Raw genomic sequence first — 72,089 nt, forward strand, 5'->3', positions numbered from 1 at the left:
AAATTTAATTCTAGTTTTAAATACGAGAAGTTAACTTTCTGTTTTTTTTCTTCACATCTCTCATGTTTTCTCCTAATACACATAAAAGAAGTTTGGCGTTCATTGTAAATTTAAATCGATTCCTAAGGCAAATGGCAAATAGACCATCACAATAAACTTAAATGCACATAAATTCAAACAAAAAACAGTCTTACAAATAAACTCATTCCTATATCTTTTGTCTAAAATATCCTCATCATAGTATAATTTTCATCAATTTCATTCATTATACTCTAACTTCATCAATATTGCACATTGACCCCGAATTTGAACAAATGTATCACATTAACCCCCATTTTCATATTTTTTTAGAAAAAAAAAATTCCTGAATTTTTTTTCCGGCTAGATTCCGGCGTTGACCATTTTTTGAAACCATTTATTCTTGCTAAATTATTATGTTAACAACAAAATTATTGTCTATAATAGTAATATTTAATGCCAAAACAGTAATATTACTAATATTACTGTCCCAAACAGTAATAACAGTAATATTACTGTCCCGAACACTTATATTATGAATATTACTTTCCCGGACAATAATAATACTAATATTACTGTCCCAATAGTAATATTATTGCATGAGACAGTAATATGACGATCGAAGACAACAAAATTGCAGGCCATGACGATAAAATTAATTAGTACAATAAAATTACTGTCTCTGACAGTAATAATACTGTTGGAGACAGTATTACTGTTGGAGACAGTAACATAGCAGGCCAATACAATAATATTAACTCAAATAATTTATTTTTTTAGAAAAAACAAGTTAACAAAAAAAATCAATGTTGGAGACCAGCAGTTGATCTGTCGGAAAAAAAAAAAAAAAAAAAAGTCAACGGCGACTGACCAACGGGTCTCCGGCGGTGACGGTAAAAATTGGGGCCAAAATTAGAATAAGTGTCAAATTTGATTAATTGGTGAAATTGGGGTAAATTGAGATGTAAATTATGAAATTAGAGTTGAATTAGGTTTTCAAAGAGTTGGGAGTAATTTTGGTATATATAAAAGAGTTTTCTTTATCTGCAAATTAATTTAAATGAGCTGTATTTATTTGGAAGACATAAAAGTTGGAGACGCCGTTAATCAAGTGCTGTCATTTGCGTATTTGCATGTTGCCCAAAGCTTAATACCTAATTTTATTCCGAAACTTCTGAAAGAACAATATTTAAATAATATTTTTTTAATGATTTATTCATATTTTATTATATTTCACTAATATAATCATTTATACGTCAGAAATATTTCTCCTATCACATGTCGACATTTCTCACAAAGTCAACATAATTATGCATCAGCATTTGACATATTTTAAAATGTCGTTATTATAAGACTTTTGTAAAGAGAATATATAATAACAATGAATATCATTAAATTATATAAAGTGAGAATAAATTGTTGATGATACTAGAATTAAATCACCTAAAATAGTTGGACTAGGGTAAGTTGCGAGAACAAAGTGGATCACTGCTCACGTGCTTGATGATCTTGAGACTCTTTATGATCTTGAGATGCCTACGAACATAATACACGTAAACTAAGCCGAGGTTAATCCGACGGAAACTCCTCCGACGCTCAAGTCAGACATGCAAATTGTGGAGATAGTAGAGAGAATATAGGCAGTCGAATTGCTCGAACTATAGAACATCCTTTAATCAATGAATTAAATCTTTATTTATACTTGCTGAATGTGCTGAAATTAATTTCTTGGGCCCAAACCTTATTTGAAGGCGATCGGATTCTCGTGATAGTGGTCTTCTAAATTAGGCTCATGGCCCATTAAATGAATTGTAGGCCCATTGAGCTCGTTAGATCGGCCCAATTAGACATATCATTAAGCCCCCACTCTCAAGTCGATATGGAAGCCAAGCAGTGGCGATGCCATAAAATTTTGCGAGGGGAGCTTAAACACAACAGGGTTCGGGGGCAGAGCCCCCGAAAAAAATTACTATCAAATAAATTCAAGATGAAATTTTGATATGAATTTTATTTTTCCTCAGATAATACCACAGCGAATATAAATTGCTATAAAAATCTAAGAAACATGAATATCAAGTTGATTATGAAATTTACACGATGGACTTCTAATTAATATTCATTATGAAAATTAAGATGAGAAATGATCGCCGGTGTGTGGCAATTTAACCGTCATTAGTGCGACTATGCGAGAGAACAAGGTTTTTTTCTTTTTACAAAAAACGAGAACGAAGTTGTGAAATAGAAGATGAGAACAAGTCAGACGTGAAAGGGGCTTTGAGAGGTGAGGCGATTTTTCATAAGTGGGCTTCAAGTAAGTGGATTAAATAATATAATTGGTAGGCTAAAATAAAATATTAAAATAAGTATTATATATATATATATATATATATATATATATATATATATATATATTGGAAAGTTTTGAAAGTGAGGGGGGGTTTGAGCCCACCCTAGCCTTTGGGAGGACTCTCCTGAAGCCAAGTCAAACGGGCTGTCGGATTGTGTCGAGAGTAGATCAAAGTTCTAGTTTGGTATTAGTTGCTGTCGTGGAATAATAATAAAATATTATTATTATTGTTGATTGGCAGGAGGATATATATTTATGGTTCTTAAATATAAAATCATTGGCAAAGATTGAGTCCTTCCAAGTTGAATATGAGTAATTCACAACTCTCGCGTGGAATAAGTATGCGCAAATAACTTATAATTTGTTTTATTTACTATACCTGGTAAATTAGTAGTATAGTAGAATTTTTCCTTTAACAAAAGCGATCGTCAGATATAGTTTATGTATCATGAGCGACTGGGGAAAAACCAATCATCTGCGTATCAAATAACGAGAGGTGGAGGAGGTGCCTGGCGAAATTATCGCTCAGATCGAGCGAAGGGGAAGAATGGCTGGGCATGGAATCGGCTCGGCGCGCGCCGTCGACGAGGTTGGCAGTGCGCGGGGTGAAGCGGCGCGACCAGCAGCTAGGGCTTGATGTGTTGGCACGCCAACCGAGAAGAGGAAACCCGCCCGGTGCACGAGTGGCGCGCCGGCGGAGGAGAGGGTGCATGCGAGTGGTGCGCATATCGAGGTAGGCGCGCGCGCATTTGGCGCACTGACTGGGGTGAGTGCGGACGCTTGTGGCGCGCAGATCGAGGGAGCGGCGCGCACGTCTGACGCGCTGACTGGGGTTAGTGTGCGCGCGTCTGGTGCACTGACTGGGGTGAGCGCTCGCGCGTGTGGCGCACAAATTGAGGGAGGGGCGCGCGCGTCTGACACACTGATTGGAGTTAGTGCGCGCGCATTTGACGCGCAGATTGAGGAAGGGGCACGCGTGTCGGACACGGTGACTGGGTGAGTGAGCGCGCGTGACGGGCAAACCGATGGTGGATTGGGCGCTATTTGAGGCAAAGGGAAAGAAACATATAGAGAGCGAATCACTCCAAATGACTAAAAATATACTAAGTAGAAATGATAAGTGCTTCTTCACGTCTTTCTTGTGCTTGTCCATACTTGAGTTGTTGATGATGTGTAGGGCACCCTTCATGTCTTTATGTCTGAAAAATATGATAGAGAATTTTGAAGTGTTTGAAGTGAGCACTTAGTAATTTTGTAGATTGATGTAATGTAGAGGGAGGGCCTACGAACCCAAGATGGAGATCGAGTAAGTCTCTCACACGTCGAAATATGTAATCGATATGCTTGATTCACTGTACTCGGATGCGTGCTCCTGCATGTCAAATTAGCTGGCAGTAATATTTTAGGCGAGATACGAAGTATGTGCTGAGATGATGTCAATTGGCAAATGTGGAATAACCCTTTATGAGGGGATACATAACATTTTCCATCTTAGGGCAGTTGATTGGAGGGATATCCAACATCATAGTCGATCCTCAATCTGTAAAAAGAAGATGTAAAGAGGTTAGGGGATGTGAGGTGGGTAATGTAAGTAGCCCCCCAATTAGGGTTAGGCGTTCACGCACCTCGTCATGGATTAGAAAGATCCCAAATGTCATTGACATCCTTGCAAGCCAAGGGGCGTGGAAGAACGCAAAGCCTGCAAGAGTGGTCGTTCATAAGCAACTGTTGTGATATAAAAGATGTGTATGTTAACTTAGAGTAGTAATTTGACGTACGTTGTGAGTATACCTCAAGCGTAGAACCTTTTGAGGTTCCCTATATTCCAGGTTCTGGGTATAGGGTGTCCGTCGAGGTTCTCGAGGTGATATGCTCCAGTGTTGACCACTTGCGTTATTTTGTATGGTCCTTCCCACTTGGGATCAAGTTTGCCAATAGGACGCGAGGCTTCGGCTTTGCGAAGGACTAAGTGTAATGCCCAACCATCCATACATGGCCAATAATAAGCATATTGCATCAATGCATATAGTTAAAATTCATTATTCATGATGCATGATCACGACTACTTGCTACACATGTGCCTTAATTGTGTTTTTAAATACGTGATTGAATACTTTTCTTAAAATGTGCTAAACGCTGATATATTTGTCTTAATTGCAGTTCTGCATTTTAATTACATTTTAATATGATTAATTACATATGTAATTACTTGAAGTAACTCATATTAGACTAAAACCAAAAGTATGCAAAAGGGTGCAATTTGATTGGTTGGTTGACTAGGTTGCACAAGACCATTCTGATTTTGTTTACACTTGATTATAATGAGTAAACATCAGCCCCCTATCTCATCTCAAGCTGTAAAAACGTGGAGGAACCACAAGAATCCAGCAAATATAAGCCTTCCAATCATCATCCTCCATTTGGCCTTGTTGGGAATGGGTAGATAAGTGAAGACTTTGTGTTTTGGTCTTCATTTTCACTTGTCTTCTTCCAAAAACGACCAGACCAATTCCTTATGCTTCTCTTCTTATTTCTTCACTTCCATATTCACATAAGAGAACATCAAACCATAAGAACTCATACAAGTATAGCTAGAACAAGTTCTGCACCTTTTTTCTAGCTGAAAATTCTATGTTTTGAAGTTTAAATTCATCTCTAATCAAGGCTTCTAGCACACCTTATCTAAGACTGATCCTTTCACTTCATACACCATATTGATTTTGAGGTAAGTTGAAGCTTTCATTTGCTCATCATAAGAATCTAATTATGTGTTCTTTAATGTGACTTTTGCTACGTGTTCTCCATGATGTTTGAATGATTGATGAATTAATGATATGAAAGATGTTTTGAAAATGGGAGTATGGTACTTGATTGATGGTCGAGTAGGCAAGGGACGCGGGAGGAACCGGCGGACCCAACACATGGTGGCAAATACCTGAGGTCGAAAGAACAGTATGGAAAACCCACAATTAATGAAATAAAGTACGGCTAATACCTGAGGTCGAAAGGCCGGTATGGAAACCCCGTATTATCTATTGGCCAAATATCATGAACAGGTTCCGAAAACGAAAGCCTATTGCTATCAGTCAAGTACCACACTTCAAGGGTACCCGAAAAAGAGAGATTTCAAAGAAAAGGATCACGAATGAAGTTATATGTGATATTGTACATATTGAATGAATAACGTGTTATGTGATATATTGCTATTACATCTCTTTCAACTTGCTGAGCCATTAGCTCATTAGGTTCTTATGATGCAGGTAATGATGTACATGTTTAGAAGTTGACCTAGCCAAGAGCGGCCAGACAGAGATTTGTTCATATGCCATGCTTCGCGAAATTTTTGTAGCCGAGCTAGAAACTCTGATTTCATTTTGTTAGCCGCTCTATTATGGTTTTTGTACAATGTAATTTTGTAAACAATGAATATATATATATATATATATATATATATATATATATATATATATATATATATATATATATATATATATATATATATATATATATATATATATATATATATGTACGGGTTTTGAGAAAGTTCAAAGTTTGATTTCTTTTCAAAGCATATAACGTATTTTTGTATTAAAACCATAATGTTTAAGTATGTATATAAAAGGTTAGCATCCCTAACTTAATGGTGGTGATCCGATTGGATTCTGCTGTTAGGTTGTGGGGCGTTACACTAAGTCTCCCACTTGAAAGGAACGAGGGTGGACTTTGGAGTTATTGGCCCTTGCCATGCGAGCCTTGTACATTTGTTGATGGATTGTCTGAAATAATGGAACGTGGGATCCCGAAGTGGCATACAGTGTTCTTTCAAAGGAATTGAATGACTTTTTCCTCTCGGATGCGAGCTAAGCGTTCGGCCTCCACCCACTTGGTGAAGTAGTCCACGGCTACAATGAGGAACTTGCGTCCTCCTGTGGCGGGTGGAAAAGGACCAACCAAGTCTATTCCCCATTGAGCAAAAGGAATGGGGTTGTCAATCGGTTGCATCAGTGTTGCTGGCATATGGAGGATGCTGGTATGCTCTTGGCAAGACTTACACCGTTACACTAATTTCTTCGCATCTTCATGCATGGTGGGCCAATAGTAACATTGCCTCAACACCTTTAGTGCCAAGGTTCTTCCGCTCAAATAATTTTGACAAATGCTTTCATGTACTTCTCGAAGTACGTAGTTTGCTGTAGTCGGGTTGAGGCACTTGAGGTAGGGGAAAGTGAAAACTCGCTTGTAGAGAACTTCATCTACTATCAAGAAGCGAGTTTCTTTCGTTTTTATTTTCCGTGTTTGGGTGGGGTTGGTCAGAAGTTCTCTGTTTTTGAGATAGTTCATAATATGAGTGATCCAACAGGGTTCGTCCTCCTCAGCGCAATGTACTTCGTCGATGGAGGCTATCTCTGGTTGAGGTGAAGTGAGGAGAGTAACTTTTCGATTTCCGATACTTGCCATGGAGCTTCCATATCTTGCCAAATTATCTGCGTGGACGTTGTTGGAGCGAGGTACTTGTTTTATTTCGTAGCCATTGAGCTTGGACAAAACAGTGTGCGCAAGGGCAAGGTATTTAGCCATGGAGTCTTCTTTGGCCTCATAGGTCCCAAGGACCTTGTTGATGATGAATTGGGAGTCGCTATATATCAGGAGCTTACGTCTCTGGCTTATAGAATGAGGCGGATCCAGTAATCTACGCTTCATACTCATCTATGTTGTTAGAGGTTGCGAAGTCGAATCGTTGTGCGTACTCGAATTCGTCTATGCTGGAGTTTGTCAGTACGATACCCGCACCACCTCCCGTGGTTGTGGAGGATCCGTCAACGCTGACGGTTCAAGTGGGTAAGGAAGTGTTATGCTCCGTAGTGGTCATCTCCACCAGAAAGTCAGCTAAGACTTGAGCCTTGATGGCGGGTACTAGTACAAAACTGGCCACAGGCGACGAAAAATTGCGACGAAAATATGACTCTTGCGACGAAATTAGGACGATTGCGACGATTACAGTTTCGTCGCAATGGGGGTCCAAATTCGACGCCAATGTTCCCGTCGCAAAGGCTGCGACTAAATCGCAATTTCCGTCGCCAGCGGGCGACGAATTACATTTTCGTCGCCGAAAGTCGATTTTATCTAATAAATTAGATTTTTATGTTTGCGACATTTATGTCTACACTATCGTCGCCGCTTTTTGAGACGTTTTTATGTTTTCGTCGCAAAGTAAAATGTTCAACAAAATAAAATAATATTATCTTAGCGACGAACTTGGTATATCGTCGCAAAGTTTTGCGACTATATTTCTCTGTTCGTCACCAATATTTGCGACGAATTTGAACTATTCGCCGCACAATTTAATTCTACCAAAACAAGATTTACGACGAAATATAGTACATCGACGTATTTTCTTTGCGGTGAAAATTATCATATTCGTCGCAAATGTTACTGTACAGTTTTATATATATATATATATATATATATATATATATATATATATATATATATATATATATATATATATATATATTATTTTAAACAATAAGTTACCTATAAATAATTATTAATTTCACTAAAACAATTGAACTACTAAATTAAATTACACAACAATTTTAAAATTGAAGTCTACATAAAAATAAATACTAAGTCAACAGTACATATATGAATCTAGAATTACATACAAACTTAGAAAAATATTGTAGCATTACAAAATGAAATTAATCCAAATTGAGCCGTTCTTCGTCGTCATTTGAAGTACCCGAATTTGGAGTTTTGGAGACGGGTTGATCTACGATTCCTTTTTGTCTTAAAGTATTAAGTAAAGAGTTCAAAGATTCTTTAAGTGAGCTCACTTCATCTCTCGATTCTTGCAATTCTCCTTCTAAGAGCTCGACTTTAGTCTTCAACTCTTCATTTCTAACAGAAGAAAATCTTGATCATGCAACTTTCTTAGTGGTTGAGCTTTGAATCCCAAGTACTTTTGTCTTACCCAACACTCTTTCACAAGCTATTGAGTCGGCCGTGCTTTGATCTTTTTCATCATCAACACACTCTTCGTATACTCTTTCCAAGTCTTCATGAAAATACAAATAAATGACCATAAATTCATAAATTAATCAAAAAATTGGGCAGCATAACAGCTATTGTATGGACATACCAAAAAAATATCAATACATAGAAAACACATCAACCAATTCAACATATATACCAAACAATAGATCAAACACAATTCAACATATATACCAAACAATAGATCAAACACACAATACCAAAACAATAAACCCACCAACTAATTCAACATACAAAACAATTAAGGATGAAAACTTACCGCAATAGCACGTTGTTCAGGAGTTCCAATCCCAGTATATGGTTCTGCCCTCTCACCCTCCTCCGTGGATGACCCGGATTCCACGAATGGCATCAATGGGTCGATATTCATATAGCCCTTTTTATATTTATCAACCAGAGTAGGAGCTTTACCAAATTTTTGAAGTTGTAATAAAAAATTATAGAAAAATTTAATATAAAATATACATGAATATAATCCGAAAAATTTAACAAAAAAATATATAAGACTAGACTTACATGTTCATGAGACCACCCACTAATACTAGTTCGACCCCAATGGTGGTCGGAAGGGATTTTCATTCGGGATTCTCGGCATTTATCAGACTTGGACTGTGAATATAATGCACATGTTAATAAACTTCGACTAAATTTATGTGAACATGACAAATTAGAAAAAAATCAAAAGAAATATAATTTACCTTGCCATCACCACTGGAATCAGATATAGAAAAAAATTGATCACGCAATTCCTCCCATGTAGATGAACTAATCATTCCATCCGGACGATTTGCCTTAGCAGTGGCAAGATCTGGTGCTCTATCATAATTTTTTTTCAATACTTTAGTTCTATGATCTTTCTAACGAGCATTGGCCGTAGCATTGAACCATTTCTTCGTAGAATCTCGATCAGGAAGTTTCCATTTGTCCTAACAAGAATAAATAAAATTCATATACAACAAATCAATTTAACTAACTAAGAATTATTATTAACTTTTTAATAATTTCAAATACCTTGAATCGTAACGACAATTGCTCAACCCGACCTTCTTTTTTGTGCTTAGGCTAAGAAATGCAAGGACTAAAAAGGTCACAATGTGTAACTTGACTAGCAATGGCCCGCACCAATCGGTTCCTCCCACGCCCGACTGGAAGACCTGCATCGTTAAAGTCCACGTGTACTACTACATCATAATCTGTGCTCGAACCTTGCCCTGACATAGAAAATACACAAATCGGGTTGCCTGAACAAGAAAACAAGATACATTAGCATCAATTTTAAGTTAAGACAACACATATAACATAATATGACGAGTCAAATACATTAATAGTTTAAATAAACTTAATGAAAATACTAAGACGACAAATAGTTCAAATAAAAGGTAAATTTACAAATATGAGTTCCAAAAATATTTGATCAACAAATACAATGAGTTACTCTTCCATAACATCTATAACATTTATGTCATTATTTATCGAAAGTATCTCATAACATCCATCTTCAACTTCAACAAGATCTTCAGATTTCAGAGCAAAGTTGTCCCTTGGTTTAATAACAACAGGCACCACCCATGGCCTATCACGTGGATCTTCGACGTAGAATGCTTGCAATACTTGTAATGGCAGAACAAAAGGATTTGCTTTTGCCTCTGGCCTGGATAAATTCACAAGTGTAATGCGTAGATTGTCCCTCTTGTTCGTACGAATATTAGCCCAATCACACTCGAACAAGACAACTTTTTTTTCACCAACATTGAATGAAAGTTCAATGATGTCTTTTATTACGCCATAATAGCCTACATCTTCATCTGTCGGAGATTTATCCTTCGAACTCGCGAAACTGGTAGTTGTTGTTGGGTTTCGGGCACGCGTACGCAGCGGAAAACAAAAATTTAATGTGATTTAAACGACTTTAAAGCACACAAGTACATGCCCGACAAATTAAAATCAATTAATTGCGTACCTTTGCGCTTTCAGCGAAATTAAAAACAACATACATGCTAAATAATTTAACCGAATTTAAATCAATTAACATGCTCGCGTTTAAACCAATAATCATGCTTGCAAAGATTAAAACGATTACACATAATCACATAAAATCATACGATAGCAAACATGAATTCACAGTTTAAACGTAAACGAATCGAAACTAGGGTTTCGTGTATTTACCTCTTGAAGCGTGAGGTAGGAGCGTTTAGCAAGTCGAGATTGCTAGGGAAACCAATCCGTACAATCGGGGCAGCAGCGGTGCAGCGGCAGCAGCGGCGAATCGGCCACGGCGGCGCGTGAGGTACACGCGCGGTCTTCTGGGGCGGCGCGTGGGGCAGCGTGCGGCCTCGGCTCGTGCGCTGCTCTTCGATTCCTCGATCTTCGATCTTCCTCCTCTCGGATTTCACCTCGTATACTTCGATCTACTAAACACGTGGCACTAGACACGTAATAGTTAGAATTAACGGAAGAAAAAGAAGGAAGAAAAGAGTACCGAAAGGGATCGGCCAATAGATGGCCGATTCCGGCGACGGAGGAGCGACGGCGGCGCGGTGGTAGCCGCGGAGAGAGTGGCCGAGAGAGAGAGGTGGACGGCTAGGGTTAGGGTTTTTTTGCTGTGTTTGTGTGTTTGTGCAAGACCTATAAATCAAGTATTTATATGTCTTGCATAAAACCCTAGCGGGCTTAAGTTGGACCGAGCCCAACAACTTAAGTCCGTTAGTACTTTTACTTGCTCGTCTCTCTTAATTCAATGAACGAAAAATTGCAACGATTACATTTTCGGAATCATTATAATGTCCTCGTCATTACGAGTGCCATCTCTCATTTTCCAACTTTCCAAAAGTTGAAACCCTAGTTCAGTGCACTTTCTAAATTTGGAAACTTCCCGATTTAGAAAGTCCACTACAACGTTCGCCTATTCTTTTCCTTTTCTTATTCTCATTCATAATTCCAAATTACGAATGTTGGATCCAATCATATTGACTTCCAATCATGCAAAGATAAACTATTTTATCTCTGACCGTTTATTCAAAGATCTCATGTGCACGAGCAGTGTGACCCTCGATGGTTCAGGTGTAAGCTAGCCGTGGGCCCACAACTCTTTGTGGTCAAAACTCGTCCCTTAGAGTTACGATTAAGATGAAGCTCGTTTCACCTTAATCACCCAACGAATCAAGATTGGCGTCTAGCAACTACGCGTCATGATTCCCTAGATACAAATGAAGTGCCTGCAAGAACCTTCAGATATAGTTAACGTACAGTACGGTCCCTTCGATTCATATGTCCCGATCGAACTAGAGGCATTGGTTCATCGAGACCTCTTTATATGTTCGATGACGGTGCGATCGTTCCAGGTGTTGTAATCGTCACGTGCATGAGTTAGAGAATCGAATTCTCTAATCATCACTTAGTCAGCTCTGGCCAGAGACTTAGAATGATTACAAACTTTCAGAACACACAGGACATCCAAGACTATTCTAGCGATCGAATCCCCGACTACAATGCACAGACCTCCCACTAGATTTCAGACTGCACGAACACTGGCCCTTGGGATGGTCCTCGGTGGAACTCAGGGACAGGTCACGATACAGCTGGTCCTCTAGTGAAGTCACGGTGATGTCTAGGTCATAAGGACTAATGGTGTACAACTATACCATAGATATCTCTACTCGATTATTGGGAACCACTTAGAGATTTCTAGGGTGAGGGAGTTCAGTGAACTCGTCAACTTACGAGCACCCACTTATGCATGCCGATATGACAATACCGTTTACTGATGAGATGCAGTACACATACACTAAGTGCTAGTCTTAATGGGAAAGGCCGATATCCTCATTAGTGGCGTAACCCTTCGACTAGGAACACGTTTAACAGTTATAATACTTAAGTAAATATCTCACGATCCTAACGATCAATTACTAGTACTTGTAATAACTGTAAGGACTATATCTATGCTTGTGACAAAGGGACAAAGATATAGAATGCCAAGGTGTTTTATCATTAATACGAATAAAGGTTCGTTTATTACAATAATAAATACGAAAGACCACAGCCACATGTTGGCTTGTTGGTCACCTACTCTAACAGTTGTTGCTTTGACAAAAATACCACTATTTTGAGTAAAATGAGATTCTTCAGACGATTTTGTACGAAATGTAAACCCTTGAACATCAAGTCTCTTAAAAGTATTCACTCTAAAATCAGGGGAACTAGCCAAGACTCTGAGATTTTCATCTATTCCAACATTTCTTTGCACCTAGTTGGCCAACGAACGGTTACTTATCTTAAGTAACAAAATATGAAAATTAATCACAATCTAATGGAATACACTTACATATGATTGAAACCAACGACGGAATTCTTTGTCCTGTAACTGTTGAATTCGCCACTGGTAAGCAGGGTCACTCGTTGAGATTTTATTCTTAACGATCTCTAAATGCTCCCTAAGAAAAGGGTATATTATTTTAAAACATTAAATGAAAACTATTCAAAATTAACATACCATATAGATAACTTACTAAATGTAAGGTTGAACTTCGTCACAGTTGAAAAGGCAATAGTTATGTGCCTTCTCCATTAAATCTGATTGAGGACCTTGTACTTAGGATGTACATCACTATCATTTGATACTCCTGAGAATATTAAAATGCATTTTGTGGTTCATCATCACAAAGTGTAGCTGGGGAGTTTTCTATGTATAGTGAGCAAACGTTTAAGCATTCCTCAGTGACGTAACATTCAGCAATAGAGCCTTCAGGAAACTTTTTATTCCGAACAAAACTCTTTAAGTGGCCCAAATATCTAATGTCAAAGGAAATTTTATAAAGATTAGATTTTATTATTATGATTTAATGGAAATTAAATATGACATTAGCTCTTGAAAAAGTTATAAATACCTCTCTATTGGATACATCCATCGATAATGCACTGGTCCGACAACCATTGTTTCATGAGCTATGTGAACCGGCAAATGCATCATCACAACAAAGAATGATGGGGGGAACAATTTTTCAAGACTGCATAGTACTTTTACAATATCAGAGTGTAGTTTTTGAAAATCTTCAACTGTGTTGGTTTTGGAACATAAGCCTCGAAAAAAACTACACAGTTGAATAATAGTACAAGCCATCTTGTTTGGTAACCCCACATTGAGAATTGCCAATGGAAGCAATTGTTGCATCAATACATGATAGTCGTGACTCTTCAGTCCCCTACTTTGTCTTCATTCACACAACGGGCTATATTGGATGCATAGCCGTTAGGAACCTTAATGTTTGATATAACATCACAAAGCAATTTCTTAGACTAGACCGACATCTTGTGATACTTCCCAAGTTTTGGGACTAGAGTGGGAAACCGTGGACCAATCTTACCAGATGGTGGTTTTTTTATTTTTTCAATGTCCTCCTTTGCATTTTGAAAACCATCATTTTTGCTAAGAAGATTTAATAGCCACTTTAGTAACAATTCCCCAATATTCTTCTCAATATGCATGACATCCAAGTTATGACGTATCAAATTATCTTTCCAATAAGGTAATTCAAAGAAAATACTTCTCTTAGCTTTCTCCATTGAGAATCTCTATGAACTGCTTGGCCTACGCCAAATACAACATCGATTCCCTCCGTTTTTGATAAAACATCTTCCCCGGATGGTAGAGGTGGTGCCCCTTCCTCTGGAAAGCGGCTATGTCCCATAAAACATTGTTTGTTTGACTTGTACAAACGCTCAGATACGGTATCTTCAGCACAGCTAGGACAAGCAAGATAACCGCTCGTGCTCCACCTCGATAAATTACCAAGTGCCGGGAAGTCATTAATAGTCCACAAGAGGGCCGCTCGCATATTAAAGTACTGTTTGGTGGACATATCAAAAGTTTGAATTCCAGAAATCCACAACACTTTCAGCTCATCTATCAATGGTTGCAAATAAACATCAATGCCATTTCTAGGTCCCTTGGGATCAGAAATAAGCAATGACATCATCATATGAGAACGTTGCATGCACAAATTTGGTGGCAAATTGTAAATCATTAGAATAACAGGCCACATGCTATACTTGCTACTTAATGATCCAAATGGATTGAAACCATCTGTAGCCAAACCTAGCCTTACGTTTCGGGATTCCAAAGAAAATGACTCATGTTTCTTATCGAACTCTTTCCACGCATCGGAATCAGCATGATGCCTGAGAACTCCATCGTTACATCGAGTCTCCGCATGCCATCTCATGTTAATGGATGTTTTCTCACATATAAATAAACTCTTAAGCCTCGGAATCAAGGGGAAGTGTCGCAAAACCTTTTTGGGTACTCTTTTGCGGCGAGTGGTTGAAGAACTCGGCTGGTTCTCCATGGAAGTCTTCCATCGTGAAGCATTACAGACTCTACATGAATCTAAGTATGTATCATCCTTTCAGAACAACATGCAATCATTCTCACATGCATCAATTTTCACATAACCGCACCCGAATTTCCCAGTCAACTTCTTAACTTCATAAAAAGAGTCGGGAATATTTAGACCAGGAATTTTTTTAATTAGTTGAAGTGTGTCTGAAAACGTCTTATCGCTCATCTTGCCTCGAGATTTAATTTTGTAGAATTCCATCACGAATGAAAGTTTAGAATTTTCTTGGCATCCATCATATAGAGGGATACACCACTCTTCAATGAGTTTACGAAAATCATCAACTTCCGGTGTAGATTCTTCAAATGATTCGTGATGATCAGGATGAATACATGCTTGCAACAATTCTTCCATGTTCTCACGACCGCTCGCACCACCATCAGTTTCATTCACATCTTCAACTTCAGAAATTCTGAAATCAGTAGCTTCATTTGTTTCACAAACCTGATGCCCGAGACGATATTTTTCCTCAGACTCTAGGTGCATTACCCATTGGCCTAAACCATAAGATTTATCCCAACCCCTCCAAAGTAAATGTCCATGGACAAATTCCCGATCCCCATTTTTTCTACACTCACAATCTCGACATGGACATCGAATTTTATTATCGATCACAGCCTTATTAAAAGCAAAATCCAAAAATTCTTCACAACCCTTTTGAAATGCATCTAATCGATGATCATCGATCAAAACCCAACTCCTATCCTTTGCCATTTTGTAGTAAGTAAATAGTCTTACTGGTGCTGGTAAAAAATAGCATGACAAATATTTTAGCTATTCAAAATATTTTTTTTTATCATGTAGAATGCATTAATTAATATACAGAAAAAAAATAATCGAAATGAGAAGAAATTTTCTGAACTCCCAATACTGCCCTTTACCACTTTTTATCTACTATTTGACTCCATTTTTTCAAAAGGAAAACAATATTTATATTTTTTATCTATAAAGATTATATATGATTTTGTTTTAGCATAGACTCTAATTAACATTTAGGGGCTATTTGATAAAAGGGGCGTGCTAAATCCTACCCAAAAAATTACGGAACCACGCACACAAATTACAAAAATTATCTCTCTATCTTTAAATATTTCTCTCCCTAACCATTTTATCTCTCACTTCTCTCTTACTTTATTTTCTCTCAAAATTATTCAAAATCCCTTTTTATTAACATAATAATCATATAATCAGTTACATAATTATTAATTTATTTATAAATCAATTGCTAAAAAGAATTATTCAATATTTAATAAGTATTTTTAATAAATGGAAATGTAGATTGTCTTCTACTCTTTAGAACGCATAAAAATTAAAAATCGGAAGGAAGAGATAAGTTGCATCATATAAGTTTGCGTTAACATACGACAGCAAAGTTAAATGAATACGGAAAAACTTTGTCGTGGTAAAGGTGAGGGAAAAGATAATTTGGGCTTCCCTTTCCTGCTGTACTTGATTAGCTGTGTTTCTTTCTTCAAAGCAATGAGTGCCTTCAGTTAACAAGTCAACAAAATGCGGTGAGGCGATTGATTACCGATCAAAAACTATAATGGAATAGTAACATAAAACAAGTGCCGAATCAAGCTGGCTAATAAGTATGAAAACTTTTTCAATTTCATAACCTGCCTTTTGAAGGGCATGATTCTTCAAATGTACGTCATAAACAAAAAACAAAATTTTTGCCACAAAATAATCACTTTTATTTAACCACTCAGATTACATCTTAAGCTAATATTTTTCTAAGACACATTTGACACCCCTTAAGCAACTTACAATGCAATTATGCATTAGAACCTCATAGATGAATTTGAAGTTGAGTGCAAAAGAGCCTTCGTTGTTTTAATCAACACATACACCCCAAAATCAGCACACACATACACATTAAATTAACACATACACCCCAAAAACAGCACACACATACACACTAAATCAACACATACACCCCAAAATCAGCACACACATACACAAATATCCATACACTACGAGGGGATAAATTAAAGGAAAATTACAGAAATTAAAGGCACTCACTACGAGGGGAGAGGTCGGCAGGGAAATGTGGCGACGAGGCGGCGGCAAGGCAACGGCGGAGCAAAAATTGAGTTTTCAGCCAACGAAACCGGCGAGCAAAGGTGGAATGACGACAAAGGAACGGTGGCGGAACAGATCCCTAACAGTAGAGAGAGAGAGAGAGAGAGAGAGAGAGAGAGAGAGAGAGAGAGAGAGAGAGAGAGAGAGAGAGAGAGAGAGAGAGAGAGAGAGAGAGAGAGAGAGAGAGAGAGAGAGAGAGAGAGAGAGAGAGAGAGAGAGAGAGAGAGAGAGAGAGAGAGAGAGGGGGGTGGGGGCAGTTTGATGGCGTAGAGTAGAAATTGAAATTAGGGCGGAGCAGCGGTGGTGGCCGGTGATGGTGGAATGGTGCCGGCAGAATGACAACGCCACCGACGACGGTGGAGCTTCAACAGAGAGAGAGAGAGAGAGAGAGAGAGAGAGAGAGAGAGAGAGAGAGAGAGAGAGAGAGAGAGAGAGAGAGAGAGAGAGAGAGAGAGAGAGAGAGAGAGAGAGAGAGGAGTTGGGCTGAAACGAATTAGGTTTTTATCCCATTCCCTTATGCGACGAATTTACCTAAATCGACGCAAAAATTAAATAAAAATAAAATCTTAAATTAATTCATTGCGTTGATTATACATAAATCGTCGCCACAAAATAATATAAAATTAATTCCATTGCGACGTTTCTGTATTCGTAGCAACCTGGGCTCGAGAATTTGGGAAAGAGAAAACTCTTGCGACGATTCTGATAAATATTCGTCGCAATATTTATTACAAAAATATTAAAAGGAAAAATAATTTATTCTAAATGCGACGTTTTATGAAATCGACGAAAACAGAGCAGGGAAAAAAATAAATGCAATTTTCTTGCGACGTTTACTCACAATTCGTCGCAGGGTAACATAATAAAAAAAATAAAAATTATTCTAACTGCGGCGACGTACATTTCGTCGCAGGGATCGAAGAAAAAAATATTTTTTTTCAAACTTGTTGCGACGATTCTGCTTATTTCGTCGCTATAATATTATTTAAAAATAAAAAAAATTACTTTGCGCGACGTTTGTCGCTTTTTCGTCTAAAAAATATGTGAAAATAATTTTGTTTTCTCGTTGCGGCGTTTACAGGAATATTCGTCGCAAAGTAGCGACGATATTCTAGTTACGTCGCAAGGGTTTTGAGTCAAAAGCGGGATTTAAACTGTTGCGACTAATGCAGTAGGAATCGTCGCAAATATGCGACGATTTGAATTTAATCGCAAATTTTAACGTCGCCAGAACTGTGTTTTGGCCTAGTGTGGTAGTGGTTTGAACTCTACCTCGGAGTCGCTTAATTCTATGGCCCATTTGGCTAATCGCCCAGATGTCTCGGGACTCCTCAATATTTGCTTGAGAGGATAGTTGGCGAGAACTACCACTTGATGTGATTAGAAGTAAGGTCGGAGCTTCCTAGCTGCATTGATGAGTGCGACCGCGAGCTTCTCCATGTTGGTGCAGCGATTTTTGGCTCCTTGAAGAGCTCGGCTTATGTAATATATCGGCTGGTGACCTCTTTCACCATCTCGAATGAGCACCGCGCTAATGCATCAGCAGAGATAGCTAAGTAGAGGAGGAGGGTATCTTCTGGCTGAGGCTTCGTTAGTTGAGGTGGAGAGGCGAGGTACGCCTTCAAATTGGCGAAATCCCTTTGGCACGTTTCATCCCACACAAACGTTTTTCCACCCCTTAGAACTTTGAAGAATGTGAGACCTTTATCTGCTGATCGGGAGATAAACTGGTTCAAGGATGCCAAACAGCCGTTAAGCTGTTGAGCTAATTGCAAATACCACCCATGTGTTATCTCTAATTGTCAAATCCTTTCATGTGAAAAAAAAAAACTCACCAACACCCCCTTGTGTTAACATTTTCGAAGCACACTGCACCCTTTGTGATTTTAGGCTTTGACTGAAGGTAAAGTGACAAAAATGCCCGATTGGAGTTTTTCAGCAATTAATAAACCATATTATAATTTTATAGGTATTATATATTTTTTTATTTTGTAAATATTAAAAATAAAAATAATATATTTAAATCGGAATGAAATATATATTGTAACATTAAAAGTTTTTATATGTTTTCATTTTTTTTTTAAATTCTATAACAAATAAAGAAAAAAGAAGAAAAAAAGCCTTTTTCTCCAGATCCTCCGCCCTCCCACCCAACTCACATCACTCATCCACCATTTCTTCACCTGGCCGCCACTTCTGCTCCGCCGCTACTCACCACTATCTCACCCCTCCTCCACCATCACAACCATCTTCTCCAGATCCGTCGCCCACGTCTTTGAAATTTTAGTTTCCACCAATAAACTTTACGCGTGCCTCTAACTTTCCCACAATCTCCTATTTTGACGGCGGTGGCAGCGATAAGGCGAGCAAGAGAAGAGAAAAAAACAAAAAGATGTAATTTTTGGACCTAGCAGGTTAGGCCGTCAAACTCGCCGCGATCGAGAGAAATCGTTTGGAGATGTTGTAGACAAGCCATTGCTATAATTGGGGCTGGATTAGCCTCGGATTGTGCGGATTCAGGTATGGTATGTAGATTGCAGAAGAGGAGGTGGTGGTGCCGAACCTGATCGTTTCTTATTGGGGTTGGGGTTTGGGGGTGGGGAACGGGAAGAAGACAATGACTTTATTTATTTAATTTTTTTAATTTGTTTTTAATGACTTATAATATTTTTTCACATTATTATTTTGAACTCTGGAAATTATAATTTGGTCCTATAAATTTAGGTTATTCATAATTTAACAAACAAGGCTATTTTTTATTTTATAAAGGGGTATTTATGACATTTCACCCTAAAAATACTATTAAAATCGCACAACCCGTGAGTGAGTGACACGATTTGCCTCCAGGGGTCTCGATACTCTGACTTAGATAACACAAGGGGGTGTTGATGAGTTTTTTTTTCACAGAGGGGTATTTGACAATTAGAGATAACACAGGGGTGGTATTTGCAATTAGCTCTTAGGTTGTTGGACCTTAATTGACGTGGGAGGAGCCAGGGAGGGGATAACTTCAATTTTCACGAGGTTACCTTCGATCCCCCGTTGTTAGATTATGTATCCTAAGAACTTGCCTCCTCGAACCTCGAATGAACATTTTATGGGGTTGAGTTTCACATTGTATTTTCGTAAGATGGAGAAGCATTGATCTAGATCTGTTAGGTGATACAAAACTTTGATACTCTTGACGAGCATGTCGTCGATGTATACCTCCATATTCTTGCCAATCAGGTCTGCGAACAATGTGTTCACCAGAAGTTGGTAAGCAGCTCTTGCGTTCTTGAGACATAATGGCAAGACTTGATAGCAGTAGATGCCTCGGTCTGTGATGAAGCTGGCTCTCTTTTGATCCTCTGGAGCGAGCAATATTTGGTTGTATCCTTGATAAGCATCAAGGAAGCTAAGAAGTTCGCATCCCGAGGTCGAGTCGATGAGTTGATCGATCATTGGTAAGGAACATGATCTTTGGGACAAGCCTTGTTGAGGTTGGTGAAGTCCACACGCAATCTCCACTTGCCTCCGGGTTTGGGAACGATTACCACGTTGGATAACCATACGGTGTACTGAACCGGCCGGATGTGCCCTGCATCCAAGAGTTTTGCAACTTCTGCTTTAATGTGCTTGTTGCGCTCGGAACCAAAGGTCCGTTTCCGTTGCTTGATTGGCTTAAGTCTCTTATCGACTTTGAGTCGATATAGAGCCACCGTAGGGGGTATCCCCATCAAGTCTTCGGCCTTCCAAGAATACACGTCCTCATTATGTCGAAGAAAGTTAACCAGTTGACCCGCCATCACTTGGTCTAAATAAGATCCGATGCGTGGGAGCCTAGAGCTATCACCAGGTGTGAGCTCTACCAATTTTAGTTTTTCGACAATTTCTAGCTTGCGTTGTCTTCAGGTACGCTGATCAACATATCATTATCTACTTCGACGATCGCGTTGACCCATTTCCGTCTGTCATGATTTGGGGTGTCGTCTCCCCTTCCTGATGGCTTAGTTTTTTTGGAGGGCTCCCGTAGAGCCCTTGCATAGTACTTGCGAGCGAGGCATTTATCTCCAAGAGCTTCTCCCATCCTGTAAGAAGTGGAGAATTTTAGCTTCTGGTGAAAGGAGGAAGGCACTGCATCGAATGTATGGATAATTGGTCTCACTAAGATGATGTTGTAGGGAGATGGCTTATCGACTGTAAGGAATTTCACCATCTACTCGACATGGGCTATCCCCCATTGAGATGGGTAATTCTACCTCTCTCGTGGAGAATACATCTTCTCCTGTGAACCCTTTTAGTGGTGTGCTCACGGGGCTGAATTGGGCGTTGTCTATGCCCAATTGCTTAAACGTGTGGATGTACATCGGCTGAGCTCCCGCCGTAGACTAGTATCTTCTTGACCAAGAAGCTGGCCACATAAGCTGTGATTACCAGAGCGTCTTTGTGAGCTTCAGCCGGACCTTCTAAGTCGGAGGAATTGAAGACAATACTTGTATCAGGTTTCTGTATCTGATAGACAGATGCAGAAGAGGATACGTGATCTTGATTTACGTGTGCTGATCGGGTGAGGGCGAACCTCGCATTTTGCGAGTCTCCACCCGCTGGTCCTCTAGAGATAAAGGCAATAACTCCCCGCGTGGGTTGATTGTCATTGTTATCTTGGTAGCATCGATGACCTCCCTCATCTCGTCGTTGCTGTTGATCTCGATGGTTGTCTCGATGTGGGGGGTCATCTTGCCGTTTGTTTCAGGATTTGTCGATGTATTCGCCCAAGTGTCCCTGCTTGATTAGCCTTTAAATTGCGAGTTTAAGTTGCGCACATTCCTCGGTGGTATGCCCTTTATCTTTATGGAAACGACTGTAGTGGTCTGACCTTTCCCTTTTCATGTTGTGGTGGGACATGGAGGTCCGCCAAGCCTTTTCGTTCTATAACTTGAAGGATTTCCGTGAGGTGGGCATTGAGTGTAGTGAACCGACTATATGAGGAAGATGATTGGACCTGAGTTGTAGGTGGAGAACGTCGATGATCTCATCGTCTAGAGTCGTGGTAATCATCTTCTCTCTTCCTCTTGGGAGAGGCGAAGGTGGAGGCCTCCTCTATGCGCATATATTTCTCTGCGCGATTTAACAGTTCATTCAAATTGACTGGAGGTCTTCCTGCGATAGACTCCTTGGATCTAATTGGCTTCATATTCTGCTACATAATTCCCGAGAGCCTTTCTTCTCCCACGCTGGGGACTTCATGAACAGCCTCCACAAATCATTTGATGTAGCTGCGGAGGGTTTCATTCTATCTTTGGATAACCGTGAAGAGGTGTGCTGGAGTTTTAGCATATTGCTTGTTGATGGGGAATTGGTTGGTGAAGCGATCCGATAATCGAGAGAAGGTTTCGATTGATCCTGTGGGCAAGAAGTTGAACCAGTTCATTGTCCTTTAGAAGAGTGTAGTGCGGAACATCTTGCACATTGCCGCATCCGTTGGGCCATATAGATCGGCCATAGCGTGGAACTTCTCAATGTGTTCTTATGGGTCAGTAGTTCCGTCGAACTGAGGCAGGCCCGTGACTTTCACTACTTGAGGTAGTACCTCATTGGGTATGTCAATAGTAAAGGGATTGCGCCTTACTGGAGCTGATGCCCTTCCGTTAATAGGGTTGTCTAATTGGGGAAGAGGATTGAGGTGAGACACTCTGCTTTTTATTTCATCCTCTCCATCATTAGGTGGAGAAGCTCGCCAGGGAGAGGCATTACCCCTTGGAGGTGAATGCGGGCGTTGTTACCTGCGTTGTGCCTCTCTACAATGAGTGGATTGCTGCATCCGGGACCTTGGGTCCGAAGTGGATGACGATGACACACTTATTCGGGGGTCGTTGTCTTGGGGTGGTGGCGGTGCTACGGGGGGTATCACTGGAGGAGCGTTGGCTCTCGCTGTGGCGATGCATTGGGACATTGCTTCAGCAGCACGAGTAGACGCTTCTGTGATCATACGTTGAAGGGCCTCTTCGGTTATCTTAACCGTTCGAGGAGCGGGGAGTGGATAATCCTGCAGGGGATCTATGGGGACATCAAGAGGTGGGTCGCGTGGTGGTTCTTGATTACAAGGAGGAAGTGGCAAGCCAGGGCCTCCACGAGGTGGGAGGTTGTTAGCAGTGTCACGTTCTACTCGAGCAGATGTCTAAGGAACATCATGCGCGCTACGTGATCTTGTATGCATTCTCACAGACAGCGCCATAATGATGATGCTAGAATTAGATCAACTAAAATAGTTGGAGTAGGGTGAGTTGGGAGAGCAAAATGGATCATTTCTTACGTGCTTCATGATGTTGAGACTCTTGATGATCTTGAGATTCCTACGAACAGAATACACGTAAACTAAGCCGGGGATTGATCCGGCAGAAACCCCTCCGACGCTCAAGTTAGACGTGCGGATAGTGAAGATAGTAAAGAGAATATAGGCAGTCGAATTGCTCGAAATATAGAACGTACCTTTAATCAATGAATTAAATCTTTATTTATACTTGTTGATTGGCTGAAATTAATTTATTGGACCCAAACCTTATTTGAAGGTGATCGAATTCTCGTGGTAGTGGTCTTCTAAATTGGGCTTGTGGCCCATTAAGTGAATTGTAGGCCCATTGAGCTTGTTAGATCGGCCCAATTAGGCATATCAACTGTGTATGTCTTATTTTGAAAGCGAAAAAAGACAAAACCTCTTAGAAGTCCACTTAAAGATATGAATTTTATAGAAATATTTATGCAGTTGTCAAAATGTTTTAGAGATTTCCATGAACATTCTAATAATTTCTCCATTGTATTTACATAACTATTGTATTTGCCTACTAGAAGGAACCCATTATAATAGCTGGACTAAATCAATTCTCATCGTCCATTAGCAAGGTGGAGAAATATAAATATGAATATGATATCATTTGTAAACTAACGAGACAACACCATTAAACAGTTAGTTCCCTTTGGTTTTGGGTAAAGTTTCATTGAGAAATTTAGCTGCTTGTAACCCACGTTTGCTATATTGAACAAAAATCAAGGAATATCCTGAACCCAATTACCTATCCGTATTTAATGGATTTAATATTGCCCAATTCATCAACCCACATTGCACACTCCAAGTGAAACTATCATAATAGCTTTTTAGGTCACACACACATGGCATCTAATTTCCAATCCATCTAAATCAGACGTTCTCCTTTCAACTCATGAAGTGTATCAAAACAACAAAATACGTGTGACTCTGAACATCCACAAGTTTTTTTGTGAATATCTTTATATAATCTTGATTTCAACTTGAAGGTAATTTGGTACCACGATTTGGACACTTTTGCCCTAACACGCATAAAAATGAATTTTTCTTTTTTCGTTTGGTCACATATTTGTTCCCATTTTTCACGATAACTCCTGAACATACAAATTGATTGAAAAATATTATTTTGATAGACATAATGTTTATATAACAATCTGTGGTTGTGATTGATGTCTATGTGCATGGTTTCTATAGTTATACGATTGAGGATTCAAATTGTACGATTTGATTCGATTTGAATCATTTTCGATTCAAATCGCTGAATAAATCATATATATTTTTTAAAAAGCGTATGATTTACAATTCGATTTATAAGAATTACGATTCAAAATTCATACGATTTTCAAAAAATGTATATTTTTTTAGAATGAAATTAAAAATTATACTAAAATAGTAGGTTTTAATTACAAACACTAGTTAATTGCGATAATTTCTCGTAATACCAATACATTGACATCTTATCATGACTATTTTTCTCTTCTTTTAATATTGTTCATCACCATTTATATTTAAAATAAGAAAGAATTTCGATAATATTTTTATGGTACTTTACAACTCTATTTATATTTTAAAGTAGGGGATAGATTCAAGAGAGTTTTATTGTGATTTTTTTTCCCAATCTTTATTTGATTTACTCCGATATATCGATTGCCATCAATTAATCACATACTTGAGTTTGTATGAGATCTTGAATTTGTATTTTTCATTCATTGTACCTACTAATAATAAAAAATTACATTGATAAATACTACAAATTAAATGATATAAATCATACTCTTTCAATACTGAACTTTTTGCTTTTATTGTGTTAAATTTTTTGGGAAAATAAGTAGACCCCCTTCAAATAGAAAATTAGTAGACCCCCTCATTTGGAAAAATCACGTAAAGTAGAACCCCTTCAAATACATAATTTGAGAAAACCCCCCTTAGATTATACTCTAGTTATGTTTTAGACATGAAATTCCAATATTATGCTTCAACAACTCTAATTTCAATTTATTTTCTTTATTTCTTTTCCCGTATTTTCTCTTCTCTGTTTTCCCACCAATGACCAGCCCTTCTCTTCCTCCCGAAAACGCAGAAGCTCCCCATGGCGGCGCGGCAACCCAAATCCAGATAACGCGGCCTCTAGCCGTCGGAGCTTCATATCTCCTACGCCCTTATGGTGGCACTCAAGCGAGCCTAAGACCACCGACGGCGCGACTACTCGAAGCAACTGCAGTCCCTTCTCACTATGAGAGTCGATCTATTCTAGTCGTCGGAGAAGAAGAAGAACATCAATCTCCGTGAGGGTGGAAATGAGAGGATTTGGTGTGGTGACGGTGGTGGGATGGTGATGGTGTGGTGCGGCGACGGTTAGATCCTTAATGGACTATGTATAATAGTCGATTAAGGTTAATCGACTATGTTCAGTAGTCGATTAAGGTTAATCGACTAAGTTCGATTAAGGTTAATTGATATCGTTTTTTAATTCATTTTTTGGATTTTTGTTTATTGTTTCTTTATTTTGCCACACATAGTTGGACTTAGGGGCATAGCGATGGTGCCTTTTTGTTCTGCCATGTCAATCCATCGTCCGATTTGTATAAATCAATTACAATTTTTATATATTTTGTTGTTTCGTAAAACAATAGTCGATTTTTAATTTTTAACTTTTTTGTAGTTTTTTTTGTTATTTGTTTCGGTTATTTATCAATTGGATTCTTTTGTTGAATCGTGTTAGGTTCCATTAAGGGCATTACGGTTATTTTTGTTACTTTAGTAGTCCATTTCATTATTATACGGTCATTTTAGTAGTCAGTTCGTTAATCGACTACGCTGTAGTCGATTCATACCATAGTCGATTAATATACCTGACAAGGAAAAAAGTTAAAAACAATTGAAAAAAAGAATAAAAAAATAGTTTAAATTTTTTTTAATGTTAATTATTTTTTTAAATAATAAAATAATAATTTAAAATAACAAAAATTAATTTAAAAAAAAAAGAGGAAAAACGAGATTGGGGATTGGTGTAGTGGAAACAAGATAGTGTAAGGACACTTTTGGGATTAGAGAGAAGATGACAGGATCATGAGTTTATCTCAAAGAGTGACATATAATTTAGGTCTCTCCCTGTTAATGAAAGGTTTGAAAGGATTTTCTCAAAGAGCCCTAAATTTTTTAGAAAGTCCATTTATTATTAATTTTAAATATTAGCATCTTAATCATATAACTTCCGTAGTTTGGTTGTAAATTCTCTATCCAATACATATCTTTTGTTGTTTTTACTTATTCCGATACAATGTCTCGTAAATATGTGTACATCATTAATTATATTAACATTTATAATACCTTTAAAGAAAACGATTTTCGATTTGATCCACGATTTTAATAACCATGTCTATATGCACACACATTACTTATTACATTACTTATTATTATAGAAAATTTGATTCATATATATATATATATATATATATTTTTTTTTTTTTTTTTTTTTTTTTTGGCCGAAAAAACTTTATTATTCCATTATTATCGAAGACTTGGGGCCTCGTTAAAAATCTTGTGGGCCTACACAAGGTAAAAGAGTACCCCTACAATGGTAATAAAAAGTCTGGGGCAACCCTAACCTTTCTAATACAAAAAGGCCCTAAAATGGGGCTAAAATGAAATAAACTATAAAGCTGCCTAATAAAGCTAAAAAAACGAAAATAACATAATTGCCCCCATTTGTTGCCACTAATGTAATTATCCAAAATATCTTCTTTGCCAACTTCCATTATCACCTGACGAACAATGCTCTTCCTATTCACCATCATTATCCCAATATTTGCTGGAATTGCTAGAATGACCCCCACCCAAGTTGCTAGTAAAAATGCATTTGCTTGCCAATTCCACCAGCATGCCTTGCTTTTAATTTGCGCCCTCATTTGCTTCTTGAAAATCTACGAAACTGAGGAATTCCAATCCTATCGTGAAGTAATAAAGGTCTAATATAGCGAGGAAGTTCGTTTACAACTTTAAATAGCTTCCTCTCTTTGTGCTCATGAGCCAACTTAGCTAACCCATCTGCCACCCGATTACCCTCTCGATAAATATGCATCACGTGCCAATCGTCCTTGAGAAGTCTTCTAATGCATCTGATGACGTAAATTAACTCCCATGCAACTATGGCTTTATGATAAATCATATCGATAACTAATTTGGAATCTGACTCCACTTTAACCTGTGTAAAACCCATCTCATGACAAATTCGCAACCCATCGAGAATTGTCTGGGCTTCTGCAAGAATGTGATTACCTTGACCGTAAAAATTAGAAAAACCTCGAATAAAAGATCCATCATGAGTCCGAATTAACCAACCACCGGAACATTCATCCCCTTTTCTTGAGCCGTCCACGTTGACCTTGACTTGAAGTGGATTCGGATGGTTCCACTTTATCCAGCTGCCCCTAGTCAATGGAGGTGACTTAACCTCCAAATTTAATTGTTGGATTATGAGGTGACCCATCAGTTTCATTGGGAGTTTTCCCAAGAAAGCGTCGTTCAAAGCTCGAAGATGTGAGAATATACTTCGAGTAATAGTGGTCGTATTCATCGGAGTATCCTCGAAGATTGCCCTGCACCAACTTTTCCAAATCTCCCAACAACCGAACATGAGAGTACCAAGCTCCATAAAACCGTCTTGAGTGTTAATACTAGCATCAACCATCCAAACTTGAACTAGATGCTTCATAGATCCATAAACATAAGGTTTCTGCCAAATCCGTGCGTAATTACTCCAAACACCACGAGCAATATCCGACTGAATGAATAAATGAGAAAGACTTTCTTGCTTAGGAGCAGCACAACACTGACATTTGGATGGAGTCATGCAGCCCCGCCTTCGAAGAGCCAAGTCCACCGGGATCGCTCCATATGACAGTTTCCAGAAAAATGCACCTATGTTATATGGAATTTTAGGATGCCAAATTTTTTTCGCCAAAGGATTCGGAGAAGCTTTGGAACGGATCAACTCCCAATATTCAGCCACATTAAAATTCCCAGAAATCGATTTTGTGAAGATTAATCTATCCTCAACCCTCTCATCTAGTTCAATAAGATCGAAGATCGTTTGTTGTTCCGGCTGCAGTTGAGGAGTAAATTGTTGCGGCTGTTCCTTAGCCTCCCTGAAAGAGATAGATTGAGTATCATCAAGACCTTCATTGTCGATCCAACGATCTCTCCAAAAATCGATATCCCCTTTTCCCACGATCCATCTACTATAATTCTCCAAGAGTTGTAGATGAGGGAATAATTCTCGCCACAGTAAAGAAGCATGAGCTGGAATTTGGCTTTGAAAGTCATACCCGTATTTTGCTCTGGCGAACCGAGCCCAAAGCGTTTTACCTTCGAGGACCCGCCATGCCAACTTACCCGCCATAATCTTCTTAGTGTCTAGCAATGAGCAAAAACCAAGGCCACCTTCATCTTTCGGCTGACAGATAGTCGTCCAATTGATCCAATTAATCCCAGATCCTTCATATTTACCCCATAAAAATTTACGAAAAAGCCTCTCCATTCTGACTATGGTTTGCTTGGGAACCACGGCTGATGAAAGAGTGTGGGTGGGAAGGCTAAAAAGAACCGAACGTACCAATGTAATTCTACCACCAAACGATAGTAACTTCGATTGCCATCCTGCCAGCCGATGTTGAACCTGTTGGATCAAATAATCAAAATGTTTCACGAGACAACGGCCTTTGTATATTGGAACCCCGAGATATTTCAACGGCCCCGAGATATATATATATATCAACGTAAAAATTATAGAAAACAAAAATTGAAGTAAATTTCGGAAATTTAAAGCATTCTTATTTAACAAAAATGTACTTTTATGGAAAAAGATAAAACCAAAAATAGAAAGAAAACACCATAAGGAGGGCAATCGAGACCATGATAGTTAAACTCGCGGGATACCGTGATATTTATCGAGATACGGTATTGTCCAAATCAAAACGATACAACTAAGACTCTGTATCGGCTATGTTTGAATATTTGATTTTGAGTTAAATATAATTAATTAATTGTTTTTGAATTTCTAAAATCAATTTTTATTATTATATTATTTTTTCTCTAAAAAGGGAGTTACTTTGAAAAAACAACGATGAATGGAGCACTGAAAGATAGAGAGTTAGTGATTCGTGATATATATAGATGCATGTATGCCAATGCTCTACCTTTCAACTTGGTGAGAAGCCCCTTATTTACTCAAATGTTCAAGTCAGTTGGGGAGTAGGGTAAAGGTTTGAAGCATGATCCTTCTTATCATGAGTTAAGAGTTTCTTACCTTAAGGATGAAGTTGATCATGTCAAAGACTCCATGGAGAAATATAAAGACTAATGAAAAAGATAGCGATGCACATTGATGTGTGATGGTTGGACCGATGAAAAATCTTAGTCAATCACTAATTTCTAGTCAATAGTCCAAGTGAGACGGTATTTTTGAAATCCATCAACATTAGTAATTTGATCAAGGATGGTCAAAAAATGTTTGAGTTATTGGATAAGGTGATTGTAGAAATTGGGGTTGAGAATGTTGTTCAAGTTGTAACTGATGGTGCTTCTAATATTGTGTCTGCCGGGGAGAAGTTGGAAGAGAAATACCTAAGTTTATGTTGGTCTCCTTATGCTGCCCATTGCCTTGACTTAGTGCTTGAGACATTGGAAAACTCCTCATCTTCCATTCCACCATTACAAATGCCAAAAGGATTACCATTTACATATATAGATATCCATGGGTTCTAGCACTATGCATTCTGAAAGAAGGGAATTGACAAGACCGGTTGTAACAAGGTTGCAACTTCTTTTCTTACTTCATGTTGCATCTTGAATAAAAAAAGTACCATTAAGTCCATATTTGTTTCGGATGCATGGACTTCAAGTTGTTATGCTCGTAAGCATGATGGTTTGAACCTTATTTCGTGCAATGTCAAATTTAGAATTCTATCAAATATTGTTTGCAATGTGTGGGTCCAATTGTTAGAGTATTAAGGCTTGTAGACGGTGACTCAAAACCTGCAATGCTATATATTTATGAAGCAATGGATAGAGCCAAAAAACAAATATCTCGCAATTTCAATAATATGGAGTCAATGTATAAGCTATGGAAAATAATTGACCTTTGCTAGAACCGGCAACTTCATAGACCACTTTGTGCGGCGTCATATTATCTTAATTCTAAATAAGTGTTAGTTAAATCTATTGAATAATTATTATTTTCTTGTTAAATTCATATTTCATGAATAATTTTGTTTGTTATTAATTTATTTTATATTTTTATTACATTATGCTTAGGGGTTTGATCCAAATAGCGATGTCATATATGGTTTACATAAAACCATTGAGAAGATGATTGCGGATGATACTAGGACTAGAATTTTGATTGATTCACAACTGGAAAAATTCAAGAAAGCGCATGGGCTGTTTGGATTGAAAATGGCTAAGGAAACTAGGGAAATAAAACAACCTGGTATTCTTTTGCCTATAATTTACTTTGGAATTGTAGTTCTTAAATGAAATATTATTATTTACTTACTAAATATATTTAATATGCAAAATATATTTTATGTCTTCTTTTTTGTTACAATAGCTCTTTGGTGGGAAAGTTATGGTGGAGAAGTACAAGAGTTGCAAAAGATTGCTATGAGAATTTTGAGTCTCACACATGTGAGAGGAATTGGAGTACATTTGAACATGTGCATACAAAAAGAAGAAACCGCTTGGAGCAACAAAGACTTAATGCACTTGGATATGTTAATTACAATCTCCAACTTGATGTGAGGCAAAAAAATCAAGTAGAGAGGGGAGAAGCGTATGATTCAATATGCTTATCGTATATTGAATCAGATGATAAGTGGATCACTGAAAAAAGAGGACTCTTGCTCACCGAAAGATAGTTCATGGATGATGTACATGAAGATTTTATCTTTCATAAAGGAGCTCCAAGCTCAAAACGCAAAAGAGTTTTATTTTATTTTATTATTATTATACTATCATTCAATATTATTTAATATTTTTCTTACATTAATTAGGTCAAAGAAAATTAAACGCCATGTTTGATATTGTTAAGAGAAGAAAGGGAAATGCCAACGTTGGAGTTGAAGATGAAGAGATTAATGAACATGAGGATGAAGACAATCGTTTGAAATTGATGGATGAAAAAATTTAAGTGAAATTAATCTTGAAGATTATGAGTGATATATTAGTCTTTTATAAATTAGGGATTCAAATTTAAAGTTTGTTGATGTTATTTTAAGAACAACTATGACTTTTTTTCCTATTTTATAATGCAACGTTGAAATGTTGAAATTTGAACGTTCTTGATGTTTATAATACAACTATGATTTTTTTCCTATTTTATAAGTTTATAGTACTTTCATTATGCATATATATATATATATATATATATATATATATATATATATATATATATATATATATACATATATATATATATATATGTATATATATATATATTATATCTTTAATAGTTATTAAATATCATACGATACGATATGCGAAGGAAAACGATACATAGATATTTTCCGATTCGATAATCATGCATGATCGAGACCCACCAAAGTGTACCTAATCAATCAATCCAAATAATTGACGGAGAAAACAATCCAATAATTTCCCATCCGCCAATCCTCTATACCAGACACCTATGGCTAACATTTGACTAAATTTACACCTCATAAAATAATACTATTACTGTTGGATATTTAACTTTTTTTAAGTCAAAATATTATTCAAGGTTTTAACTTTCTTTAAAATCAATTTTATTTACTTATTTAGTCAGTTTTATTTTATGTAGTTAGTGAGCGGTTATTTTTAGCTTCGTGGTTAATTATCTTAATACATGATTAATTAATTCACTAACCCAGTAACCCATTATCTCCTCTAGTGTGTTTATTTCGTGCAGGACAAGGAGCTCTTGGGTTCCGTAAATATGAGAAGTTTTGAGTTCATTTCTTACGAGTTTCTGAAGAGAGTTGAGAGCCAAGAGTTTTGGGTGTTGCAACACTTTCAACAGCACCTTATTTTTCTCACTACATAATTGGGTATGTTTGTATTTAATAGGGTAAATAGCACTTGACCCCTATGTGGTTTCACAATTTTGCACTTAACCCCCATGTGGTATCAATATAGGCGGTTAACCCCCATGTGGTTTATAATAAGTATAGCTTTCACCAAATATTGTGTTAGAGTTAACTGTGAGTGTATTGCACTCGCCCAACTCGCAAGTGGCCGAGTGTTTCCACCCTATAAACTTCTGAAATTATCCATATTGCCCTTCTTATATGAATCTCACACCCATTTTAATTTCTTTAAATTATTAGCAAATTACACGCATTTATTTACTTCAAAAATATATGCATTAGCAAAATACCAAAAATACATAAATTACTAAGGGATAGACACACACATACACACACAAACAAGCAAACATTTTTGAAGCACAAGCACACGTTCAATGGCAAACAAATACACGACCTTTTATATTGGGATTGCTTTCAATAATAAAAAATCTTGTTTTTATTCATTTTTTATACATGTTGATATAACATATGCTTTTAAATTTTAAATATCACAAAATATTACGAGTAAAAAACTCGAACCAAACAAGCACATTGTGTATAATCGAAGGCAAATGAAGAATTACATGAACAATATCTACATGTAAACGCTAGCAAACGATTATATCAAAACTGTAAAATTCTCAAAATTGTAAAATGCATATTACATAAGAATGGAGTTAAAATAAATGGTTGGTGGACCAGTTTCTTATACTGTGAACAATATTAAAATGTGGACCATTTCAAATATAAATAAATTAATATATTCTACAATATTTTAAAATTGGAATTGGACCACAACGACTTTAATTAAAATACTTGCCCAAATAAATAGATTCCCCCATTAAACAATTACAACTACAGAGACATACTAGATGCCAAATTCTGAACCGAAAACATTATCTCGATACCAAAGTTTTTGTATTTTACCCCTAAAATTACTGTCAAATGGACAGTGATAATCAATAATTTAAAAAAAAAACATGTGTAACAGCAAGATTTAACAAAAATATAGTATTAAATCAAAAGCTTACACTGGAGTTGTCATCACCAAGTTTTGCATGGATATATCTTCCGCAATCACACTACATGGAACTCTTGTTCATCTGTTCTTTCCGTAGCAACCAAATATTGTGAGCCCTAATTTTTTGTCAAGTTAAGAAAACCCATTTTTTTGTCAAGTTAAGATAACCCTATTTTTTGTCAATTGAAATAAAGTTCTTGACTGTATTTTAACAATCACGAATAACAGAGATTAGAAAAGTAAAAGGACATAAGAGACATTTACTTTTCCCGTTACTTAATTTGACGGCAGCTACTCTTAATAAACCACATGGGGGTTAACCGCCTATATTGATACCACATGGGGGTTAAGTGCAAAATAGTGAAACCACGTACGTAGGGGTCAAGTGCTATTTACCCTATTTAATATCATTAAATATTGGTCTGTACTCATAGGGCCCTTTTGGTTTGCATTACTAGGCATGATGGGATGTATTGTACCCCATAGTACAATTTTGGTTCACATGTTTTGCCATCCTTGACATCCGAGCCCACTGATTTAATCACTCATTTGATTTCATTAGTTGTCAAGCCAATTTTTGTTTGACAACTTATCCCTTTTAATTATCCCACCATTACACTCATGTGAATTTTCGAAAATACCCTTACAACAAATGAAAATTACAAATATATTACATACAAATATCCAACTCACTATTAAATTATATTTTGATAGCTATTCGATTATTATACAGATTACCACATCAAATTCACGACTAATTACACAAAAAATGCATGAACATCTAAATGGAAAAAAATACCCAGATTAGTTCAACTAATTCCGCAAACACAAATTTGTGCAAATATAACCTCATGTATATCATATTGAATTACTACAAAAACATCGAGGAGAAATGAAGATCATTCAAAATTAATGTTAGGGAATGACTAAATCAATTATACATAATGACCAAATTAACAGGTTCACGTGTGATAACGAGTTTGAAAGATTACACATACTAAATATGGAGATCAGTGCAGTTCAAAGTCCAACAATAAGGCTTCACTTGTATAGGTAGACATGGATTTGTACCTGTTTTACGCAAGTCAAGAATCGACAACCTGGGTTAGCATGGGTCCAAGAAGTTTGTAAGGCGAATGTAAAGCACAATCACAAAATTGTTGTCGCTGGCCATTTGAATAGAATCCACCATACCCGTTGATGCTCGAACTCCTACGCGAAGTATTGCTACTAACGCTCATACGGGAAAACAATTGTAAAACGGGATTCAATAGTCGGGATTTTTTCGTCACTTATCGGAGGAAAAACTTAGGGTTTAGGAGTGAAAGGGGGTCAAAAATGAAAGAGGCGTATGGTTGGTAAATATTGTATTTCAGGGGCATTACAGTCATTTTGCAAATAATCCCACATTAAACTGGTTTATCAGCTATACAAAACACGGTGTTGTTCATCGTGGGATTATTAGTTTCAGCCCAATACAACCAATCAAAAGACATACCCAGTATTGTGAATTAGCAGTTTAATCCCAATACTACATATCCCATCCATACCTATCTATCCAACTCACACAACCAAAAGGGCCCCTAGAGAGTTCATCTAAGCAAGATTGTCATCGATTCAAGAAATTCTTGTACGAAGAAATCAACTTATGGTTTCTTCATAAAAAAAAAATATCTTGGCTTCTCTCTTAAGTATTCTATGAATACTATTTTGATAAGTTTTTGCCCGTAAAACACATCCACAAGTTATATACTTGTGAATCATGGTTTAAAACTTGTGTTATTTTAATTTCCGCTACACAGCATTTCTTTATGCAAGTTTTTGTTTATTTATTTGTGCAAATCTCTGGTTTTATCATTTATATATTCATTTTACACTGAATCTATACCACCGATTTCTTTCCATTGGTATCAGAGCCAACACTTGACTTGTACTAAGTGTGAGTCATGTTTTTCAGTGGCATAGATTCGTTATGGAGATTCAAGATGGTTGTATATCTTTGAGTGCATTTCATAAAATTGATTTTGGTGAATCTTCTTTTGCTCATATGATTTCATTGACGATACAAAGACACATATTTATGCTGAAAATAAGAAATTATCATTTTTTTATAAAAAAAAAAATCAGATTTTTCTCAAAAGTCATATCTCATAAAAATAAAATTTGTCTGTCATTACTATTTCGCTTTTGGTTATATAAGGTCTTTTTGCCGAAAAAAGAAAAGTGATGCGATGTACAAAATAATGTCACATGACATTCGAAACAAAATTTCTAAAACTAAGGCAACTTTGAAAAATACAAAGCAAATATGGGTTCCTAATTCAGGTCTAAGGTGTAATGTTACTAGAAATTTTGTGACAAGTGGCATTTCAGATTATGTATTTGGATAGGGGTTGTTCAAACCATATGACCGGGATAAGGGAACACTTGGCTGACTATGATGTTTTTCATGGTGGACAAGTAACTTATGCTGGAGGTGTCAAGGAAAAAATTGTTGGAAAATGAACAATTGCAATCTAAGGACTTCCCAAACTCACAAGTGTTTTGCATGTTGATGGGCTTAGTGCAAATTTAATTAGCATAAATCCATTATAAATTTATTAGAAATGTTTTCTTCAGATAATATTGAAGGATTTAATTAAGAATTTTAAAGTATTTTTTACCTTTCTAAAGAATTTGACATATAAGAAAACTTAAAAAGAATTTGACAAAGACATCCGAGATGTTTAGAATTGTATTATATGTTTTTTTAGAATATTATGTCCTAACTTATTTTGTAATATCTTAATAGGGGAAATGAGGGATACCCCCAAGTTTTGAAAATATATAGAGATAGGTCCTATGGATTTTTCTTCCCTAGTCAAAAACTCAAATTCTAATCTTAATTTGATAGACCCTCGTAGACAAATAAAAATACTCGTTTTGCCCACTTAGTTAAAATTTAAAACCCTAACCTCCTAACATTTTCTCTCACTTCCTCCCACATTTTTTTCAGCCGTCATTCTCCCATCTCCCACTCTCTCTTTTTTTTCTCTCTCTTCATTTCTCTCTCTAACTCTCTCTTCTCTTTCTTTATCTCTATTCATCTCTCTCTCCTCTTTCTTTCTCTCTCTTCATCTCTCTCTCTCTAACTCTCTCCCTGCCCACAGCCCTCCGCCGCCGCGGCTGCTCCCCCACCTCCTTGCGCCGCCACCACCGCTGCTACCCTCATCTCCTTGCGCTGCCGTCGTCGCGACTCCACCACCGCCTTGCACCGTTGCTCCACCACCGCCTTGCGCCGCTGCTCCGCCACGGCCTTGTGTCGGTCGTCGTTGCTCCTCCCACCGCCTTGAACTCTGTATTAAACCATCTACTTCACCTTTTTAAGTTATTTTTTTTAATTTATGGATGTCCATCTATTTTTAATTTATTTTTTTAAGCTTTGAATTCTTACTATTTCACCTTTTTTAATTATTAATTTTTTTTTTGGTGAAAACCAACTGAATTCGAACAAATCGTGATTCGACAATTTGTAGTCAGATCTAATAGTGAATTTTAGATCTGGAACTGGTGGTGTTTGATTTGTATATATTTACTGCATTTATCAAAAAAAAAAAACAACCAGATCTACTATGTTTTTAAATTAATTTAATTTTTTAATTTAATTTTTTGGATTAATTTATATATATAAAAAAAAAAAAAAAAAAAAAAAAAAAACCAGATCTACTATGTTTTTGAATTAATTTAATTTTTTTTTTTGGATTAATTTTTTTTTATTATAAAATATATGTAAATTCTTTTTTGTATTTATTTGAAGATGATTCGAAATGCCTCTAGTGTCAGAGCTTTGTTTGTCTGTAGTAGAAATTTAATTTGTAGTGGTTACTTAGTCATATACAGTCATATGTAGTCATGTATAGTCATGGCTACATATAACTATACATGACTATAGGACTCGTGCATATACAGTCATATGTAGTCATGTATAGTCATGGCTACATATAAACTATACATGACTATAGGACTTGTAGTATACTATAGTCATTTGTAGTCGATTTCATTCTGCAAATTTATCAACAAAAAAAAATCATTTTCTTTTGTATTTTTCATGTAATCGAACTAGTATGTTCCATTTTGCTATTTAACTCGTATTTATTTGTCGCAGATTTTGCTTTTATTATAATTTTATGACATGCAGAGAATAAGATGCGATGAAGTGCCTTGTGAAGTTGGATTCATGCTACAGTCAGTGGCGGATCCAGGATTTTTGCCAAGGGGGTTCGAAATTGTAGAATAAAAAATTAAAATATCACTTTATAAAAATAGTGGACCAAATATTTATAATTTATAAAGTTTAGGTGAATTGTGGAAATATTTAAAGACCAAAAAGTTGAAAACTATTAAGATTTCAAAAAATTCCATTATTGTGAGGGTGGGTTTCGAACCCATGACCTATTAATAAAAAAAGACATATCTTTACCACTTCAACCAACTCCCTTTTCTGTTATTTTATGTATAATAGTAATATTTACTGAAAATCAAGGGTGTGCAAGTGCACACCCTAGACCATGGCTACATCCGCCACTGGCTACAGTAGTCTAGACTTTATGTCACTATATATAACTATAGATAATTGTAGATAACTATAGTCACCTGTAGTAACATACAGTATGCTATAGGTTGTTTAATGTACAGTAATACTTGTTCATGTTTGAAGAATATATGCATGTGATTGTATTTTTTTCATTTTTTGCTTGTTAGTTGATTTATAATATGAAGATCCAAATTGTGAATTTATTTGTTGGTGTAGATGAATTTTGGGGTAAAAAGACAGTACATGACTACATATAACTATACATGACTTTTGAACTTGTAGTACACTATAGTCATGTGTAGTATACTTTCAGTTCAGTAATATTACCAGAATTTGAATTTATATAAAAAAAAATTAAAAAATTAAATCAAAAAAATTAAAAAAACTAAAAAAATCGAAAAAATAAAAAAATCGAAAAATTAAAAAATCGAAATATTAAAAAATATTTTGTAAAAAAATACTATAATAATAAAAAATGTACAATATATATACAGAAATAAAAAAATTATTAAATTAAAAAGGATGATATATGCAGTACAAAAATACTAAATGCACGTCCAAAATATAAATGCAGTTGGTGAAAATGCTGAATGCAGTTGGGCGAAAATTGTAAATAAGGGCACAATAGTATTTTTGCCTCTTCAGGAGTATCTCAAAGGAAGATATTTAGGGATGGACCTATCCCTATATATTTTCCATATGAGGGGTGTATATCAAATGGACTCGTCTTAAAAAATATCTTCACCAATCTTGATCATGTAAATGATGAGTTTGCTGCTATTAACAATGTAGGTTATTTATATGCTACACCCGGTGAAAATTATACCGGGTGAATTTTTACCATTGATCTATATAGACCAATGTGAATGTTTGTGTTCCCATATATATGAAGGGTAAACATCTACCCGGTGTAGCATGTATATGAATGTTTGTGTTCCCATATATAAAGACTTGATTTTATCCAATTCAAATAAGCATTTCTATCAAATGATTTAATATTTTATTTAAATCGAAAAACAACTTAAATTTCGGACACCGCCCTAAGTTAAGATCAAATTACAAAAAAAAAAAAAAAAACCCTCATGTTCGAATAATTACAACCACACCCTCAACTATATATTGTCTTACACGTCCACCCTTACTGTGTCAAATTTACATACTGAAGGAAGTGTTTTTTCGTATGACAATACATAGTTGAAGGAAGTGGTTGTAATGACCCAAACAAGAGGAGTTGTTTCATAATTTAACCTTACCTCGGGAGGGTGGCCGTAATTTGCCCCTTCAATTTATAACAATACGAAAAAATCGAAAAATAGAGAAATATACCACTTTTCTAGCAGTTGAACAAAAGTCAGAGAATTTAAGTAACCGTTAACTGTGCAGAATAAAAACTATGTACATAAGAAGGGGATAGTGAGACAAGTTTCCTAGGCATTGTTATTATCTGCAGAATTGAGCAAAGCCAAATAGTGAGCTATGGCTTCACCTTCTTTAATAACTTCAATATCATAGTCTGAGTAAGCATCTGCGTTTTGCAGTTCCTCTGTGAGTTCTTCCTCCATCTCCACATCCCGTTCAACCACACTTGGACCCGTTTGACTCGCTCCGCTGCCTCCTTGTTCAGCATTCAAAACACTGTTAACCGCAACTTGTGTGCCCTGAGTTTCAGCCAAAGGAACAGACGGATTGGCAGCACTTCCGTTGGGTTGTTCAAGTAGATGATTCAATGCTGCTTCTTCGGACCCAAATGCACCAACAGCTGCTTCCACTGTCAAATTGCACCAATCGATATAAATATATAAATCAAAGCACGTGAAAATAATGATAACCTAAGTTTAAAAAAGCAGTCTTTTTTCCTTTCTCGAATTTTGGACAGTTCCAAATAAGTGATTTTCGAAACCTTAAAAAACAAACCTTAAAAAAGTAGACCAGGATAAGAACAGTGAGAAAAAATTCATCCTACTTAGACCAACAAAATTAAAATATATAGGGTTACGGAAAAAATTAAAAATAATTTGTATGCTATTTTATGTACCTGATGCTCTATCAAAACCCATGGACACAAGTTTTTCAATGGCAGCTGTTGCCGCTTTACGCAATCTTTTCCTTTTCCTCGATATAACTTCATTCTGCGAAACAAGAAATGAGAACCATTATAATTCTGAAGAGATTCAATACGAATTTACATGTCGGAAAAAATAAAACATTAAAAAAATATGTACTTGTAAGGAAGAATTTGTTTCAGGGTTCGTTAAGTCATCTAGAGCACTCTGCGTATCATTTTCATTTTTCCGGAGCGCCTCTGCGGCAAGTTCTTTCTCAAACCTGTGAAATCGGAACAATTATCGGCTAATTTTCAGAAATTATATCAATATTTAATATAAAAAGAATTATGAAGCGTTATTCATAAAGCACATTCGTTCCAATCTTACTTACCCAATGGAGACTAATTCGTTTAGTTTCTGTATGTCAACAGCTTTCCGAAGGGGGGTCACTCCATATTGCTTTTGCTCCCTGGCATTAATTAAGAGTTTATTTATCAACAACTACATATATCATTACTACATACGAAAACCAGAAATATAATAAAAATAACTGCAATGTAATAATAATAATAATAACATATGGTGGGACCCACATAATTTCTTGCTGTCGTCGGAGATTTTCCTCTCGTTTTTGTGCCTTCTTCATTTTCTCCTCGACGAGGAAATCGACAGCGCTTCCGACGTCCAAGTTGTTCATGCGGAGCGCCCTCTTCGATTCGCGTTCTTTATATCCCATGCTCATTAATAACGACAGTGTTTCATCTGGAACTTGAAGCTGTTCGACATATTTTAATATTTACACGCAGAAATAACATTGGTAAAATAAAAAAATAAATGTGCATATTCGAATGAGTTAACACAAACACATACTGATGTATGCCAAAATTGAGTTGTGAGCGTATAAAAAACACACTAGAGATTGAAGATGAATTGACCTGAAAGTATTTAGCTTGAGCTGCGGTCAACACATTCTTTGACTTTTGCAATTGACCGCCGTGATATGCAACCACTCCTTCTAACAGCTCCATCCTCAAGTGCCTATATATACATGAACAAAAGTAACATATGTCCTAAAATATACCACCTAGGATGTTGTAATAGCAAACACACACACACACACACACACACACACACACACATATATATATATATATATATATATATATATATATATATATATATATATATATATATATATATATATATATATAGATATATAATAAAAATAAAAATAAAATAAAAAAGATGACTCACAAAGCTAACTCGGGATAGCGACCTCCTTGGAGAACCCTGAGGCGAGAAGATTCCTTTCCGTGGGCCCGCTCAATACCTTTTCTGGCTCTAGAAAGGCGGACCCCAGCTACTGATAGCCAACTTATATCATGGAGCATAAAATAGCACCACACCATGTCTATTTGAAGTATCGACACATTATCAACCATCTGCCATCATATTTAATCTTATTAGTCAAAATCGAAGCATTAGTATGGTTTCTTTCGTAATAAAGATTGAAATAATGAGAAGAATAAGGCATACTGGATAACTCTTTTAGCTATAATATTTATATTTTTCAACAACATACTTGGGGAACTGTTAACGTTGATAGTGAAAAGGATTTGAGTTGATTAGTTTACTTCAAGAGAAAGGAAAGATATATTCATATGCCGAATCAAATGTATTATCCCCTATATTAAAAAAGTAGGTCTCACCTCAATCAACTTCGGATCGCACAAGGAAAACGCCTCCTACAAGAAAGAAACGGACTTCCAATATTAGTAGGATAAAAATATATATATAAAAAAAAAAAGACTAATTGATAATTCAACAATATCTCGTCTAAATTGCACGATGTTGGCGTACCTCGCCCATGGTGAGTACTTCTAAAGCATCTTCATATTGTTCCCTTCTTATGAGAGCTTTTGCGTTTGCGTGCAGCATAAGTCCCATCATTATTGCCCTGAGAAACGAAAGAATAGCATCGTCAGTGTAAACAACATCACAAATTAAAGCCTTTTAATAGCAGATTAGTCCCTAATACTCACGATAATTGCACTAAGACGTCATTTAAGAAATTACGATATACCTTTGGTCAGTTTCAGATCCCAACTGCACTTTTTCGCCACTCTGATTTTCGAGTTCAAGATTGAAGTCTTCAACAGGTAACGAACCATCCGCATGTCTACTTGACAATGACGTGGCAGCAGCTCTGCAAAATCGCAAATGCAAATAGTTTATATCAAATACATTTTTTTGGCTCGTCTTATCTCTATTTATAAACCGGTCCCTGATTTTCAATTAATAGGCAACACTACAACTCACATGATTTAGTTTCCCGTAATATTAAATAAGGAAAACGTAACTTCTAAATAATATATGCTCTCGTACTTATGTTCCGTAGAGCAATATTACAATAAAGAAGAATAAACCTATACGATGTAAATACAGAAACAATCTTGTGACAATCTAGTATTTTCAAACATCAAGCAATCATCGAGACGTAACTTCATACGGACAATTTAAAAAAAATTTAGACCAAATAGGATTCCATCAAAGGAAACATATGGATCGAAAAAACATTATGATATTCTAACAATTATTACATGGCTTCTTAATTCGACTGTAAGGTACTACTGACCATGATAATGCACGAACTGCAGTAATTTCACACCAAAATCATAACATGAAAGAATACATAAAGCTCGTATGTTTCCCAAATAATTAGAAATTAAAAAGCACTACATCCGGTGAAGATATTCACTAATGCAGATTAGCCACAGATTAACTCATTGCATTCACCGAAACCTCTAGAAAAAAAACACTATACGAAACACCTGGAAGAGAGAAGAGAGAGAGAGAGAAAGAAAAAGCTTCGATTCACTAATTCAAACAACTCTGAAGAATACACAATATCACTACATCATAAGACAAAGAAGACGAACGTAAATACACTACGGTGTACATTGTCCTACAAATTCGACTCGGGATCAAATCATTCATCAAGAATCCTACGATCAAATACCCAATTTTATCCAATTTAACTCATGATTCGAAAAACGAGGGCACTTCGCAACTTACCATTGATCATGCCACCAAGTAAACAACATATAACTTTTACTACAAAAACCCAAAACCAATCAGCAAAAGGGCATGCAAACATACAATTAATTCAAACGCACACGTGTGGAAAAACAAATTAGAACACAGAATTCATCAAAACCCTCAATTTTTTTTCCAGAAAAAAAAGCAAAATCGGAACAAGTAAAAAACACTTACTTAAGTCTAGAAAGCCTATTGGATCGCTCTTCCTCAGCCAAGAATTCATCTTTGACCGATTTGCCCTCTCGATCAGTAGAAACCTTTGACGCCAAAATTTTGGAGTTATTTTTAACGCCCAATTGGCTTAATTTTTCAGTGCCGTCGCCGTCTCTTAAAACCCTGCCGGAGCAAATAAGGTTTAAGCAGTGGGGCCCACCGCAGTCTGATCGAATCGCCACCTCTTGTCTGAGCATGGCGACGGTCCAATCGTCCAGTTCTACTTCCAACACTCCGCTCCATGACCCACCAATTTTAAGCTTTCCAATACCCATCTTTGCTCTGCTGCTTCTTTTTTTTCTTAATAATCACAAAGAATTCTTGCAATCAATTGTGTTTCGATTGTGCGGATGTTTAATTTATGTAAAGACTTGATGATAGTGTTGGTCGTTTCTTGGGGACTAAGGATCGGATATCACTGGTGGGGTCGTCTCCTACTGCTTCTATAACATTAACTCTCGTGTTGGGTTCGTTCTTGTATTTAAAGACGAAAAAAAAAAAAAAAAATTACTTTGATTTTATTTTATTTTTTTCTAATTTAAGAAAAGAAAAAAAATTGATTATTAGGGCCTAATCCAATAAGAAAAAAAAGAGATTATTAGCTAGATATCCCTAAAAAATATTTGGTCTTGTTTAAAGTGCATATAATATTCTGTCTAATTGGGATTTGGTACCATTAAAAGTTCCTAGAGTCCATTAATTGAGTTATATGGACGATGAACAAACAAGTTTACCCTCCGTGTACTATTTGATAGCGCAACTTGACCAACAACAGATTAATAGAAATCTAGAACTTAAAAATACATGAATATACGCACTCAATAACATAAAATGCATATTTAGAGAGCTTAGAACGACCCCGAAGAGCTTATTTAGAGATCTTACACTGAGAATTATCAGTACTTGAATAGATGCACTCCACATAGAAAAAATATACATTGGAATAGATGCACTCCACGTAGAAAAAATATACATTGAAGACTACAAGGAGAGTTTAGTCACTGAGCTTAAAAATAGGATTATACACACATAAAAAAATATAGAATTGATAGTATAAGGAGAGCTTAGTTACCAAGGGCGAATTCTCAATATAGGAAGGGGGGCTGTTGCCCCTCCCCCAACAAAATATGAAAAAAAATTATTACTTTTATATATATATATATATATATATATATATATATATATATATATATATATATATATATATATATATATATTTAACGTAAGTTAAATATTAATACAAAAGGGAGGAAGAAAAAAGAATAACGTCATAGGCACACAACTGAGAAGAAAAAAAAGAAAATTGGAAAATCTCATTAATTAGTTAATAATATATAATATTTTCTTAATTGTATTTTAATTCTTAAGAGAAAGAGTTTTAAAACAAATAAAATTTTATCAAAATAGGAATTGGTTTTACAATAGGTTTCTTCCCTTTTAATTCTCTCATCCCTGTTATCTTCTTCACACGTTCTTCACCTCGATCCATGGAAGAAAAATCTCACGGTAATTATCAAACTTCTACATCTCTTTTTATCTTTTTTATTTTATTATTTCTTATTCTTTAATTATATGTAAGAATTTTATTGAAGCATAGATGATTTTATTTATAAAATTTATTTTAAGGGCTTTTATTTTTTACTATATTGAATTCTTTGAAATTTAATGTAGGTCGATTGACTAATGTATTCGAATCAATCCGAAGATTAAAAAATAATACGATTCACGCCTTTTTCCAAAGTAATAAAAAAGAGTCATCAACATCCAATGTTGATAGTTCTTTTCTCGATCATGAACAAGAACGTTCTGAACCGGCTATTACACCAGCTATTACAGCAGTTGGAGTTATGCTTAATCAATAATTTGATATCAATTCTTTGGAACGTGATCTGGGAAAAATACCTCAAATTTGGATGTATCCTCTCGAAAAACAGGACGAAATTCGCCGTACTTATATCAAGTTAGGGCCATATCAATTTTATTTACCTGAATATCCTTATTCAGGTATTGAGGGAAATCGTCGAGGATTCCAGTATTCATGGTTTTCCCAATTTCCGGCTTGGTTAGAGTAATCTCCGACTAAAGATGCTGCTTATTGTTTATCATGCTTTATTTTTTCTAATGAGACAAATGTGCGTTTTGGCGCAAATACATTTATGGTGGAAGGATTTCGAAATTGGAAGAAAGTAAATGAAGGAAAAAATTGTGCTTTTTTACGCCATATTGGAGGCCATAATTCACAGCATTGTGCCTCTTTAAAATCATGCGAGGATCTAATGAATCAATCTGCGCATATAGACAAGGTCATGCAAAGACAGTCATCAGTAGAAATATTGAATAATCGTTTGAGGCTTAAAACCTCAATTGACTGTGTTCGTTGGCTTGCATATCAATCATGTTCTTTTCGAGGCCATGATGAAGGCCCAACGTCGAAAAATTCAGGTAATTTTCGCGAGATGGTGAAGCTTTTGGCAAATTATAATGAAAAAGTAGATGCAACTGTTTCAGATAAAGCTCCTCCCACTGCCAAGTACATCTCTCCGACAATTCAAAAGGAGATATTGCATATTATTGCATCTAAAGTGAGAAATAAAATTCGAGAAGATATTGGTGACTCTAAGTTCTGTATTCTTGTTGGTGAGACACGAGACAAATCCAAATGGCTCTTGTTTAAAGATTTGTTGATAAAATAGGTGTTATTCAAGAACGTTTCTTTGATACCGTATGCGTCAAAGACACAACTTCGTTGACTCTTAAACATGAACTTTCAACATTTTTTTCTCATCATGCTTTAAGTATTGAAATCTTCGAGGGCAGGGTTATGACGGTGCAAGCAATATACGTGGCGAATGGAACGGATTACAAGCATTATTTTTTAAAGATTGCCCGCATGCATATTATGTACATTATTTTGCTCATCGACTTCAGTTGGCATTAGTTGCAACATCAAGAAAGGTAATTCTTGTTCATCATTTTTTTTCAAAGTTGGACTCCATTGTAAATATTGTGGGCGCTTCTTGTAAGAGAACCGGTGAGTTAATTACTGCAGAATAAGCTGAAATTTCTCGTTGGATATCTATTAATGAACTTGGAACTGGTAGTTAAGCTAATAAAATTGGCAATTTACAACGAGCTGGAAATACTCGTTGGGGTTCCCATTTTTGTTTTGTGTGTAGCTTGAAGAAAATGTTTAGTGCTACTAGGAGTGTGCTTCAAACCATTATATCTGATGGAGCAAATTATTCCCAACGCGGTGACACTGATTCTGCTTATACTGCTATGACATTTTTTCAGTTTGTTTTTATCTTACTCTTGATGGAAAGGATAATGGTAGTTACTAATATTCTTTGTCAAGCTTTACAACAACGATCCCAAGACATATTGAATGCTATGCATTTAGTCTCAACAACAAAACAACTTCTTCAAAATTTGAGGGATGATGGGTGGGATAGTTTTTTAAATGATGTTAATTTGTTTTGCCAAAGTAATGAAGTTGAGATGCTAGATATGAATTCTACTTATAAACTATGTCGGGGGAAGTCGATTCACCAGCCACGAGATACTAATATCACGATGGAGCATCATTTTCATTTTGATATATTTGTGACTACCATAGACACACAAATGAAAGAGTTAAATTGCAGACAATGGAACTTTTAACTCTTAGTTGTGATTTGGACCCAAGTGATTCATTCAAATCCTTTAAAGTAGATGATATTTGCACTCTTGTTGACAAATATTATCCTGCAGATTTCATAGAACAAGATAGGCTCCTCCTGAAGTTTCAATTGCAACATTATCATCTTGACATGACCAAGCATCAAGATCATCTATGTCATTTGTCTACTCTTGCAGCACTATGCGAAGGATTAACAAAGACGAAAAAATCCAAAGTATATTATCTAGTTGATAGGTTGATTCGTTTGATCTTACTTCTTCCGGTGTCTACTGCTACCACAAAACGAGCTTTTTCTGTTATGAAGCTTACCAAACTAGAATTCGGAACAAAATGGAAGACGGGTTCTATGGAGATTGCATGCTTCTACATATTGAAAGAGAAATTGCAGATTTTTTAGTACATATTCAATAATAGATGAATTCTATTCGAAGAAAATACATAGAGCACAACTTAAATGATTGTATTAGTTTGGACGTATTTATTTGAAGGTTTGTTTTATTGTCAAAAAAAAAAATTAAACCATATTTATTTATTTATTTTTATGTTGTTTATATTTTCATTATTTTTATCATAAGCTCAGCCCCCCCCCCCCCCACCTAAATGTCTCACGGTCCGCCCCTGTTAGTTACAAGCTTAGTTATATTCAGTGGTCCTATTCATAAATACTTACCTATTTATTATCACATCTCCCTCAAATCGTATAGCTAATCAAAGTGAACCAACAACTACTGTTCATATCCTCTAAAGATGCAATTGCATATGCAAATTTGTTTTTCCAACGACCGACGTGTATGAATTTGTGTGTGTGAGCGTGTGTGTGTCAGTGTGTATGTGTGCCTGTCACTATGCGTTTAATAGTGGATTCTTATTCGATGTCAATGGCGATAAAGGAAGACGACGGTTACGGATGGGGAAAGGAGTGTGTATGTATGCTTGTCAATGTGCGTTTAATAGTGGATTCTTATTGGATGCCGATGGCGATAAAGGAAGACGACGGTTTGGATGGGGAAAGGTCGTGATGGTGTATTGAAGATCTTGTTGAATCTCAAAAAGAAAAGAAAGGGGGAAGAGAGGAGTGGATGGGTAAGGGGAGAAAGAGACAAGTAATTCCGTATGAAAATAATAGAGGACTTTTGGTGAGTTGGCAAAATCTAATTATCCTGATTTGAAAGGATATTAGTGGCGAATGACGTGTAACAAATTGCCCAAAAATAAAAGGGGCGGTAACACCACTTCTTTCTCAGTTCAATTAAAAATAAAATAAAATAAAAAATGACATTAATGCTCTTAGTAAAATTCAATATCACACATACACACAAAACATAATTTTTCTTTGATTGAGACCACACGCTCAAAACCTATCTCTTTCTTCACAAAACTCTTCTTCTTCTTCTTCTTCTTCTTCTTCTTCTTCTTCTCCGTCTTCTTCTTCTTCTTCATAAATTATCCTAAAAGATCTCAAAATCCAAAACAATCAAAACCTCGCAAACCTTATAAAATAAAGTCACAAGACAACAAATGATAATGTACATGAAAGGAGAACCCATTGAGGCACCCATGTCTTTTTTTAATTGGGAAGTCAATTTTCATGCTTTTTGTTTCAGCACCCGTCGATAATTTTTGACACATACATGTTGAATTGCTGTCATTTTTCAACAACAACATGTGAAAAAATAACATAAATTTCACAAGTAATCGTAGAAAATTGAAAAACTAAAAAAATTAACAAGCACCTATTAAGTTTTTAAAAAAATTCGACAGGTACTTGTCAATTTTTTCAACACTTTCGACAACAACCTGTTGAAAATGGATTAAAAGTCGACAGATAGCTGTCAAAATTGGTGAAAAAAACGACAAGTACAGGTTGAAAACATCCTGCCGAATAACAATTCACAAAACGACCATTCAAGGCTCAAAATGACCAAATTAGAAGCACATAGTAACAAATAAGAATCGCTCAATGCTCAACGATTCTAAGTGCCCACCAAACAAAACGACCAACTTATAAACAAACGAAAAAATAAATATTTGTATCCAATGAGCAAGACACTGGTTGGCTTTGGATGAAAAAGACACAAAAGGGAAGACGACCACAACTCCGACGATAATGGCAGTCTACAACTCCGACGTTGGTGCGACGATGTGTAGGCTTTTCCCGTCAATTTGGGGGTGGGAAAGGGAATGATTTTTTCTTTTCTTTTCTTTAATTTGGTCATCAACAAATTAAAATGATGGAAATTTTTTTTTTTATGCATAAATTATATAATGGGGTGTTTTTATTCCTTCTAGTATTAACCTAAGAAAAATAAAATAAAAACAAATGTACTAAAATAAAGTATTCATTATTCAACTATTTTTTATTTTTTATTTTTGAACAAGTGAACACAGAAATATTTTGGATTTGTATTAGCCACCCATAAAAATATTATTTAGCATAAATAAGGTGTTCCCTTTTTTATGTGGGTTAATTGCGCCAACCCTCGAACTAAGCACCTACTATTTTCCATAGTTTTTTTTTGTCTCGCCAAGTATTTCTTTTTTTTTTTTGAAAATAACATAAATTTTTATTGGGCTGATGAAGCCATAGTAACAGGAAGCTCAAAGCCTTCCAAAGTATCAGTGCAAGGCAAATGAGCAAGATTATGGGCTAAATGATTGCCCTCCCGTTTAACAAAAGAGAACTTACAACTGGAAAAGTTTTGAGAAAGAAAAAGGCATTCTTCAATAATGGCTCCGTAATGGAGAGTCTCTCCACTCCCTGCACAAAGAGCTTTAATCACAGGGAGGCAGTCTCCTTCCAAGCTAATGTCAGCCCATCCGTTTGCTTTGGCTAGCAAGACAGCCTGGAGAGCCGCCAAGGCTTCGCCTTCAACTGGTTGTAGTTTGCCGTTGCACCTCTTCACTTTCCAAGCGAGGCACCTTCCTTCATGATTTCTTGCAACACAAGCTACCGCGAAAGAAGATGTTCCCTGACGAACAACAACATCAAAATTAATTTTAATCTCTCCTAATTCCGGTGGTTGCCATTCCGTTGGGTGAGCTTGGCCTAGGTTGGGGTTCGGTCGGAGTTGGGCGCTTCTAAAGTTCTCCAAATAGCTCTTGCACCAGCTGACCAAGTCTTCCGTTTTCATCACCTCTTCGTTCTTCATCTCTTTATTCCGGCAATCCCACACTTTCCAGGCGATGATTGACGCCAAAAGAAAACTCTCTTCGTCCCATGTCTCTTTCCAGTGTAGCAGCAATTCCCATGGAGATGTGAAACTCGATCGATATCCGAGGCCAAAATGTGGAGTCGTCCAGACCGTGTCCATGCCCTTGCAAGTTGTCACGACGTGCAGGATCGTTTCTTCCTCTGCATTACATCGCGAGCATAATGGAGACCTTATCACCTTTCGACGAAAGAGTTCCGAATTCGTAGGGAGATTGTTACCACAAAAACGCCATAGAAACAGCTTTATTTTTTGTGGCAGCGGCAACTTCCAAACAAGATTCCAATTACGATTAGAACCTCCGCTTCCCGATCCATGTTCGATCCCGCTGTGATTTTTCAAAAATAGTGGAGAATTTAGAATCATATGATAGCCAGACTTTACCGTATATCTTCCTTGGTTAGAGTAGTGCCAACACCAAATGTCGGTCGTGTGGGGACCCCCCACCGCAACCCCGAGAACCCTCACCACGTCCACCGGCCAAAAGGTGTAGTGAACAAGATCTAGATTCCAAGAGTTTGATCCAGGTTCAAGTAGATCCGAAACTCGATCCGGGAAGGGCGAGGAGATAGACCGCCTTGTGAGAACCTTAAAATTCCCATCATCACGCAGCCACGGGTCGGCCCAAATGGAAGTGTTATGGCCATTGCCAATACGTCGTCTGATGCCCATCTTTAAATATGGGATTGCTTTTTGAATACACCTCCAGGTTGTCGATGGATTGGAGCCAATCCCAGCCAAAAGGAGGTTCCCGTTTGGGAAGTATCGGGCCGACATGATACGAGACATGAGTAAGTCCGGATGAGCAAGGATACGCCATGCTTGTTTGACAAGCAAAGCCATGTTAAAAGCTCGCAAATCCCGAAATCCAAGTCCACCTTGTGCCTTTCCTTTACATAACTCCTTCCATGCTACCCATGCTATTCCTTTTGTCGACCCATTGCCCCACCAGAATCGCCGGATCGCCTTCTCAATTTCCAGAACAAGGCCAGTCGGAATCAAGAAGCAGCTCATGATATATGCGGGAATAGCTTGGAGGACAGACTTGATGAGGACTTCCTTGCCGGCTCTGGACAGGTGTTTCTCACCCCACCCCTTAATTTTTTCCCAGACTCGATCGCAGAGGTAAGAAAAAATTTCCTTTTTTGTCCGCCCAATAGACGCCGGCATGCCCAAGTATTTATCGTGCCTCTCCACTACACGAAAGCCAAGAATACAGTGGATGGAGTCGATTGTCTCCGAAGGAGTTGCGCGGCTGAAACACATGGTGGATTTGTTGTTGTTGATCTCTTGCCCCGAGATCCTCGCGTATTTCGAAAGAATTTCCTTTAAAACTGATGCATGTTCTACCGTGGCCTTTCCAAAGATGAGGGTGTCGTCCGCAAAGCATAAACTTGAAATCATGGGGGCGGTCGGCGCAACCCGGACCCCCTGAAAGTCACCACGATCCGTAGCCCGAGAAATCATAGCAATTAGCGCTTCCGTACAACATATAAACAGATATGGAGACAGGGGGTCTCCTTGCCGGAGTCCACGTGACGGGTGTACAAAGCCAAACTGTGAACCATTAAAGAGAAATGAAAAGGAGACCGATGAGACACATAGCATGATTAGATCCACAAAACCAGTTGGTAAACCAAACCGTAATAAAATATTTTTCAGAAAACACCATTCAATGCGATCGTATGCCTTACTAATGTCTAACTTAAGAGCCATATAATTGGTTCTCTTACTAGAGCTGAGTTTTATAAAGTGATTTATCTCATAAGCCACAAGGATGTTGTCTGAGATAAGGCGTTTGGGAACAAAGGCAGATTGGGTAGGAGATATTAGATCATTAAGGACAAGTTTTAGACGGTTCGCCACCACTTTGGCCCCAAATTTGTAAATAACATTGCATAGGCTAATCGGTCTATAATCCGTAATTTTTTCAGGTTTTTTAACTTTTGGAATAAGGACAATAAATGTGTAATTTAAAGTTGGGGGGAGATTATGGTGATTGAGAAAATCCAGAACACAAGTTACCACATCTGAGCCCAAGATATGCCAATATTTTGTGTAAAAGATGACAGGTAATCCATCGGGGCCAGGGGATTTTAGGGGAGCCATTTGGGAAATGGCTCGGGTTACCTCATCCGCAGTGAAGGGCATAGACAAGAGTTGAGCAGCCTCTCCCGAGATCCGATTTCGCACGTTAACCAACACTTCATCTATCTCTTGCTCACTCGGGCCGGTCGACGAGAATAACTGTTCAAAATATTCCGAAATAATCTTTTCGATATCCCTTTGTGAATTCCTCCAAATGCCTCCGTCATCTTTCAGTTTGTCAACTCTGTTCATGCGGTTCCGGATGGTCGCCTTTGCATGAAAAAATTTCGTGTTTCGGTCCCCCTCTTGAATCCACTGAATTTTGCTTCGTTGTCTCCAATACATGTCATTTTCCTCGTAAGCCTTTTCCATTTCCAATTTCAGCTGATTGATCTCCCTCTTTGTGTCCAAAGTTTGCAAAGCACCCATAAGAAAGTGGAGGCGTTTACGCAATTTTTCGATGCGTCGCCGAGGCTCCAAGACAAAAGTTTTTTTCCAGCGGATGAGAGCTAGTCGGCACCCCTCATTTTTCCGGACGACAGCTTCAACCGGATCAGCCATCACTATGTCTGAGTATTGATGATGAACAATGCTTTCACACTCGTCTCGTCTAAGCCAAACAGCCTCAAACCGAAAAGGTCGTTTCTTTTGATGGTCATAGCGTGGCTCAGGTGGATCAAGGAGTAACTGAATCGGGGAGTGGTCCGATCCGGGATACTCCAAGTGCTTGACCTTCGCTCTTGGGTACCTCATGGTCCATTCATTGTTAGCACACACTCGGTCGAGCCGTTCTCTCACCGTGCGAGGGAAGGCCTGGTTGTTTGACCATGTAAATTGGGTTCCCTCAAATCCCAAATCGGATAGATCGCACACATCAAGGGTTTCTCGGAAAGCTTCAATGTGCGCTGGAAGTTTCGGAAGACCCCCTTCTTTTTCACTATTACACAAGATTTCGTTAAAATCACCGCCGACCACCCACGGCATGCTTCTCTGGTCACGGAGACTACGCAGGAGAGACCATGATGCATGTCTTCTAGTTCTGTCGGGGAAACCATAAAAACCGGTCACTCGCCATTTGCTATTGTGGTTTATATCGAGAACCTCTGCGTCAATATGGTTGTTCGAGTAACTAATGAGATCGACTTCCACATCCTTTCTCCAAAACAAAATCATACCGCCTGACCTTCCAATCTTATCTACTCCAAAACCATTAAGATCCCATCGTCTTCTGAGCTTTTCCATCAAAGGTAGTGTTGCCTTCGTCTCCGAAAGAAACACTAGTGTTGCCTTCTTTTTCTTCTTCTTCTTCTTCTTCTTCATAAATTCTCCTAAAAGATCTCAAAATCCAAAACAATCAAAACCTCGCAAACCTTATAAAATAAAGTCACAAGACAACAAATGATAATGTACATGAAAGGAGAACCCATTGAGGCACCCATGTCTTTTTTTAATTGGGAAGTCAATTTTCATGCTTTTTGTTTCAGCACCCGTCGACAATTTTTGACACATACATGTTGAATTGCTGTCATTTTTCAACAACAACATGTGAAAAAATAACATAAATTTCACAAGTAATCGTAGAAAATTGAAAAACTAAAAAAATTAACAAGCACCTATTAAGTTTTTAAAAAAATTCGACAGGTACTTGTCAATTTTTTCAACACTTTCGACAACAACCTGTTGAAAATGGATTAAAAGTCGACAGATAGCTGTCAAAATTGGTGAAAAAAACGACAAGTACAGGTTGAAAACATCCTGCCGAATAACAATTCACAAAACGACCATTCAAGGCTCAAAATGACCAAATTAGAAGCACATAGTAACAAATAAGAATCGCTCAATGCTCAACGATTCTAAGTGCCCACCAAACAAAACGACCAACTTATAAACAAACGAAAAATAAATATTTGTATCCAATGAGCAAGACACTGGTTGGCTTTGGATGAAAAAGACACAAAAGGGAACACGACCACAACTCCGACGATAATGGCAGTCTACAACTCCGACGTTGGTGCGACGATGTGTAGGCTTTTCCCGTCAATTTGGGGGTGGGAAAGGGAATGATTTTTTCTTTTCTTTTCTTTAATTTGGTCATCAACAAATTGAAATGATGGAAAAATATTTTTTTTTATGCATAAATTATATAATGGGGTGTTTTTATTCCTTCTAGTATTAACCTAAGAAAAATAAAATAAAAACAAATGTACTAAAATAAAGTATTCATTATTCAACTATTTTTTATTTTTTATTTTTGAACAAGTGAACACATAAATATTTTGGATTTGTATTAGCCACCCATAAAAATATTATTTAGCATAAATAAGGTGTTCCCTTTTTTATGTGGGTTAATTGCGCCAAACCTCGAACTAAGCACCTACTATTTTCCATAGTTTTTTTTTGTCTCGCCAAGTATTTCTTAGAACATATAAATATTGGTATTATAATAAGTGCAATTTTAGAAAAAATAATCATAATTTTTTGAAATGAGAATCTAATAGTAGTCCAGTTACGTTCCAAAAAATCATAAATTGGAACATTCAAAATTTAGAATAAATAATATTGTACCAAACTAAACATGTTTGTATTTGAATCCGCGAAATTTGAAAATTCCGTTACAATTAACACCACTTACTCTTATCGAAGGAGCCTTCCCAAATTAAGTTGTAGATGCAACATGAACTCATTTAGAATGCTGTTGTCGGGCAATTGTGGTGGTATTCTGAAGTTTTTGTCACTTGGTCAAATGGCACGTACATTGCATTCTGGTGCCCCCCCCCCCCCCCCCCCCCATTGTACCTTAGAATCTCTTCGTCATTTTATCGTGTAGAGTCTCCTCTGATCCATTGTAGTTTTTAATGAATCCTCAATGGTACGATCTTCTTGCTATTTAACTTGTTCATCGCGTATACTTGATACATTTTATTTGTCCTTAATTAATAGGCTCACTGTAAAGAAAAATATTCTATCAACTAATAACGTGAGATTGCAAGGCTTATGTCAAGCCATTCAAGGAGCTATTGTAATTGATAAATCCCAAAAATCAAGCTTCAAATCATTCCTTGAATATTAGCGTCCATGTAATTGTATAGCATTTAATTACTGTACATTATTTCCCCACATATTAGCCTTTGTATATATCTATACAAACACAAGCTATGTAAATGAAGAAGTGTGTTTGGTTCTCCATGTATTGTGCAATCCCTTTTACGGTATCGGTATTTCATTTTCTCCTTTGAGATTTGATCATAAACCTGCTTCCGCATAATGCCTTCTAACTTACAAACCTTGTCCAACACCCCTATCTCTTCTCCAAGTATGCCTCAACTAATTGCAGTTAACGTTGCATCACAGTTACCATGGAAGCTTACACCATCTAATTATTTGTCTTGGAAAGCTCAATTTAAGTCTCTCCTAATTGGTTACGATCTACTTGGATACATCGATGCATCGCAACGTTGTCCGTCTCCGTCTAATGACATTCCCTTTGATGGAATAAATCCCCATTTCCTTTTGGGTTCGTCAAGACAAACTTCTTCTAAACGCAATTTTTGCATCGGTTTTGGAATCCATCATGCCAATGATTGCGACATCCAAAACTTCAAGTGAAGCTTGGTCTCGACTTGTCCGAATCTATGCGAGTAAATCTCGCACTCGCGTCATACAACTGAAGAAAGAGCTTACTCTCATTCGGCGTGGAAATTGAATCGTGTCTGAGTTCTTCCATGCCATCAAGTTAATATCTGAAGAGCTTGCTGCAATTGAATAGTGTTTTGTCATCCAACGATATCACTCTTTACGTTCTTCATGGCCTTGGTCCAGACTTCCGTGACATTGTTGCCCCAATTCGTGCTCGAGAAACAACATTGTTTATGAGTCTTACTTGAAGAGATTGGAATCTAACAATATATCTCCTGGTGTTACAGCAAACTCAACTCAACGGTGGAATAACAACAAGTCCAAAACCAAAGAAGGAATATTCAACGAACAACTCTTCCGATAATCGACAATACTCTCAAAAAGGATATCGTTGGAACTACCATACTGGGCAAAAAAATTGTTTGTTAGATATGTGAGAATTTTGATCATAGTGCAAGCAATGCGCGTTATTTCGGCCATCCCATGCCATTGCCAACTACACATCCACATCTAAAGGAAAAGGCAATCCCTTGCTCATTGACTCTGCCACATCTCATAACATCAATTCTGATATGACCAATCTCACCATCACTTATGAATATGATGGTATAGATGAAGTTCAAATCGGTGATGGGTCAGGTTTGAAAGTCACACATGTCGGGTCCATGAATTTAAAATCCTCTCAAAAAAAAATTATCTTGTCCAATACACTTTGGATTCTAAATATTAGCAAAAATCTCATTAATGTTCATCATTTTAATAAAGCTAATAATGTATATCTTAAAAATCACCCATTTTTTTCCTTGTGAAGGATCAGATCACGGGGACGAATTTTCTTCGAGATTAATGTGAGTACGACGTTAATCTAATATACTCCTAAACATAATGGTACCTCAGAGAGACATAGGCAAATTGTCGAAACACATAAAACCCTCCTTCATCAAGCCAATCTCCCGAACACATATTGGACACATTCCATGCTCACGGTGGTATACCTCATTAAGTTGCCGACCCTAGTTCTGAATTACATATCTCCTTATAATGTCATTTTCAATTGTACACCTAATTACACGAAACTTCGAATATTTGGGTGTCTATATTATCTCTGGCTTCATTCATACGCAACTAATAAATTACAAGCTAAGTCTCGTCGTTGTCTTTTTGTTGGTTATTCCACTAGTCATAGTGCATATCGATGTTATGACCCTATATCTCAAAAACCATATATCCCCGTTATGTTTTGTTTGACGAAACTATTTTTCCTTTTACTCAAAATAACTCATTTGGTTTACCAATCACCCAGCTTATGTTTCTTCAACTCAAGCATTGCTTGAGCATGCAACAGGACCCGTCGGACTAACGTTCATCAGCGTTAACGGAGGCGTTTCTCCATCGCCTCAGGATGCCTCTCCCATGTATCTAATACTTCTAGTCCCACTACTACCGTTTCTAGCACAGATGATCCTTCGCCCCAGCCAACACCTACTCCACAAATATCAGGGTATTGGTCCATTCGTCAACTTGACGTTAACAATGCCCACTAGGCCAAATTTCAGTTCAGGCGACGTTTTCTTTGCGACAATAATGCAAACGTCGCTCATATTGAAACGTTTCTTAACATATCATCTCAATAATGCATAATTTATATTCAAATTCGAAAAAATGCGTAAATATTGCGACGATTCTAAATTATGTCGCTGAAATCATCGCAAACTTTAAAACGAAAAGTTCCCTGAAGAAAAGGCAACGAATCTCTTATATACGTCGTACAGTTGCGACGTTAATGAAAATATTCGTCGCAAGAGGAAAAAAATATTTTTTTATTTTTCTTAATTAATAATATTTGCGACGATATTTGAGAAATGACGCAATGTGATTGGAAAATTGGCGACTTATATATATTATTGCGTCGCAAATGGTTTTCCAATTAAAAATTTCTAAATTTGTTTTGCGACTTAAATAGAGCAGTGGATTGAAACGTCGCAATATAATAGATTTTTTTTTTCCAATTTTTCTGTTGCGACGTTTAATTAGGTAAAGTCGCTATGTTATTTCCATAAATTTTAGGATAGTACAACTACAATACTTGGTACCTTTAGGAACTTAATTCACTGTGGTTCGTTATCTGGAATTCACTATTCTATAAAATGCGATATTGTACACTTGCGGTTATTTACACGTAAGTTTTACACATATCAAGCATCAATAAAACCAGGTGGTTGAGTCATGTAACATCCTCTTCAAGTGTGTCGTGCAAAAAGGCGCCGTGATTGAGAATTTGTTTTGATAGAGAAATTTTTGGGGATTTGATTTGATTTAATTAAGGGTATGTTTACCATAATAAATATTATTAATTTATTAAAATATTAAATTTTGACTTAGATTTACACACATAAATTATAATATAGAGAGATCTATAGCAAATTGCCTTGTTAGTTGTTACAAAGATATAAAAAATGATTTGCACATAGTACTTACCAATGTTATCAAGAAATGTCTATTGTTACAAAGATATAAAAAATGTTTTACTCCGTAATTTCCAACATCACTCCAAATTCAGTTACATAATTAATTCAAACAATAATTTCAAAAATAAATAAATATGTAAGAATAAAAAAATTAGAGGGTCGATTTAAATGTCACATTGGCTGCTGCTATCCATTTATCTCCATTAATAAACGAGTGGACGGTAAATTTTCCAGCTTGTTTACTAGTAAAATTCAATTGAAGCCCTTTCCAGTTAACTCTTCCATCTGTCACCGACCCCGGCCCCGTATTTTGGTACTCGGCGTAAAAAATAGTGTCCGGTGCACCGCTAGACCCCGTCCAAGACAGCCACCCTTTAGGATCAATGAACTCCGAAATCGCACTTTGCATGTAAATGGTGGTCGAATAATTTTTCCAGGGCCTACCCAAATAACTGCTCACCCCACTAAGACTTTCGAACGGCGAGATAGTGCAGTTCTGAATTGAAATGCCGGTGTTTTGGTTCGGGTCGTTTTTCCCCTGAGCGGTGATCGTGTTCTGCTGACCTCGTATTGGCCTACGTGGCATTATCTGGCAGTTTTGTAGGACGACGGCCGAGTTTCCGAATATGAAGTCGACGGTGCCGTAGATGTTGCACTCGCGGTAGAATTGGCGGTTGGAGTGAGCGTAGAGGCTGTCCTGGAAGGCGTCGATTCGGCAGCGGTGGAAGAGGGAATTGTCCGATGCCGATAAGAGTGCCACCGCTTGTTGCTTCGGTGCGCCCGCCGTGTTGAGGAATCCCATGTCCCTTGCGATGAATCCGCGTCCTAATGCAGCTGCATCGATGGATTAAGCAATTTGATATTATTACGATAATTTTTGTTGTGTTCGACCGGCATTTTACGTTGTTGACTGATCGATCAATTTTTTTGCTTTTCCTGACTAGCTATTGTTTTAAGTTTTAACCGTACGTTCTTAATTTTACTATGTTGATTGGTCGAATTGTTTTCGACTATTTTGTTGTGTTGACTACTGTTGTATCGTGATGGTCGGGTATCTAAATAGTTGACTAAAATAAAAGGTCAACACCATAGACCGACCGCTAGACCAGAAGGACAAAAGAATCACCGTCACCGTCGTTGACTGACTGACCAAAAACAAAATGAACGCCTTTAACCGGCGTTCTGTCTAGAGAAATTAACAAAAAAAGTCAACATTGTTGACCGGCTGCCAAAGCAAACAACAAAACTGAAATTCGGTTCAAATTAGAGGTTTCAAATTATGATTTTGACATATCGATGAAATGGTTAAGGATATTTCAGTCCAATCAAGTATCGATAGGTTTGTAGGTAAAAACTATTTTTGTTTGGATGTATTGGTAATTACGGAAAACCCTCTCTTGTTTTTGTAATTACTGCAGTCACACCTTCTTTTAAATATTTTTACATAAAATATATGTCATTTGGTATATTCAGTTCGGTAAATGGTATGAAATGTTGGCATATCGAAATTTCGGTTCGATTTTACCAAATTAACATCCCTAAATTTACCTTCGGAGGGGTCTTCTCGTAAGATAATACATAGTTGAGGGGAGTGGCTGTTACCCAAACAAAAGGGGGGTTTCCGTAATTTGACCATAACCTTAGCGGTGGCCGTAATTTGCCCAACAAAAAAAAGTTAACCACTATTTAACTAGGACCAGAAAATGAACCAACTCGAATCTCCTACCGTGTTTCCTATTACGAGACGGAATTTCCCCGACTCTTGATGTGTCGGTTCTCAGCTAATGACTCTAAATGTGAACGTGCGTACGTCTAATATAGGGAAACTAGATGTATACACCTAGTTATTTACAACGAGTGAGTGTTAAACCGTAGATTTGCACATAATCACACACATACCCATGTATATGTGTGCTTAGTTGGACGTTATGTAATCACACATCTACGATTAACATTTACGCGGTGTAAATAATCAAATGTAGCATCTAACTTCCCTTCTAATAATATATCAAGTATATATATTAGACCTAGTATCAAATAATATAATATAATATAATAGACTCTCCTTGTATATATGTATGTATGTAACATTTGGAGTTTATGCAAAACTTACCAAATGTTGCAGTGTTAAAAGTAGGGGTACCATCGACAAAGTTGAGGCTGCCGGAAACCAATGTAGCATCCATACCATCACCAACCATCATCACATTCCATTTAGTAGCACTCACTATCACATTCTCCACATAAGTCCCCTTCTTCACATATATCACGTACCTCGTTTTGCTCTTATTCGGTACATCTTTCATCGCCGCATTGATCGTGCTGTACTTTCCCGATCCGTCCTGCGCCACCACCGCATTTGGTACGATCGACTTATCGAGCACCTCCCTCCTCTGCGACGACCCGGTGCTCATCAGACGCCGTCCGAAAGAGGAAACCGAGTGTCCCTCGATCGATGTTATGATCGCGAGGCTGTTGCTTGTGAACTCTGTCGAATTTTGTAGTGCTTGTACGACGGTGCCGATGAAAGGAGTGTTTTCGAAGCCGTCTATGCATGTTTGCTGATACGTTCCGGCCGTGCTTAGCCACGTTCGGAGATCGTCGAAAGCGTTGACCAAATCAGTTAGGTCAAAATTGACGGTTAGAGAAGAGTTGAGATGGTCAATTGAGAGAGATAAAAGTTGCAGGCAGCTCTCGACAGCTGCCATGGTGGCGTTATCGTTATACATATTATTGTTGCTGCTGTTGAATTTACCGGACACGTCGAGAAGCTCGTCTATGGCGACTTGGATGGATAAACGGAAGATTTCACGAGGATTAAAATGGCCCGAATTAATGGCGAGTGGGGCTAGGCTTGTGTAGCACGACGAAGGGTAGAGAGTGGAATTGCATATCGCTTTAATTTTGGATGATATAATTAGAGACTCGTTTTGTTGACGGGAGGTCTCGTTTTTTGCACGAGAAACGACGACTCCCGCCAAAGCTGCGACAACAACGCATGCGAGGATTATTGCAGAAAAGGTGAAGATGACGATATTTCTCCTTCTCTTCTTGGCTCGATTTGCCGATGCGATGAGATTAATATCTTGATCAGGTTCATGCACTTTGGCATATGGGTTTATAAGAGAGGCCATATATTATTATGCTTGTGAATAATTGAATGGATAATTTGTTTTTGCACTTCATATATATATATATATATATATATATATATATATATATATATATATATATATATATGTATGTTCGTATAAGTAGAAGAATTGAATATTTGACTAATTGTTAGTACGTGGTAGGCAGTTTGATAAAATTGTGTATATTTTTATTTTGTTTCATTAAATTATAGGTAGGCCACTGGCCAAGTAGTTCCTTGAGGCCGGCTTGCATATATATATGAAACAAACTTTGAAGAATTAGTTGGTTATTAACGGGCTCGGATGATTCATTACAAACCAGTTTTCTAACAGATGAATACTCTTATCCGTTACGCGGAGGGGTTTTGGGGAGGTTGTTTCTGTTGACATGCTTCACATCTTATTATGAGATACTATTCGATTAATTATTTATATAACAAAGTTCACCCCTGAATTATGGGATGTGTTACATATTGGTGATGCTAAAGTTAAATCACCTTAGTGAGTTGAATAAGGATGAGTTGGAAGAGCAGAGTGGATCACTGGCTCACGAGCTTGATGACCTTGAGATACCTGCGATCACAGAACACGTGAACTACGCCGGGGGTTGATCCGGCGGAAGCCCCTCCGACGCTCAAGTCAGACATGCGGATAGTGGAAATAGTCCAGAGAATACAGTTGTAGTATTGCTCAGTTAATAGGACGTACCTTGAGGAATGAGTTCAAACATTTATTTATAGCTTAGTTGAGATTGTCGGACCCAAACCTTACTTGAAGGTGATTGGGCCTCGGTAATAGTGGTCTTCAATATTTGGCTCGTGGCCCAGTAGGTAAATAATTTGTAGGCCCATTGGGTTGGGCCAATATGGCATATCATTAAGCCCCCCACTCTCGAGTCGATGTGGGGGCCATGTTGAAATGGGTGACAGATCGTGTCGAGAGTAAAAATTGTAGTAGTTGATGGTGTGGGAAAACGCGTTGGAGCGTGTGTCGCAGGGGCGTTGGCGCGTAGTGCAACCAAGTTGTTGCAATGTAAGTTACTTGAGTCGTCGGCGTTTTCCTGCGACGATGCAGTAGCTCGGATCAAGTTATCTCCTCGTGGGAGTTGTCTCGTCGCGGGGTAATAGAGTTGATCGAGTTATCTCCTCGTGGGAGTTGTTATTCATCGACATTGTCAATGTTATGACGCGTTGCTTGTATGTGTTTACATATAGCCTTGTGTGTGATGTACTTGAGGAGGGGATCAGGCTCTCAAGATTTTTTATGGGGATCGTGTCTCTTGTTAGACCTCGTGGTTCGTAAGTGTGCTTGGACAGTGGCCACGTTTTAATGAATGACCCATCGAAAACAAGTAGATAAATTTGAGTAATCATGCTGGCCAGGCTATATAGATTCTTCTAATATCTCTAAGTGTTTCTAGGGTTGTAATCGTGCTAACTTGAGCTTGCGATTATATAGTGAATTTCGGGCGAGTTGTCTCCTCATGGGAGTTGTCTCGCAGCGAAGTTGTAGGAGCATTGGATGACACGCGAATGAAGAGCGTGCGGATTGAGGTCGCTCTGAGCGATTTGTCTCCTCGTGGGAGTTGGCTCCTCGTGGGAGTTGTCTCGCTGAGGGTTCGTAGTACCGAGCGAGTTTGCTCCTCGTGGGAGTTGTCTCGTTGCGGGTTGTAGGACGGAGCGAGTGGTCTCCTTGTGGGAGTTATCTCGCTGTGGTTTCGTATATCCGAGGGAGTTGGCTCCTCGTGGGAGTTACCTCGCTACGGGTTTGTAGGACCGAGCGAGTTGGCTCCTCGTGGGAGTTGTCTCGCTGCGGGTTGTGGTACCGAGCGAGTTGGCTCCTCGTGGGAGTTGTCTCGCTGCGGGTTCGTAGTACCGAGCGAGTTGGCTCCTCGTGGGAGTTGTCTCGCTGCGGGTTGTAGGACGGAGCGAGTGGTCTCCTCGTGGGAGTTCTCGCTGTGGTTTCGTATATCCGAGGGAGTTGGCTCCTCGTGGGAGTTGTCTCGCCGCGGGTTGTGGTACCGAGCGAGTTGGCTCCTCGTGGGAGTTGTCTCGCTGCGGGTCCGTAGTACCGAGCGAGTTGGCTCCTCGTAGGAGTAGGAGTTGTCTCGCAAGCCCCCCACTATCGATTCGATGTGGGAGACAAGTCGAAAAGGATACCGAATCGTATCGAGAGTAGTAGGTGTTGTCGTGGCGTGGAGAAATAATAATTTTTTATTTATCCATTTGAGAGTGCGCGCGAATTGGCGAGGCGGCCGGGTTGGAGAGCTCGCGCAATTTGGTGAAGCGCGGTGAAATTCTCATGCGATTTGGTGAAGCGAGTCAAAATCTACGCGAAATTTGGTGGAAAGTAGTAAAAGTTGCGCGCGGTCCAAGGTGGACTTGGGAAAGCGCGCGCGCGCTCTGATAATTTTTTTTTTTTTTCCGACTGACGCGCTCGCGCGTCAGTGTGTGTGTGCCACGCACGCGTGCTGTGCACGCACGCTTCCTCCGATTTTTTTTTCTTCTGCTGACGCGCGCGCGCGCGCGTCAGCGCGTGTGCGCCACGCGCGCTTTCGCCCTTTTTTTTCTCTCTTTCGCCAAGGATATCAAAGACCTCAAGGCCAATTCCAAAATCGACCCCCTCCTCAACAAAGCTATCAAGGCAACAATCCACCAGCCCAAAAATCAAACACGGAGGAGATATTGGCCCAATTCATAACCGCTACCCAAGCCTCGTTGCGAAATTTGGAGAATCAAGTCGCTCAATTAGCTTTGAATCAAGAGAACCGTGCGCAAGCAGCATTGCCATCGAATACGGAAGATCCTCGAAAGCAAAAGTTCGAGACGTGCCAAGCTATCGGTTTCAAGATCGAGAAAAAAGAAGAAATTCAAGTCAAGCCGCAAGTCACTGTAGCCGAATGGGTCGAGCCAATCCCATATCCACAAAGATTGCTAACGAAAAAGATCGAGGTTGAGACGTGCCAAGCAGTCACCTTGAAGAACGGTAAGCAATTGGAGGAAGCCCCACGAAAAGAGAAGAGAAACACGGTAATCGAGAAGCCGAAAAAGAATGAGGAAAAAGAATCATCTCATGACGAGCCACCATCGACGGTGCCTTCACAAGTCCCTCCAATTCCTTATCCTCAAAAGTTTATAAAGAATAAGCTCGATGCCGAATGTCAAAGATTTTTGGACAAGTTGAAGGAAATTTGCATAAATATTCCTTTCATTGAAGCACTTAAAAAGATGCCAAAGTGGGTGAAGTTCCTCAAGGACCTCGTGAAGAAAAGTAAGAAATTGCAAGGGAACGAGATGATCCAACTCATGGAGCAAATTAGTGCAATTCTTACTCGGCCTCTTCCACAAAAACTCGGCGATCCAGGTAAGTTTACTATTCCTTGTACTATAGGAGGTAAAAATTTTAGATCACTCATTGATTTAGGGGCTAGCATTAATCTTATGCCTTATTCAACCTTTAAAAATCTTGGGTTAGGAGAAATTGAACCGACGGCTATAACTCTTCAATTAGCCGATAGATCTTTAGTTTACCCAAAAGGTATTTTAGAGAATCTTTAGTTTTTCTTATAAATACTCCCACACCCCATTTTTTTCCTATAAAATTAAGTTAAAGTCCTTTTTATTTATTTTCTTTTGTTTTTTTCATATTTAAAAGTAATTATTTTAATTTATTTATCCATTACGTATTTTTTGTTAAATATATATATAAATATAAAATTTCGGGCCAACCCGGAACCGGAGTGAACCGGCGGGCCGACCCGGCCCGCCGAACTGTGCGTAGTACAGGCTGGTTCCTGTTCTGGAAAAAGTGAACCGCGAATCGGAGTGAACCGGCCCATGGCCGTGTCTACCACCATAGGTGTTTGGCGTCTAACAAATTCATCTTACCTATTTAGAAAAGCCTGCTTGGCTTATTTTAAACAGATGATGAGCAATTACATCTGATAAGTTGTTTTAAGAGCTGATAAGTAATTATACATCTTAATTTTAAGGACAAAATGCACTTCGCCCTCCTAAAAATTTCTAGTTTTTACACTTTCCCCCCAACAACCCCCCCCCCCCCCGAAAATTTTGTTATACGTTGCCCAAAAACTCGTACTCTGGTGCATTTTTTAACGGATTACAAATTTCTCTGTCCATTTAAGGGGTATATGCGTCATGTTAGGGTATATGTGTTTTTTTCTTTTTCAAGTTCATCCGATTTTAAATTCATCCATCTAATTCTAAGGACCAAATTGCAATTTCAAAATTTCCTTAAAAACCCTGATCCCCTTCCTTCTTTCCAACACGGCACCACCACCTCCTCCACTACCACCGCTCTTCATTATCTTAAAAAACCATCATCTTCAAACTGAAGACCCACCAGCTAATGCTTGCTCTCACAATTTTCAAGTTCCTCACAACACTAGTCTGTAACGACCACTATAACCCTCATCCCGGTGTTGCTCAAATTCCGCATTTTCCACTAATAGTTATTGCTGCTCGATTGACTTCACCCCCGCCTTCTCAAGTTATCCCTCACCAAAATTGATATGTTCTGCGGCGATGAAGACGACGATTAGTCACACATCGTCGACGCATAAATCCCTCCAATTTATTTAGCCACCTAAAATCCTATGTAAGGCTAGACTGGTTATCTGGATTTAGGATGGGTTCTTCATGATTGTGTTGCAGCTATGTTGTGGTGGTGGGTGATTGCAGGCGGCAAAGCAGGTGCGGTGATGCAGAGTTGTTTGACGCTAGGGGTTGGTGGCATGGGGATGTGTCACGTGAAGAATTGGCTTATATTGAATTTATTTATATATTTTGTGTTTTGTTTCTTTACCCAAGTGATCAGACGAAAATACCCTTCAATGAACGGGGAAATAAAAATATCGATGAAAAAAAATGCCGGAAATTGTCAACTAGCATAAAATTTTGAATGGCTCCGGAGTGTCACATGTTTTAATTTGTAAAGAGGAAACTGCGAAAATTGGAAATTTATAGGAGGCGAAGTGCATTTTGTTCTATTTTTTAAACTAATGTGTAAAGTGTTTGCATAATGAGTTTATAAACTATTTTTACTCATTATAAGATTTTAAATAAAAAAGTGGGATAGATGTACATTTTAAAAATTATCTTAAAAGTTCTCCAATAACTTATTTATTGAATTTGTAAGATCTTTCTAAAAAAAATTATCAAACTCTTTAAAGAGCTTATAAGCTCTTAAACATGTTGTTTAGTTCCTAGTTGATTCGTCGAACAACCATCTTTACAAATACAATATTAAAGTAGTTTAATATCAGTCGATCGATCGGTCCCAACAATTTATAGACATCTTTTTATTTATTTTGTATCTCTCTTACATGTTTCTTATCGGAAAGATTTTTATTGCTTTCTCGTTTGGGTGTTCATTTCCGGTTCTTGATTGTGCTACAGGAAGAGATTATACATTGATTGTTGTTTGATTTTGGTTTTTCTTTTTGTGCCTTTAAAGTTTTTTTCTTGTTTTTGCTTCTTTTTCACATAAATTTTCTGAAGATTTCGAAATTTCTGAATGGATCGGAATCGGAACTCATTTTTAGATTCCGAAAAAATCGAAATCAAAATTAGAAGTTAGATTTCAGTTCAAAAAAACATTAGAAATCTTTTGAAAGCTCCATTTTCGATCCGAATTCCACCCCTATCCAGTCCAATAAATTCACACTTCCATAATGTGTTACTCTTTTACAGTAGTGAAGCAAGAATGATGAAGAAGACAACTACTAGACACTGCTCTATAAAATTATTATTATTTGTGAGGTATAATTTGAAATGCAATTTAGAACTGAGCTTTAGTACGAAGAAAAGAAGTCGATGTAAGTATTAAATTTATTCTCCGTAAGACAATAGTGGCCCGTATTAATGATTACGGTTCTAGGCAATTGCCCCAAGATACGACTTTTGGGTATTTGAGTTCGCAGCACAACAAGCCTCGAAGTACAAGCAAACAAAACGAGAGCCTTGGAATTTCTAGATACTGTTGGCGCCATATTTCCGGCTATTGAAGATCGAAGAAATCCGCCAAGTTTTGGAATTAAAAGATTGGCAAAGATTTGTTTTCCATATTTATTTTGGAATTTATTAGAGTCCTATTCTTATAATACTTCTATTAGGACTTAGATTTATTTCCATGTATTTTATTCTAGTTAGGTATCTTTTGTACTTATCTAGAATAGAAGTATAAATCAACTAGGATTCTATTACCTAGTTAAATAGATTTCTTGGGCTTCAAGTTAGGTCTTAGGGCTTATTTTCGTGGCTATATAAGCCTCCAAGACATACAAGAACCGTGTGCATTATTTGGGTGAAAAACCACTTCATAGCATCGAAGTTTTGCCAAGGCGTTCTGCGGAGCAGGACTGTGCCATCGTTGCACTGTGCCAACATATACAAATTTGCTGTATAGATCTCAAGGGAGATCAGCCGCGTTTTCTGAAGGGAGTTCAGGCTTGAAGAAAGTTCAAGGCACGCGGAGTGGAGCTACTAGAGAGAGACACGGAATTCGAGTTGTGTACAAGAACGGCATATTACATAAAGAGGGAGTCTTTAGTGTTTTTAATAAGTCCTATTAATGTACACTGTAAATCTGAACTAGTGAAATCGTGTTTGCAGGTCCACGTGGATGTAGGGCACATTTGTGTCTGAACCACATTAATTCCTTGTGTTCATTTATTTGCTTTAAGTAGTTTATAACTGTGTTAACACAAGAATTATAGTTGTAACCGAATACTGTTTCCACAACTTAACTGTTACAACTTAGGTTAATTGATTTCTATAGGAATATAAATCAACAATTGGCATCAGGAGCCTCTCACTAGATAAACATAGTGTGTGATTTTGGGAATTTGATTTATTTGCCATTTTCTTCCATAGGTACTATGAATGCTCATATGGAAGGCGGTTCCACGACTCGCCCACCACTGCTTACTGGAACCAATTACTCTTATTGGAAGACCAAGATGAAGATGTTCATCAAGTCAATGGATGAAGATGCATGGCGCACAGTTCTGACTGGCTGGAAACGACCTGTTGCCACAGATGAAAAGGGAATTCAAATTGAGAAACATGAAAAAGACTGGAGCAAAACTGAACAGATTGCCGCAAATATGAATTCCAAAGCATTGAATGCCATATTCAATGGAATTGATATCAATCAATTGAAAATCATCTCAGCATGTAAGTGTGCCAAGGAAACATGGGAAAAATTACAAACAGCTTATGAGGGGACAACCTCTGTTCGACTATCAAAACTTCAGATGCTCGCTACTCGCTTTGAGGATCTTCGAATGGAAGAGAATGAAACCGTAAGCGATTTTAATTCAAAACTATGCGATATCTCGAATGAAGCTCAGGGGCTTGGTGAAACCTATCCTGAAGTCAAGCTTGTTCGTAAAGTGTTGAGATCAATGCCAGACCGATTCGCATACAAGGTCACAGCTATTGAGGAAGCAAGTGATGTGGACTCATTGCGACTTGAAGATCTGATCGGAAATTTGCAGACATTTGAGAACAAGTTGAACATCAGCAAAATAGATAAAGAAAGAAAAATTGCTCTACAAAGAGCTGCAGTGACAACTTCATCAGTGCGCCAAGTTCCCATGACAGCACTCGAAGTTAAGCTAACAAAATCCATGTCTCTAATAGCTAGAAACTTCGGAAAACTCGTGAATATGAATGGACATCCTATAAGTTTTGAAAGAAAACCCAGAAGTCCTACAAATAAGCAAGAAGTGGGGAAAGTGATTCGATGTAGAGAATGTCGAGGCTATGGTCATATTCAAGCTGAATGTGCAAGCAAGGAAGATCACTTGCTACAACCTGGAGTGACGATAACTCTGAATCTGATGATGACAGTGAAGCAAGTGATGCTGAAACAAGTATTGATTTTTGTGGTACATGCAGAGTCACTGAAGTGACACAGGGTGATGTCACATGCACTGAGCCACCACACCTCAGGTATGCTACTCGTAATCTCGAGAATCATAGAAATTTAAACACAATTTTTTTGCCCACAGGAGAAGAAGATTCAGATGATGATGAAGAATACTCCATTGAGATGATTCAACAGCAACTGAATGATCTTCTAAAGCAGTGTCATGAGGTTGGTGATGAAAACAAGCGTTTGAAGGAGAAAGTAAAGGAACTGGAAGAGGAGAATGAAGCAGTTAAAGTCAACCTGAAGGCCAAAATCGATGAGCTTGAATTGGAAAATGAGGCACTGGAGGTAAAACATGATTTTTCTTTGAAAGATATTGACAATCTAAAAGAATTGCTGAGACATTTGCGAAACAACGATTGCAATAAGACAAGGCAGATCAAGAAAAATCCTCCTCCAATGAAAAATATTGAACCCTGCCTCAACCTGAAGTGTGACAACTCCCCTGTCGCAACAACGTTAGAGGCGTCAGTCAGTAAGTTAAATCGCACTATGATTCTTCCTTCAAACAGGTTAGATGAAACTTTAAATGCCTATCCCTCAAATCCTGATAAACTTGGTCTTGGCTATATTGGGAGTAAGTTCGATGGTAAACCTAATCCAAATCGAAAAATTAAATTTGTGAATAATACTGTCAAACCTACTCCACAACATGTTGCCTCACAGTCTTATACAAAAAAGTTTGTGCCAACTTGTCATTTCTGTCACAAAGTAGGACATGTTAGGCCAAAATGCTTTAAAAGATGGAAATTGATAAATAAGAGTTTAGCATATCAATCATCCAATTCCGCTGCATGGGATCACAATTCCCAAAGAAGATACTCTGATAATAAATGGATGAATAAGTATAATGCAAACTGTTTTCCTGCTATTCTTTCTTTAAAAGCATGTACTACGAACTCTTGGTATTTTGATAGTGGTTGCTCCAAGCATATGACAGGTGTACCTAATTACTTAAAGAACCTGCATAATGTGTCTGGTGGACAAGTTACTCTTGGTGATGGAAACAAGGCCTTTGTGAAAGGAGAAGGTAACTTGAATGTTGGAGGATTACCTAACCTTGACAACGTTCTGTATGTAGAGGGTTTGAAATCAAACCTACTCAGCGTAAGTCAGCTATGTGATCTATACGACTCAGTGTTGTTCACCAAGCGTAAGTGTGAAGTGTTTGATCGAAACCACAGGTGTGTTCTATCTGGTTATAGATCCTCTGATTATTGTTATAAAATTGATCAAACCAACCAAGTTGAATAGTGTTCCCTCGCCACCTCTAATATCATAGTCATAGATATGTGTTGTCATCGACTGGGGGATTTGAATTTTCAGAATCTAACACGAAATATCAATGCAGGTTGTGTGAAAGGTGTTCCCCAACTAAACTCCAATACACCAGATTTATGTGGCGAATTTCTAATGGGGAAACAAACTGAGAGTATTGGAAGAGAAATACCAGAAGACAAAATCACAGAAGTATCAGTGCCGACATCTTATGTCACAACTGAAGATGTTACCACTGGTAAAGAAGGTATGAAAACTTGCAATAAGCCCAAGGTTGACTACCAGGAAATGGTCAGGTATGTCTATCTCACTTCCACTGTTGAACCAAAAAACATCAAAGAAGCAATTCTTGATGAATTTTGGGCGTTAGCCAAGCTTGAGGAACTGGAGCAGTTTTCTCGAAATGACATGTGGGAACTGGTTCTGAGCAATGACAAGGTAAAGCAACTAGATGATGAGATATTTATCTCACAGAGCAAATATGCCAAGAACGTGGTAAGTAAATTTGGGTTGAAAAAGGCAAAGCCTTTAACAACACCAATGACCTCAATTGAGAAGTTGGGACGAGACTGTGACGGCACAAACGTTGATTCCACACTATACAGGAGCTTGATAGAAAATTTGTTTTATCTTTCTGCTAGTAGATATGATATTTGTTTCAGTGTAGGTATTTGTGCTAGGTACCAAGCAAGCCCTAAAGAGAGTCATTTGAGTGCTGTAAAGCGCATTATCCGATATATTAGTAGAACACCCAAATTGAGAAAATGGTATTCAAAAGATACTAACAATTGTCTTGCAGGGAACAGTGATGCTGACTGGACAGGAGATGTGGATGACAGAAGAAGCATCACAGGAGGTTGTGTCTACATGGGTAACAATTTGGTATCTTGGTACAGTAAGAAACAAAATTCCATTTCCTTATCTAATGATGCGTCTGAGTACATAGCTGCAGGTAGTTGTTGCACTCAACTTCTTTGGATGCAACATATGTTAAATGACTATGGCTTTCATGAAAAACTCTTGCATATCTTATGTGATAATGAAACTGCTATAAATATCTCAAAAAATCCTGTCCAGCATTCTCGAACCAAACACATAGATCTTCGACACCATTTCATCAGGCAATTAGTTGAGCAGAAACGTGTGACTATAGATTATGTGTCCACAGACAATCAACTAGCTGGTATTTTCACAAAGCCTCTTGATTTCCTTAGGTTTGATTCCTTGCGTAAAGAGCTTGGAATTTGCCATGTGCAAAACTGAATTTTCTATGATAGTGCAATTAATACTTGTGTCCGGATTGCACTTGATTTTTTTTCGGACATTATATGTGTCACCTGCTCATGTGACAGCATTTTTTTTTTGGAACAGTAATGATGGGAGTTTTCA

General features: G+C 37.5%; 4 protein-coding genes, 1 long non-coding RNA gene and 1 pseudogene across 5 annotated transcripts; 2 read left to right on the plus strand and 4 right to left on the minus strand.

Annotated features, from left to right (window-relative positions):
- Window positions 1–7,923: 7,923 nt before the first annotated feature.
- Window positions 7,924–9,580, minus strand: LOC148767588 (uncharacterized). The gene is made up of 5 exons (XM_088824058.1): window positions 9,431–9,580; window positions 9,118–9,345; window positions 8,936–9,028; window positions 8,679–8,795; window positions 7,924–8,423 (listed from the first exon to the last, which is right to left on the minus strand). Exons 2-5 carry the CDS (start codon window positions 9,190–9,192, stop codon window positions 8,358–8,360), a joined length of 351 nt encoding a protein of 116 aa, XP_088680184.1. The 5' UTR covers window positions 9,193–9,345; window positions 9,431–9,580; the 3' UTR covers window positions 7,924–8,357.
- Window positions 9,581–29,324: 19,744 nt separating this feature from the next.
- Window positions 29,325–31,116, plus strand: LOC148767589 (uncharacterized; annotated as a pseudogene).
- A 5,195-nt stretch (window positions 31,117–36,311) lies between these two features.
- On the plus strand, window positions 36,312–38,098 carry LOC148767590 (uncharacterized). Its single transcript, XR_016033876.1, has 2 exons — window positions 36,312–36,659; window positions 37,500–38,098. It is a non-coding gene; the product is annotated as an uncharacterized LOC148767590 (long non-coding RNA).
- Window positions 38,099–39,200: 1,102 nt separating this feature from the next.
- On the minus strand, window positions 39,201–43,708 carry NUB1 (ubiquitin-associated (UBA)/TS-N domain-containing protein). The gene is made up of 11 exons (XM_012980906.2): window positions 43,214–43,708; window positions 42,024–42,146; window positions 41,801–41,897; window positions 41,650–41,685; window positions 41,195–41,382; window positions 40,876–40,978; window positions 40,534–40,715; window positions 40,332–40,409; window positions 40,118–40,220; window positions 39,931–40,024; window positions 39,201–39,663 (listed from the first exon to the last, which is right to left on the minus strand). Exons 1-11 carry the CDS (start codon window positions 43,525–43,527, stop codon window positions 39,323–39,325), a joined length of 1,659 nt encoding a protein of 552 aa, XP_012836360.2. The 5' UTR covers window positions 43,528–43,708; the 3' UTR covers window positions 39,201–39,322.
- Window positions 43,709–49,495: 5,787 nt separating this feature from the next.
- Window positions 49,496–53,548, minus strand: LOC105956976 (uncharacterized). Its single transcript, XM_012980887.2, has one exon. The coding sequence runs from the start codon at window positions 53,546–53,548 to the stop codon at window positions 49,496–49,498; it is 4,053 nt and encodes a 1,350-aa protein (XP_012836341.2).
- A 4,839-nt stretch (window positions 53,549–58,387) lies between these two features.
- On the minus strand, window positions 58,388–61,483 carry LOC105956977 (pectinesterase). The gene is made up of 2 exons (XM_012980888.2): window positions 60,446–61,483; window positions 58,388–59,166 (listed from the first exon to the last, which is right to left on the minus strand). Exons 1-2 carry the CDS (start codon window positions 61,464–61,466, stop codon window positions 58,484–58,486), a joined length of 1,704 nt encoding a protein of 567 aa, XP_012836342.2. The 5' UTR covers window positions 61,467–61,483; the 3' UTR covers window positions 58,388–58,483.
- Window positions 61,484–72,089: the final 10,606 nt, after the last annotated feature.

The sequence above is a fragment of the Erythranthe guttata genome, chromosome 10 (genome assembly GCF_056151865.1).
Source record: "Erythranthe guttata isolate IM_541 chromosome 10, IM_541, whole genome shotgun sequence".
Lineage (NCBI taxonomy): Eukaryota > Viridiplantae > Streptophyta > Magnoliopsida > Lamiales > Phrymaceae > Erythranthe > Erythranthe guttata.

Bases quoted from the DNA above. Each gene is read 5' to 3' on its own strand.
- LOC105956977 (XM_012980888.2), bottom strand. From the start codon at position 61,466: ATGGCCTCTCTTATAAACCCATATGCCAAAGTGCATGAACCTGATCAA. The intron at 59,167-60,445 runs GTAAGTTTTGCA...CCATCGATGCAG, and splicing joins TTTTAACACTGCAACATTTG to CTGCATTAGGACGCGGATTC.
- LOC148767588 (XM_088824058.1), bottom strand. From the start codon at position 9,192: ATGATTAGTTCATCTACATGGGAGGAATTGCGTGATCAATTTTTTTCT. The intron at 9,029-9,117 runs GTAAATTATATT...TTATATTCACAG, and splicing joins ATTCCAGTGGTGATGGCAAG to TCCAAGTCTGATAAATGCCG. The intron at 8,424-8,678 runs GTAAGTTTTCAT...ATTTTCATGAAG, and splicing joins CTGAACAACGTGCTATTGCG to ACTTGGAAAGAGTATACGAA.
- LOC105956976 (XM_012980887.2), bottom strand. From the start codon at position 53,548: ATGAAGAAGAAGAAGAAGAAGAAGAAAAAGAAGGCAACACTAGTGTTT.
- NUB1 (XM_012980906.2), bottom strand. From the start codon at position 43,527: ATGGGTATTGGAAAGCTTAAAATTGGTGGGTCATGGAGCGGAGTGTTG. The intron at 41,383-41,649 runs GTGAGACCTACT...ATATGATGGCAG, and splicing joins GCGATCCGAAGTTGATTGAG to ATGGTTGATAATGTGTCGAT. The intron at 40,025-40,117 runs GTACATATTTTT...CTTGTTTCGCAG, and splicing joins AAACAAATTCTTCCTTACAA to AATGAAGTTATATCGAGGAA.